We start from the raw sequence: 72,089 nt of genomic DNA, 5'->3' as shown, positions 1-72,089 counted from the left end.
TCTTCATTTTGGCTGAGACAGAAAGTTTCACAAAAGGCTCACAAGAAGTTTCACTAAACATACCGGAGCCAACTTTTCATATACCTTAAAAAGAAATTTTAAAAATACCCCCAAACCTAAAGAGCAAAGAATTCAGTAAAAAAAAAAAAAGCATTTTCTGATCACCATTGTTATCTACTTAAAACCCCTAATGGGGCTGGGAATATGGCCGAGTGCTTGCGTCCTATTCATGAAGCCCTGGATTCGATTCCTCAGCATCACATATATAGAAAAAAAAGCCAAAAGTGGCGCTGTGGCTCAAGTGGTAGAGTGCTAGCCTTAAGCAAAAAGAAGCCAGAGACAGTTCTCAGGCCCTGAGTCCATGCCCCAGGACTGGCAACAAAAACAAAACAAAACCACAACTGTCTTCCACTTGGTAAATTAATTTCTAGGATTTGTATTGGCTACTCTGAAATTATTCATCATGAAGTTAGATCTATTTCATGGGTCAGGGCAAGAGGTTATCATGCAATAAGAAGGACTAAATTAGGAGAAGGAAATCCTAGAATCTAGATTTCTGGATTGAGGGAGAAAAGGTTTGGTATAGTCCAGGCCTAAATATATGAGGGGAAGTTCAGTCAACTGGATAACCATATCCAGGGAGTTATGATATAGACTATTTGGAAGATGCCATGCACATACCATCAGAAATTGAAATGAACATCAGGACCATAGGGGCAAGGAATGGTGGGTGGGCAAACAGACTGGTAGAACTTGAAAGGTTTAGGTGAGAAGCAGAAGCCAGCAGATAATGGTGGGTCACTTGTCCAGAAAGCTAGAGCAGGAAGGATAGCTTTATTCCACAGTACCAGCAAATCCTGCCTGAGACCTTAGCGATAAGGCCCAGAGTTGGTACCTCCTGCAGGATTTGGCTATGCAGAAACTACCTAGGAATAGATACTCGAGGCACAAGGTGTGAGACTTTGTGTACCAAAGTTCCCAGTTATAGGACCCCAGCCATTAGAATCAGTATGAGGTTACATCAAAGCCAAACTCAATTCAGCGTTTAACTTGAGGTTGGATTAATTACCTACTGAGCAAAGGGTTCTAAATTCTCCTCTGTATATGATAAGAATCTAATTGATGCTTTCTCACTTTCAGTACTTCTAACATTTGGACTGTATAATGCTTTATTGGGGAAGGGGAGGTAGGAGGTCTGTCCTGTGCATTGTAGGATCTTGACCAGACTCCTACCTTTGACCCACAAAATAATACTAGCATCTTCACCTCAAGCTGTGACCATCAAAAATATCTCCAGACATTGTCAACAAAGTCCCCTGCCAATGAAATCACACCTGTTGAGAACCTTTGCTCAAAAATGAGGCAGATCCAGTAAAGCAGGAAATTTTAGTCAAAGAATGTGCAGAAGAAGGAAACTGGGTCAGTTATCTCATCCCAGAAAAGAAATCAAGGGAAGTAATGTGCCTAATCAAGAAAGAAGAACTCAATCGTTCCTTTGTAAAGAGCTGCTGGATATGTCAGGTGTTAGACAATTCTAGTCTTAAGGAAAGGAAGTCTGGGATGTCAAAGTTCTTTGTTCCATATAAATAATGCATACAGCAGAAATGAGTGTATGTTCACTGATTCAAGGTCACATGTAATTTAATTATGTTTAAAACAATGTTTCGTACACAGAGCCAAAAGAAATAAAAATTCCTTTGTGTTCCTACACCACGAAAACCTGCATAGCCTTATCATTAAATGTCTTTGCTGAATGTAAGACATGATGTTGTTTTATTGAATGATATTCTTTTTCAATGAGTGCCTTTTCAATGGAGTCATCTAAGAGAATTGTGTGAATTTTAAAATCTCAGACAATAGTTTTATTTTAAGCATTTTTGTTGACTTGTTACCTTGTATATACAGATTCAACCTAAATTTCCCTGATCTTCTGGACACATTTGATGTTTGGGAGTAACTATCAAAGAGCTATCCTTAAACACTCTTCTGCTTAAATCCCTGTGCATTTTTTCCTTTCAACTAAATTTATTTTTAAAAGAGGAGATAAATATTGGCTTGAGGTACAAATATCTACGTATTATGGAAATGTTAAAGTTTATTTTTTATTATCTCAATATTTTTTCTTTTTTCATTTCTTTATTGTCAGTGTGATGTACAGAGGGTTATAGTTTCATATGTAAGGCAGTGAGTACATTTCTTATACAATTTATTACCTCCTCCCTCATTTGTCTCCTGCCTCCCCCCTCTCTTTTTCCCTCCCCCTCCCCATGAGTTGTACAGTTGGTTTACACATCTAGTTTTGTAAGTATTGCTGTTGCATTGGTTTGTCTTTTTATCCTTTAGAAGTGTCTTTTTTTTAGGCCTGGGAATGTGGCTTAGTGATAGAGCGCTTGCCTAGCATGCATGAGGCCTTGGGTTCAATTCCTTGGTACCACATTAAAAAATGAAAGTGTCTTTTTATAACGGGTGAAATACAAAAGTCAGGGCACAATCACAGAGTTTAAATCATAGATATAGTCTTTTAAATAAAAGAATAAACCCATTTGGTTTCATGTTTATGAATACCACAATTATTTTTGTTTCATTATATCACATATACACATTATTGTGAATTTCTTAATGTCTTGCCACATCATACTATTGCTCTGTGGCTGGCATCTTCTAACATGGCCTTCGTGGTCTCTACTTCCTGGTGTTCATGCTGATCCCTGAGTGTAGGCTAGACCTAGTGACTTTGTTGTGGAAAATAGAATGTATCAGAGGGGATAGAATGTAGCTTCTAAGATTACAATCTAGACACTGTTAATTTAGCCGTGATTTTCATCTGACTCATCTCACTTGCTTTCTCTGGTGAAGCAAGCCACCATGTTGTGAGCTGCCCCATAGAAACAGAGGGTGATCTCTACCTAATAGAAGCAACTGAGGCCTTAGTCTAACACTTGAATGAACTTGGAACTGGTTCCCTGTAGAGTTTAGCCTTGAGATGACTATCACTCCTGGCCAAAACCCTGATTGCAGCTAGCCTGTGAGAAACCCGGAATCAGTAGACACAGTGAAGCTATTTCTCCATTCCTAACACACAAAAATATTGAGTTAATATTTAAGTTGTTACATATTAGGGCAACTTATTTATTGTGCAGCCTTAAATGACTAATATATACCCTAAGATCATTCTGCGTAATATTGTGTCTTAAAATGATACAGTAGCTGACTGTGAGGGTGAAGCAGTGAAACTGAAACTCAAATTCCTAATGGGTAGAGAGGTATCATGAGGTTACTTTGGGGGCAGAGCAACTGGCCATGAAACACAGAAGACTGCTGAGGAATCAAAAAAATATACACTAATGGATTACAAACAGAAAGCTTATGAAAGTTAAAAAAACAACTCGAAAGGTTTGTGATCTGCCCAACAGAAGTGGACAAAAGCAGGCAGAGCAATCAAGAATGATGCTAAGAATATCTGGTAGAATCGTTTTTGGTCAAGTGTTCTATGATCATCAAGGATTTATTCATGGAATAAGACAGTGCTTGTAGATCCAGATTAAAAGAAAAAAACCACTCAGCAGAGAAAGACATTTTCCTACCTCCACTTCCCACCATTTTTATTTTCCATACACTGGAATTTTATAAATACAGTCTCCCAGGCAATGAAAACATAGGCAGTTTGTATAATTTTTAGGTTTGACTTTTAGAGAGTAGAAATAATATGCTACATTATGTTATTTTATTTATTTATTTTGTGGTCACGGGCTTTAACTCAGGGCCCAACACTGTCCCTGAGCTCTTTTGCTCAAGGCTAGTGATCTATCACTTTAAACCACAGCTCCACTTTTTGTTTGTGAGTGCTTAATTAGAGATAAGAGTCTCTTGGGGACTTTATTGCCCAAGCTGGCTTTGAACCACAATCTTCAGAATTCAGCCTCCTGAGTAGTTAGAATTACGTGCATGAACCACCGGCACCCAGCATATTACATTATTTTTAAAATCACATTTGTATTAGCAAAAAATGATATGCATAGACTATAGATTCCATGTTCCAAGGGACATATGAAACAATTTCTAAGCAATTAGTACATTCACTAGACATTGTCCACCAAATGGTAGTTCACAGCTTACACAAATCTGACCAATGTAATCAACTAGACAGTAGGAGGGCAACTCTACCATTATCTTAACGTTACTTCCAAATCTTGGGATTTCACGTGAAACAGACCAGCTTTTACCTGAGCAGCCAAATTTCTCTCCCTGTCAAGAGTCAGGAAAGAAGCTTAAGTTTCTCTTTCTAGAGAGATATTTGACCAGTACTTGCTGTTCTCAGCTGCTTCCAGAAACTTCTGTTTAAACGTTATCATACAACAAATGCTCAAGGGAACAGACAATCTGTTTTTTTGCTAAGTTCTAGTTAGTTTGTGCTTGGGGAAAAAAGTCTGTAATTTATAAGACAAGTGGACCTAGGATCCTTGCAGAGGATAAATTATTGAAGTTCACAAGTTTAGTGCCCTGAACTACTCCTATGTCCCTTCTCCAGGAAGCAGCCAAGCAGGAGGCTCAGGCCAGTTAAGGCCAAGGACTACCCTGTTCCTATAGTTTTCACCTTGTGTCCTGTCTATTGGTTAACTCTTCTCATCCCTGGGTAAAGATTATGCTTAAGAGTCAATTGACCTGGGTTTGATCTGGTTCCTATCATTTAGATGCCTCATCTTAATGTCTAGGTCTTAGTTTCTACATTCAAAACCTAAAGTTCAAACTCTCTGTACCATGATCAATAAAAGTTATTATTCTTAGCCAGGGGCTAGTGGCTTTAATCCTGGCTACACAGGAGACTGAGATATGAGGATCATGATTTGAAGCCAGCCTGAGAAAGAAAGTTGTGAGACTTTTGTCTCCAATAAAATTCTTAAAAATGTCAAGAACTAGAGCTGTGTCCCAAGTGATAGAGTGCTAGCCTTGAGCAAAACAAGTTCAGAGACAGTGTCCAGATCCCGAGTTCAAATCATAGGACTGACACAAATATAAAGTTACTATTTTTTAGAATTTCTTACCTAGATATGAATAATAGACTCTCACATTCCTTATTTTCTCCTTCTGTCTACTAAAGTACTTTCTTTTCACTCTGGCCTATGGAGTTGTCCAGAAAATTCAGCCACGGTTTGGAAGTATAGAAGGCTGGTGGTAGGTTGAGGCTTCTGGTTTGGGGAGTCGTGGTTGATTTACCTTTTTAAGAGATGTTTGTCATCATCACTTACATTTTGGTAATAGATTGTCAAATATGCTGTACATTTGCCTTTGGGGGGGGGGTCAGTAATGGGGCTTGAACTCAGGTCCAGGGTGCTGTCCCTGCACTCTTTTCATCAAGATTAGCACCCTGCCACTTTGAGCCACAGAGCCACTTCTGGATTTTTGGTGGTTAATTGGAGATAAGAGTCTTGTGGGGACATTTGAGCCCGGGCTGACTTTGAACCACAATCCACAGATCTCAGCCTCCTGAGTAGCTAGGATTATGGTTGTGAGCTACCAGCACCCACTCATCTCTCTGTCTTTCAGATAGTATTGGTTCATTTGCTCTGTCTCAATGATGACCAGCAAAAATAGCCATTTTCACTGGTATGTAAGTTTCCACCATTTACAGTGGCCAAATAAGATATGTATATCCAAAATACACTTAAGGTTAAAAATAATTTATTTTTATGTGAATCTCATTCAACTGGGCTTCCTGCTACATGTAGTCCCTGTAAGTGTCCAGTAGTATTTTCTCACTTCTAATGTGCTGACTCTAAGCTGATAATAGAGGAGGTTGAAGACAGAGTTAGAAATTACAAAGCTGTCAAGACTATGGAGTTTTCACTTCCTTTCCATCTACATTTACTTCCTTCTGGCTTCAAATAGTAGCTGTTTTCTGATGCAACAATTTTCCAAAGCCTTTCTCCTGTACTTGAAGACCTTTAGACCTAGTTGCCTACTGGGCAACTATATCACCCCTACTTGTCTATTGGAGTCTCAAGCTTGAAACATTCAAAGGAGGAGTGTTTGTGCACATACATATGTGTTTGTGCACACACACACACACACATGCTCTATGGCACTGAACACAAAAATAAGAGCCATTTTGGGTGCTGACTTTCTTTGCATACATTTTTCCCAGTCCATAAACTGGGCCTGATGACTCAGGCTCCTTCTCCAGCCTTGAACAAACCTTTCTCCATTTCTGCTGCTAGAAATCCAATCTAGTGCCACACAGTCAGCTATTCTACAATACATTCTTGTCTCTTTTGTATCCCTATTTTCCATGTACAAGCCAAGAGACTTTAAAGAGGCAATCAGATCAAAGCACCATCCCAACTCCCTTATAGTTTCACACATTCAATGCCCTCTCAGCAGATACATATCAGAGCTGTTGGCTAGAATTCGGTATGATAGCTCATACCTGTACTCCAAGAACTCTGAAGTTCTGAAGGCCTAAGAATCATGAAGTCCAAGGTCATCCTTGGTTACTTACTGAGACCATGTGTTTAAAAACCCACTAAGCAGCTGACCAATCAAACACAGAAATAGCTCAACAACCACCCAATAATTGACAATAAAATAAGTCTGTAATAGATGTTCTGAACTGGAGGGAAATTTTGTCCACTTGGGATACTTGGCAATGACATTTTTGGTTATCATCACTGGATGTGTAGAGGAAGAATGATAATACTGGCATCTAGTGAGCAGAGGCTAGGGAAGCAGCTAAATATTTGGCAATACACAAGATATAACCTCCCACATAGCAAAATCTTCCCAATGCCAATGTCAGTTATGTTGAGTCTGGGAATCTCCGACCTAAAGTACATGGCACTAGTATTTAAGGTAAAAGAGTCAGGGGCACTGCCCCTAACTGTAGCTGGAAGGTTCTTGTGCTAACAAGTCACCCATCTGCATTAACGAATGTCTTCACTCAGCCATTCCCTTCAGTGGCTGCAAGAGAAAAATAACTAGTGCCTCCAAAGATGTGGCAAAGAGATGCTGAGCTCTGCTGAAAGACTCCTACATCCCTACCAAGTAAAGCAAGCATAACTAGGGTAGTTAGAGTTCATATTGCCCTAGCAAACCAAACCTCTAATAAAGAACAACGCAATGGAAAACCAAAAAGGCATGTGTTCTGATGGGCTGTATTTCCACAGGTTCCTGGAGACAGACCTGAAAATAGGAGAACCGCTTGACTGGACATGAATGGCTACCTAAGGAATTGCAGTAAACAGAGTTATCCAGTATTACCCCCCCCCCCAAACTATCAGTATTAAAGGAATAAGGGTAAGTTCTCTTTATTATCTTTTGATAATTAAAGGATGGCTTTAACAATTTTGTTATATCACAAAAATACAATTATTTCTCTTCTGGTGAAACATCTTTTTCAATGACATTTCAGCAAATGAACGTCGGCAATTTCATAATGTGTGTTTTCCTGCCTTAGAAATGCAAAAAAAAAAAAAAAAAAACCCAAAAAACCCCAACCCTGTGCTTTTTTCATTTCATTAAGTTAAACAGACTTAATATAAAGTTGGCCTTTCTTGATACTGCCTAATCCTATGTAATATAAATATAGCAGCAAAGGAGCTAAACGTTGCTAATTATCCACCCCAACTAGCTTTCCTGTTAACAATTTTTACCTTTGGTTTCCTGTATGGTTAGGAAGTCATCTTGATAGGGAAAAGCCAAAACCTATCTTTTTCTGACAGGTTTCAAGTGTCTTGAATGGTCATTGCAGCCCTGATGTTGTCTACCCACGGGGTTGAGGGCGAGAGGGGAGGACTTCTACTTAGCTAAAGACACTTTGGTGTCAATAATCTGAGGGCAAGGATCTAGGAGGTCTTAGAAGATAGAGGAGCTTTTAAGAGGAGGAGCCTGCTCTCTTAAAGACTGAATAAAGTACAAGATTCCACTTCCTGCCATCCCTTGACAACCTGAATTAATTTTTGAAATATATAAATAGTATACTTTTGTTGTTTACCCACTGACATTCTAGGGCTTTTTTTTTTTTTAACAATGGTTAACTTCTTTCTGGTAAACGCATGTTTTTCCATGCTTAGAGTTCTATTTAATCATTCATTGCATTACTTGAAGTGTAAAGCCCACTCACCTCCTCTAGCAATTCTTCCTTGACTTTTCCTTGCTGGTTTTTGTGTATCTATTGCATAATTTCATGTATATTTACTATTTTGTATTACATATTTTCTCCCTCATGGGAGATGTTTTCTTGAGTTAAAAAACTATATCCTGGCCTTTATGTCTTGGCTTATTACATTATCTGGCATCATAATAGATTTGTGCTTCATAAATAAGCCTTAAGCAGCAAGCAGTTCAGGTTTTAGTGGAAAACAAACCTTATTTCTTTGCAATGATTAACTGTATTAGAAACTTAAAATTTGCAATACAAAATGAAGAAACACTTTAGTGTCATTTGGCCTATTTAAAGGTATAATTGTTATTAAATAATTCTAAAATGTAGGGGCAAATGTAGAAAAAAATGGTGGGTGCCCTAAGAATAAATATTGAAGAGGTAGTCTGAGCAAATTACTGTGGCAAGTAAGAAAGAAGAAAACATGTCTGCAAGTTAATATTCCATAATTCCATGATCTGATGATTTCGAATGTCTATGTATGATATTTTTGAATATTGGCAGTTACATTGAAGAGATATATATCAGGTACTGGAGTCAGAGCATGTGTGACTTTCTCTCATCAAACTTCCCCTATATTACATAGCCATTGGGTCACTTCTAGATTGTCAAGGTATGGGTTTGTGCTGGTTTGGGTCCTGTCCATTTCTCCAGGGGACAGATGGTTAATGGCTCACTCTCAGAAGAGGTGTGAAGAAGTGCCCTCTGCAAGCCTCTCTCACACACAGCAGGCCCCATCTCAGTACAGAGTCTGGGTTGTTGAATCACTAATTGTGTCTGAAAGCCTTTTCAGGCAAACAAAACCCTGAGTTTCCCCATTAGCATATCAGAGGTGGCAGCAGTGGTGGGAAATGCTTCAGGCAATAAAGGACATGGCTCAGTGGAATTGTCTCATTGGTGCTTACAGAAGCAGAAGAAATGATCATCACACCAGGGCTGCAGTGATGGACAGATGTGGACATATTTTCGTGAGTAACTGACATCTTCCACTCCCCTAGTCTCCCGTCATCACTTGATCTGTTCTCAGGACCGCCTCTCTTTCACCACAGACACTGATCCTCAACCTGTACACAAGGAAACGCCACCAGCCAATCAAAGGCTCTTTCTAGCTTGGGACAAATGAAGTCAGAGTTTCAGCTGTCATTTGAAGGGATTTGTCAAATGTTTTCAGACTTGAACAAATTTTTTTTCTGTTTGTCCTGGGGCTTGAATTCAAGGCCTGGGTGCTATCCCTGAGCTCTTTTGCTCAAGGCTAGTGCTCTACCACTTAGACTCAAAACTCCACTTCTGGTTTTCTGGTGGTTAATCCCAGTAAGTCTCATGGACTTTCTTGCCCAAGATTAGCTTTGAACCAAGATCTTCAGATCTCAGACTCCTTAGTAATGAGCCACTCGCACCCAGTAGACTTCAAAATTTTAACTTTAAACATAACTTGATGATAAATAGGAAAGTTAGTTGCCAATTACTAAGCTCATTATAGCCACTGAGTTCCTGTGCATAGTCACAACAGCACTACCTTAGCATTTTATGCTGAAAGGGAGAAAAAGATGTTCAGTCGAGGAAAAACTTTATATTCTTATTGGCCTAAACAATTCTCATCCCTGAAACTGGGAACTCATGACCTATACTCTATCTCAAAAGCACATATCTAATGATAAGTTTTCCCTCAGGGAATAATGGGCAATATCTGGAGACACTTTTGTTGTCACAGCTGGGATGGGTACTACCCAACTACTAAAAATACTGCCACACACAAAAGCCCCTACAATCACAACTTATTTGATTCAAAACACCACTATTGCCAAGCCTGAGAGACTCTAGCTGATAGGCTCTTTAAAAAATATTGTTAACAATTATAGCAGTTATTAGCAAATCAAATATGTACATTGAGAGAATTATATTTACATGTTTATTATATAAATTTACAATATTGAATACTTTTTGGCAAACAAGATCTAAATAATTTCTCATCATTGGTTGCATTCTTGAAAGATTTGATCTTTTAGTCATGGTAGGGATACACTTTTAGAAAATTGTGGATTGAGTACAGAGAAGTAAATATTTTTCCTGCACGTACATGCAGTAATTCAGTAATTTGGCTTTGTCATATACTGTTTGCCTTTTTAAAATGATTATCTATTTTTGCTATATTAGGCATCAAACATAGGATCTTTGGCATGCTAGGTAACTACTACTCTGCTGCATCCCTAGCCCTGTTGTTTCTTACAGCCCAATATATATTCATTTGAGTCATTGGATTAAATAGTTCTTCCTCTTCACTTGAAAATATTCTCAACCTTTTAGAAACATGACACTGTGGAATGTATTATGATAGGTAGCAGTTAGCCATGCGTGATGCAGACATGTAAATACAACTTAAAATGAAGGATGAGATCACATACTTTCTGCCAATTTAAAGGTGACTAGCCTATATGGCCCACAGATGTCAAAAGGTAAGTTTTCACTGCTTAAGGCCTACTGGAGTCAGGGTAGGGCAACTAACTTATCCTGCTTTGCTAGACATTTGCCAGAAGTGCCAACTGCCAGGAAATCAGAAGATTGACTGCTTCACATTTGGGACTCATAGAAAAGCCTTTTCCCTCTATGGAAAACTTATGATCAAATTGAAAGGTAGAAGGCTTGAAATTGAATTACTTTAAGGAACTTTACTATATAAACAAGAGCCAAAGACCATAGCAGGAAAACTTTAAAGAGAAAATTGTAGCCAGGCACTGGTGGCTCATACCTATAATCCGAGATACTCAGAAGGCTGAGATGGGAGTATCACAGTTCAAAGCCAGCATAGGCAGGAAAGTCTGTGAGACTCTAATCTTCAATTAACCACTAAAAAACTGAAAGTGGTGCCATGGTTTAAAGTGGTAGAGCACTAGCCTTGAGCATAAAAGCTCAAGACAGTGCCCAGATCCTGAGTTCAAGCCCCACTACCAACAACAAAATATTTGCAGGAGAATATTTTGTGTTTCTTTTTTGTTCTGAAGTTTAATTAAGCCCAAATCTGCTTTCCTGTTAACAGTCTCAATCCAAAAGGGTATACACAAGGAAATGGCTTAATCACAGGTGTGTCAGTAGTTTCACAGTGCACATTTATACATCCTCTAGCTATGATAAATGCTTCACATTATGATGAAACACAGCCCAGCCTTATTACTCAGAAGTCACAAGGTTTCTAATTACTTCCTGGCTTTGCCTTTGGAGTATACATGGCATAAAAGCAGCTGTGAGCCTAACTATAAATAAAAAGATGACTTGTAGAGATTAGTAAGGAAGCAGAACTAAGAGTAGGAACAATTTTATTAGCATCAATTAGTTGCACAGGGTGTTTTCTTTTAACATGTCCATTTATAGATATGATGCATCTTGATCACTTCCTCCAACACTATGCCTCATTTCCCATCCCTTTTCTCCAACCAATCTTGACAAGTTGCCCCATTCCATTTGTACACAAGTACACAGATTATTCTGACTCCATTTGCCCTCCTTCCCCCACTCCACTCCATCTATTATGGGTATTTGCAATGTTATTTATTTGAATCTTTGAAACTGTAAACTCGAAGTTCACTAGGCTGTTTGCCTGTATAAATGGTTTTAAATTTAGCTCTATCAATTCCAGGCATGCTTTGTTATAAACCACATGGATTTTCAGTTGTACTTCATACAAACAAGAGCTCTTCTTAATATTAGGCTGGGATGTAGCCCAGTCACAGGATGCTTGCCTAGCCTTGTGAGAACCTGAGTGCCATTCCCAGCAAAACACACACACACACACACACACACACACACACACACACACACACAGTACAAATGTTAAACAAATCCTACAAAATGAAAAAGAATGCCATTAGGTTGACTAAAATCAAGGTTATAATACAGAACCTTTGGGAATATTTTCATTTTTATGTGTTTATTCAAATTGGAACTCTATGTTCTGCAATTGGTGGTATCTTTATGGTATATCTTATCTGTGGTCATAAAAGTATTTTCTTTTCTGGGATCCAGGTCAGTTTGGCATCAAAAGTTATTGCTCCCTTTGAAGCTATGGCTGTGGGTAATTTTGCTTTAAAAGTATATCTGCAGAATCATGGATAGTGGAAAAGAACCTCACATTTCTCTAAATGGACCTTCCTCCTCTTTCCATGTTATAAAATTCAGGGGAATAAAGAAAGAATCATCTGAGTAGCAGCTTGATATCTTGGTTCTATAAGAAACACAGTACCAATTGTCTTTTCCAAGATAGAAACAAAGGCTCCTTTGCCAAAAGGAGAATGTGATGGGGATATTAGGACTTCAAATCAGGAAAGTTCCAAATCAAGATGATTACATAGAAAATAGTAAAAAGGACAAGGCCTTTAGAGTATACTGACTATGCCTTCTGAGGACATGTTTTCTTCTTTTTTATTAGTGTCTTCAAATATTTGTACAAATTGGTTTCAAATTAACATGTACATTTATATGTACAGTACATCTTAACCAATGTCACTCCTTCCATCATTCTCCCTCCCTCTATCTATCCCATCCTCACCCACCTCTTCAAGCTCCCTATTTCCATTTTCATGTGTGTACATTGAGTACAATGTCTATATTTTCCCACCATTCCTCTCTGACATGGAAGAATTTTAATGAGGTGTAAAGTATCACTTCATCTTCCCTCTCCAAGTGCATTTAAAATTTATAATACGAATTCAAGTGTCATATTTTTGTCACTGATTCTAGTCATGCTCATCTATTTGCTTGTATATCAAAGACAAGGAGACATCGACATCCTTTTTCATGTAGTGACAGATCACAAAACTCTCAATCATATTTTCAGCAATTCTATAACTCAATTTCAATGTCACTGAATGTATACTGAAGTTTTCTAAGTTATATTTTGAACTTAATTGAAATATGGAAACTTCTTTTTTTAGTGGCTTATGTAAACAGGTGAAAACTTATACTAAACAGGTGAAAACTTATACCCTTCTCTTACAAATTTTTCTGAATAATGACTAAAATTGAGTCCTGTCCAATTGCAATCTTGAAGCTTGAGCCAAATAACCATACTGATCCTTGGTTCCATCTACTCATCTACTGTATCTACTCCCCAGGTTAAATTTGTTTAGGTCAAGTGCATGACTCTCTGCTACTCTCTATTAGCATTGCCATTCCTGGTGTTCTTGTCTTCTAGAGCTACTCAGGACCATATTCCCATCCTTTTGTACATATTGTTCAACTAATGGTTAAACCACATTCCTTCTTCTAGATGCTTGGACTGGAACTCTACCATTTTCTTGCTCCTTTGCCATCTGGCTTCCTGTTCAGCACTGCCAGTAGAGAGAACTACATGGAGACTGAGTGCTAGATCGAGGATGACTCCACATTTGCTTGCTAGTCTTATCAGTGTCATCTCAGCCATGTTTCTTTGTCTGGACAATAGATTCCTGTTTCTAATATTACTCTTAATCCCTTTAAAGAAACTAGCCCCAGAAGACTAGGAACTGTGTTCCACAGTCTGCAGGTCTCTTCTCATAGATTTTAGGTCTATTAACTCAAATTCTTCTACTGTTTTCTACTTACTAAAGAATGATCACCATTTTCAATAGTGATGGTTTGCTATCTCCGTTTTCTTTCCTATCTTTTCAGTTCGCAACTGCTTAATGAATGGAGTCATTGTACTAATTCCTCCTTGTTAAATTAAGAGGTATCTTTTCTTCCAGTTTCTATTGCTCATTGACTTGAGATCCCACTCTATAGGCATATAAGACTATGATTTCTCAGACATGCTACTTATTGACAGAAGGGAGCCTCATAGCTTTCCTTCCAATTTGTCCAGGATTACTGTCTCTTTGTTAAGATCCATGGGCATATGTAATTCCATTGTTAAAAAGATCGCCAACATGTTATTCATCTCTCTGTTTTCCATTCTGAGTAGGAGAAAGCTGGCTTCATCCCAGAGTGGCATGCCATGGCTCATCCGAGGGCTATATATGACCTATAAGAGCCCACATTTTAGTCTGCTGAAACATATTCTCTTAGATAACCTTACATTCTTGATGATAAAATGAAAGTTCAAGCTTAATTCCCCTGTATTCCACCTTCATTCTAAGCAGATATATACATTTTGTATTTTGAAAATCATAATTGTGGAGGCATAAAACCAATAACAATCATTGGTTGAATAAATAATTTAAAGAAAACAAACTGTCCCACTGCCTGATGCTGGAAGGCCATAAAAGCATCCAAAGGAAGTCTTGTAAAATATTTATACATTTTTTATTTAGATCTTTCACATGGGCCTACAAATCTTTATTACATGGAGTTACAATCTCAAAAAATGTCAGGTTCCGCAGCATGTAAATTTGATGGAGAACTAAAGCAGACCTAAAATTATCCAGCAGCTGTCATTCCTGAAAACTATAATTGCAGTAAAATAGAATGTTCCCAAATTATGATAAGTGAAGGTAATGTCCTATGATTTGGAGCATGCAATGCCAGTGAGAAATGCACCATATAATCTGGGTATCGAGAATATAAAAGGGAATGTAAGGCCAAAATTTAGAAAGAATTATCCAAAGCAGTTTGTTTTTGGTCCCTCAAACATCTACGACCACAGTCTGATTTGATCCTATTTAATTATTGACATATTCTACTGTAATAGCTGATGATGCTATTCTTACCATTAAAACAACACTCATGCTTATGCAAAAAGCAGTTCAAAAAATGAATTAGTCCCATCCCCGGAAATGTAAAACAGCAGCCAGAATTGAAAACCAAGAATGCTTGTCTATAGTTTTGTTTGGATGCCATTGTTTCATTCAGAATGTTAATGCTATGGTTATTCCATTTTCCATTCACATAGTTACAAACTACTGAAATCGTAATGGGCTAAGTCAACAAACATTTATTTGATTTCTCAGTTTCTGTGGGTAAGGAATTCAAGCTCCTGAGATGGGTGGTTCTGGCTGAGGGTCCTCATGAAAACAGTCAAGCTGTTGACCAGGGCAGCCATAATCTGCCTATTCCTGAGTATTTCATTAGCTATTTCTTTTGGTTATGGAGCTTGAACTTTGGGCCTGGGAACTGTTCCTGAGCTCTTCAACTCAAGGCTTTACCACTTGAGCCGCAGCGCCACTTCCGGTTTTCTGGTGGATAACTGCAGATAAGTGTCTCCTGGACTTTCCTGTACCAGCTGTCTTTGAACCACGATCCTCTGATCTCAGTCGCCTAAGTAGATAGAATTAGAGGCATGAGCCACCAGTCCCTCGCTATTTTATGTACTTTTGATGAGATAGTTAAGCAGGTTTTTTCGTAATTTCTTTTTCAGGTTATTATTAATATTTAGTAATGTGCTTAGTTTTTATGAGTTGATGTTGTATCCTACAAGTTTGACAAATTGGTTTATTACCTTTCAATAGGATATGTGTGTATGTATCTTTAAGATAAGAGTCTCATGGACTTTCCTGCCTGGGGTGACTTCAAACCACAATCCTTAGAGCTCAGCCTCCTAAGTAGCTAGGATTGCAGGCATGAGCCAATGGCACCAGGCTAGAAAAAACTAAAAACTTTTGCCTTTTAAAGAATCCAAAGTAAAAACAAGTATCAATAACAACAATATCAAGAACAACAAAGAAAACCCCTTTAGAGGAAAAGCTTTTTGTCATTCATTATATTATCATTCATTATATTGTCATTCATTATATTATCTTTCAGCTCTTGATATATGACCTTTACTGTGATGAGATAATTTCCTTCTCTGATTAGTTGAGTGTTTTGTTTTTACCATGAAGGGGGGAAAAGTTGTTACATTGTGTCAAGTACTTTTTCAACATAAATTGAGATGATTATGTGGTTTCTCTCTTTCTGTTAATGTGGTTTGTTCCATTATCTGTTTTTTTCGGTTTTTTTTTTTTATAATTTAAAGATGTTAATGCAGACATTTACTTTTTTGGGGGAAATACTATTATTTGGTATCACATTACTTTGATAAAGTCTCCTTAGGGTCAGTTAGGTATTTTGGAAGTATAACTCCATTTTTGCTACATAATAAACAATTTAACATTTTTAGTGGCATACAACAATCATTTATTTAAGCTTACAGGTTAGCTAGAGGTGAACTAGAATTCAGTTTATCTTGGCAGGGCTCGACTGGCTCCAAGCTGAAAGCCTTCATTCCACTTTATGGCTGAATAATTATCTATTAATTGGATAAAATCATATCATATTTAGCCATTGAACAGTTGATGTACATTTGGGTTGTTTTCACTTTTTGATTATTATGAATAAGACAGCCAGAAATATTTATGGGCAAGTTTTTGTATGGACACATATTTTAATTTTTCTTTCATGTATACTGAACAGTGGAATTATCAAGTCACATGGTAAAATGTAAATATTCCAACATATTCATTTATGTGCTCAAGAGAGCAATGAATTGGGTCTGAATAACAACAAAAAAATCCATCTCTATCCATAACAGCTGGTTTTAAATCTAGAGATAATTTACTTTCTTAGAGACAAAAGAGAGAAACCACAAGCTAAAACTAACATTTCTTTATGAGAAGGATGTGGAAACCAAGTGAAAGGTGTAGGGAATCCCCTTTTTTTGGGTCCTTAGAAGCAGCAGGCTTAAACAAGGTAGTGGCCCTAGGGAAGAGCAAACTTAAGCCGAATAACAGAAGCCCAAAGCAGCTTGACCTAGAGCTGCTTGACTCTTGGCAAAAGAAAGGAATGAGGAAGACCACTTAGTTTAGGGGGAGTTCTGGGAAGAAAATAATTTAAGGCTAATTAAGATCAGTCACACCAAGAACCAAGAATGTATTGCTTTGATGGCTTTGTTTATGGAGTTTACTGGAATTATAATCACTAACAGCAATTCTGCTTCTGTATGTCTGCCTGCTTGCTTTGCTTGACTTGCCAGACCACCTGCGTGTAGGGTACATGATTCTTAACCCAAGACCACATGTGAGTGGTACATGTATACCTGCCTTTAAAAGCCCAGCCCTATTTGGACCCCGTGCTGTTTGTCACCACCCGGTGGTGGCAAGCCAACACTGTGTGCAGCTAATTACAGACTCCTAGCCCAATTGACTGAGGGCTGGTGACTATTGTCGTGGGTTTGAGGCCCACCTGGGTAGCCAGTATACAACAAAGGAAGTATCAACATTTCCTTATCCTCTAACATTCCCTCACTGACTATCCATCTACTAATAGTAAATGAAGTGTACTTGTGTTTTCTAATCTTGTTGAATGCAAGGAGAACACATACTTTTCTCTCACAGAAAATAGCTATAAAACTGTGATCAATATTTAGTATTAGGCTAATGGTTTCTGACAAGCTCATCCAAGTCCAAAACTATTGAAAAAAAAAACCAAGAGGCAGGCAGATTTTTTTTAAAGATAACAAAGTGGGATTAGCACAGACAACTAAGATACGTGCACATAGACCATTTTCCTATTACAAATCAAAATATGTGAGGCTGAGTACATTTTAAAGAAAAGAGGTTTATGTCAATCCAGTTTTGGAGGCTAAAAATTCACGATAAGTTCTAGTTTCTTGGCCTCTAGTGAGGGTATCATGGAAGATGGTATCAAAATAATAGGAGTATGTACAAGAGACAGGAAACCAGAGACATCCAGGACAGGCTTGTTCTTTGTATACCAATTTGCTCTCATAGGAACTAATTAGGAATCATTGTGACCAATCTGGGGGGGGTAGGGCTAAGAATTGCATTAATTCATTCCAAGGATTGTGCCCCAAATGACTTAATCACCTTCCACCAACTCTCAACATTGTCACACTAGGCATCAAACTTGCAGCACATGAATCTTTAAGGAGAGTTTGAGTCTGCAACCCAACCAAACCAAAATTACTGCTTCATTGCTTTGAATTCTAATAGGGAAGATAGGAAAGAACAATATCCAAAGGGGAGGCAAACCCAGGCCCTGCTCTGAAGTATTACTCATTGTTAGACAGAAAACTGTTGAAAAGGAAATAAAGAAGGAGTAAATTCCATCCATTTACTTAATCTACCAAGTTTCTCTAATCAGATAAGTCTCCCCTCTTCTTCAGGGAAGTTGCACAAGGACAGACAAAAAGGTCCATTCTTTTCCTAGGAGGTAGAAATCCATCAGGAAATTAACAGTCTAGAGGACTGTCATAACTGTCACTCTTCTTGTCTCTGGGTCTATTTCTTTTCTTGAGAGTTAACAAGAAAATGAGGACACAATGACCTTGATCTTTACTAGATTTGTTTTATATGCATGCTCTAATTATTGTATATATAATTTTCAAATAAGATACAAAATTCTAGGCAGTGATAAATGAGGGAGAGGGAGAGAGGGAGGGAGAGAGATTAAGCCGTCAGGAGGAACACCAACCTGGTAGTAACCAATTTAAGACCAGGAATCAAATCCAGATCTACCTTAGCATAAAATTAACTGAACAAGGTTTTGCTTCAACAAAGCAAATTATGTATGTATGTATGTATGTATGTATGTACATACATAAAATCCACAAATCTCTTCTACTTCCACCCAAAGTACCCTCATTCTTTACTATATTTAGACATCTACAGTGAAATAAGATTAATTTTATGGTTCATAAAGGTCTTTTGAATGTAAATCATTTGTATCTTGCCCTTGATTTTTCTCTTTCTCTGTGAAAGTCAGCCACTTTTGTACAGAGTTCATTTGTAATTCAGGAAAATAAAGAAAATCTGATTGGTATGTAGGTCACTTCCTGGCTTGGCCTGTATTAGGAAGGAAAAGATCAGGACCCAGAGAGCTACTCGCATAGTTCAATCATTCCTTCACCTGGCCATTGGTACAGATGCTTGTGTGCATCCCATGTTGCTCTTTCTCAGTAATCTATAGACAATAAGCCCCCAAAGAGCTTTCTAGAGTCTTTGTAAAGGAATCCAAATGTATTACATCTAGGATGAGTATTATTTGAAGCTTTGGTGACCGACCTCCTTTGACCTCACTAAATTTGATTCTTTTCTCAACATAGACATGTTTGTTTAAAAATGAATTCCATATGGTTAAGAGGATGTGGTACTTCTGCCAGTTTGATGACTAATGTAAGAATTTTTATCATTTTTTGAGACTTTAGAACATAGTCTCTCAAAACACCTAAGGAATATGTATGGCATTTGGTTGTTTGTTTACCTTCTCTTTTATGAAGCTTCCCAGGACCCAGATATTTTCCTCTATCACTTTGGAGCTCTGGCTGTTCTATAGCTTCAAAGAGAAGGCTCACCCACCTCACCAATTAATAACTTTCTACCCAATGATTTAACAGGTTGGGAATAAATTCTCATTGGAGGAGCATTTTTCATTTAAACTTAAAGCCACAGCATAGTTATAGGTTTAGAAGAGTAGCATTTTAAACTTAGATGACCCCAAGCTATACACAATACATATTCATCACTTTGTAGGGTTTGCTGTGTTTGACAGACAACAAAACACATCTGAAATATTACACAGTAGTTTCTAGTATCTGTACATATAAACTTATTTTTCTTGGAAAGTATTCACCAGCCAACTTTTGGGAGACTGGGAAATAATAAAATGATGTTTTAACCAAATCAAATATAAGGGTCTTTAATAAATATTGTTTGCAATATTAATCTAAAAATGTCTTTCTACGTATGGTATGTTGTTTAGAGGGGTGTTGGAAGTAGTTTACACTAATCTATAAGAGTTGACTTTTAAATATTTATGTGTTATTATACTTTTAAATATATTAACCACATATATAATATATTCAAAATATTTGTGAGTTGATTGATACCAAAATTAGAGTATGGGAATCAGCAAAAACATCAGGGCTTTTGCCACCACACCATTGGTAGAGGTTTTCACTTAAACATGTCAAAAGCAATTTATATAATGCTTGAAATGTCTATATTGCCATTTTATTTGTTTTTGTTTTTGTTGCCAGTCCTGGGGCATGGACTCAGGGCCTGAGCACTATCCCTGGCTCCTTTTTGCTCAAGGCTAGCACTCAACCTCTTGAGCCACAGCACCACTTCTGGCTTTTATCTATATATGTGGTGCTGAGGAATCGAACCCAGGGCTTCATGTATACGAGGTGAGCACTTTACCACTAGGCCATATTGCCAGCACTATATTGCCATTTTAAAGATATTAGATTCCCCCCACCAAAAACATACTTTTTTATGAACTACATATCCTAATTGAGAAGAGAAAGAAAAATAGAAATATCAGAAATGAGTGTACCATTGACAATGAGATTAATGGGAGTCCAAAGAAGAGAGAAATGGGTTGTACAAGTATACTAAAGACTTCATAGAAAAATGTTGACATTGCAATAGGCTTTGGAGGACAGGTAGACTGTAAAATGGTCAATTAGGCAGAAAGAAGTCATGAAAAAGTAGCAGTTGTCAGGATAAACGGAATCTACTGAGTAAGGAAAAGAAGGACTGGAGGCTTAGCCCTATGTAGAAGGACATTGATTTTTATCTTGGCACAGGAAGAAAAGAAAGAAAGAAAAAAGAAAGAAAAGAAAGAAAGAAAGAAAGAAAGAAAGAAAGAAAGAAAGAAAGAAAGAAGAAAGAAAAAAGAAAGAAAATGAAAGAAAGAAAGAAAGAAAGAAAGAAAGAAAGAAAGAAAGAAAGAAAAGAAGAAAGGAAGGAAGGAAGGAAGGAAGGAAGGAAGGAAGGAAGGAAGGAAAGAAAGAAAGAAACAAGGGAGGGAGGGAGGGAAGGAAGGAAGGAGGGAAGGAGGAAGAGGGAGAAAGGGAAAAAAAAGGAAGAAAGGGAATGAGGATATAGTGGAGTAAGAAACTGTATGTCACAATCCTGTTTGTGGGGCCTTTCCTCTAATATCACTGCATTCTGATCCCTAAGCAGAGTTTGCCAGATGAGAGCAAGTGAGGCTCAGAGAACTGGTATAACACAGTTGTATACGTGTATTAAAAGTTTGTCTTTCATTCCTGGGTCAATATTCTTCCCACCAGACCATGTTGACTGTGCCCATTGGTATTTTAATTCATATAATATAGAAAACCAGCATTGTAAAAGACTTTTAAACAAGTAATATATTTGACACGTTATAGTTTTCTTTAAATGTGTAGATGATGTGTAGATGATAGTTAGCTTTTAATGACACTAAAAAGTAACTTCCAACTACAACTGATTTAAAGAATTCAGATACAATTTCTCTGTAAGGCATCCAACATACCCAAGCCCACAGTCTTACTGAATTCAGCTTGAAATCTTGACAGGAAACAGAGTTATAACCAGTGCTCAGTTACTAAGAAAAAGAAAACACATCACAAGTAAAAAAAAAATAATGTTATCTAAACCATGAGGGCTGGATTCTTCGCTCCTCTGAGAGTTAACTTTTCTAAAAGAAATATTTTTGTTCTTCTCCCTATTCCATACACTAAACCTCAAAAGGGATAAACAAGATCTGAACTTTTGAGTTGAAAAATTTCCAGTAACTTGAACTTAGAAACATTGTGTTGAATGAAAGAAGCCAGACACAAATGTAATACTTTATGGTTTCATATCTATGTAGTTTCAAAATCCATACAAAATTAGCCCATGCTCTTTGAAATCAACTTTATTGCTATCCCGGTTGGGGTGGGGAAAATAGACCGTGACAGCTTTTAGGGTGTACATGGCACTTATACGGCTTATGCATTATTCACTTTGTAAGAATTCATTAAGCAACTTACATGTGTACATATATTATAGGATTAGAAAACCTAGGAAGAAAATAAGGTAATATGCCCTTTATATTGGTTATTTTTGCATAGCTGCGACCAAGATACATGAAAGAATAACTTTAAATGAGAAAAGTTCTATTTTGGCTCATGTTTTAACACTTTTCATCTACAGTTCTTGGTTTCATTGATTCTGGGTCCATGATGAGGCACAAAGAATATTGTGGTTTAATCATTAGATGTTGGAAGCTGGAGGCATATCTCAAACAGTGGACCACTTGCCCAGGAAGTATGAAGCCCTTGAGTTCCAACCCCAGTACTTGCTACTTCCTACAACAGTAACAACATCAACAACAAGGCAGGAAATTTGTTGAAAGAAAACTTCTACGTGCTCAATCTACTAAAACATTTTCAAACCAATGTACTTAATTTTTCATTACATTTCTTTATCTTTAGTTGATCAATATCACCCTTCCCAACCTCATTCCATCCACTCAATGATTAATGAAATTGAATGATTCCTTCTTTCTGGATTTTATAAGTGAATGATATGCCTAGAGTATAGTGCTTACAGTAAAAATACTGAATAGAAATAAAAATTCTAAAATCTGTTTTTAAAAAAAACACACACATCATAGTGATGGGAACATGTAGAAGAAGAGCCTGTTCACCTCATGGTGGATAGAAAGCAAAAAAATGGAGGGAACTGCAGAACAGGTATACCTGTGTAAATATGCAAAATTACATAATTAGTTCTGTACCATCTTAATTACCATCTTAAGTTAGTCTCTTACCTCCTCTCCAAAATGTCCTTCTCTAGGTTATACCTCGGAGCAAATGTCTGATTTTTTTTTCTGTGCTATGAGGCCCAACTGGTAATTTGGTGAAGCCTATAGTACCATACTCAGATTAAGTATTCAAATATGTAAATTAAAATGAACATAAAGTTTCAACAAAAATCATACCAAATAAAATTATCAAAATGTTGTTGTTGGGGATTTACCTCAGTGGAAGAACCCTTCCCTAGCAAGTGCAAGGCCCTGAGTTCAGTTCTCAGTACTACAAACAAAATAATTATCAAAATATTGTAAAACTTTACTATAGCAGCATACATGCTATGTGGGCTTCTTAATTAAAGCCTTACAAACAAAAGCTGCCTCAGGTTCAATAGCAGCTCTAATTTCAAAGTATAAATGAGAACTAATGAAACCTTGAGATATCTCTACGAACTGTAATGCAATTTTAAAAATCTGTAATTTCTATTGGTGGAAAAACTGCATATATACCTAACTTTATACAGCCTTCATGATAGTAGGAAGAAATATTAAGTGTTAGTTAGGCACTGATAAAAGTGAAGGTCATTTATTTTCCTTTTGAGCTCATGGATTCCATGAATTACACTCACAGACTCCAGATGGATCTAGTTAACAAAGTCCATATTAGAGAACATTCATGGCCAATATTTAGACTTAGTAATCATTTAACAATAACAGCCCTTGAATTTTTATAAAATGGCTTAAATCATTGTATAATTTATTATTCAAGTGCTCCTGAATAAAGACTTTAGATTTTAGTAATAAGAGAAATATTGCCAATGCAGAATAAGGAAGATTATGTATAGGTTTATATTACCCACATTATTTATGCAAGATATGTAAGTTATATTTTCCCCACATTAAATTTTGTTTAGTGACAGTAATATTAATTTTTGAAAGTTGCATTTCTGGCTTCTCTGCCTTTTTATGACTTTAGTTTTTGAATACTATTGAACAAATTAAAATTTATGTGTTTTTAAATTGTAATCTATTGTGAATAGGAGTTTGTGTAAGAGGTAGGTTATAAATACATGAACAAGAGTCTGCAATCTTCAGAGACTGTGATTTTTCCTATACTCCCATCCCTGCTTCCTTCTTTGTTGCTTGCTTATACAATTAACCTATGAACTAGATATTTTTATTTCAGAAAAGCAAAAGTAAAATGGTGTTATTTTTAGGAAAAATGAAAATGATGTTTTTTTTCCTCAAGAAAGATGTTCTGAGCAAGCAGGCAGAAGGAAGAGAATCTATTAGGGGTAACATCGACTTCAAACTTTATATCATTCTCATGCAAGGACAAAGTTTCATTCATATTTTTCATACTAAAAAGTGAACTAATTTCTATGTTCAGCAGTCTGCCTTTTTACCTCACCTGTCTATCTCATGAAGGCTCAAAAGTGCCTTGTGAAATGTCGAGACATTGGAATGGTAACTAGTTTAGTAAAGAATAACCACCTGCTCAATAGAGCACTGCTGATTTTCTCTGTTCATTGGAACATTGTTGAGATCTAAAATTTTATGTCCATAAGTCTGCCAGCAACCTTGACCATTTTTCCACTAAGTCTACTTACTTCAAATTAATATACAAACACACACCTCAAATTGGAATATTCAAGAATGTAAACATTTTAAAACAAGTTCATTCTTAGGAACAAGAGTTAACCTTGAAGTTGGAGGAAGGAAGAAAATAAAACCCACATGAACTCATTGTCAGTGTCAGATATCTAAACATTTACAAAATCCTGGTAAATAGTTGTCATAAGATTTAGAACTATCTTGTGCTGTAATTAAATATTGAACTGTAGTCATATAGGAGAAGATAGGCTCTGGTAGACAGGAATTACCTTTGAAAAATACCCAAATATAGAATAACAGTTTGCTGGAGCATTGTATCATTGTGTTCTATCATTAAAGAGCATTTGAAGGCTAAACCATACACAGCTCCAGCAACAACACAATTTCTCCTCATATTCTGATCTTCACATCCCCAATTTAGATGTGATATTTTTTCCTTGTAATTATTTCATGTATATGATTCATGATTTTTAAAGATATTGAAGTGTCAGGAAAAAATAACTGGATTTATTAATTTCATGGTATTGCCTGTGAGACTGCCTGTGAGATATATAATAAATCTGCTTGCTGGATTAGAAAAAGTCTCACATGACAGCCAAAGGGGAGATAGATGGATGGATTGCATGGTAACTTTCAGTGCCCACAGTTTGCAACTGCTCTGGTTATTCAACTTGAGAGTAAATATAACAATAGGTAACTGTAACTTGTAGGCAATGTTACCCTAAAAATGCCTTCCATTCTTCTGTCTCTACCAAAGCAACTGTGACACCAGATTTCTTAGAAGCAAGGGCATCCTTAATTGTTCTCTCCTTTCTTCTGTCTTTACCCAAAGCAGAAACTACATGGATCAATGATAATGTTTTATGATAATCATTGAAATCAGGTCTTTAAAACATTGGGTTTGAAGCCAGATCCGGTGGCTCACTCCTGTTATTCTAACTACTCAGGATGCTGAGATGTGAGGATTGCGGTTCCAAGCCAGCCCAGGCAGGGAAGTCAGTGAGACTCTTATCTCCAATTAGGCACCAAAAAAAGAAGGTCCCTAAGTGGCTCACATAGTAGAGTACTAGTCGAGCAAGGACCTCAGGATAACCTTCAAATCATCTTTTCTTGGATCTAAATAAAAAGGGGGGTTTGGGTAGTTTTGTATGGTACTGAGTCTCGAACCCAGATATTCACACTTGCTTGACAAGTGTCATTTCCACTGGGCCAAACCTCAGGCCAAAGGCAGAGGTTGAAAAGAACACTGTTAAAGTTCCTTGGAGACGGCGGGTACTCCGCCCATAACTGAATAATACATAAACTCTTGGACCTTTGCGGCTCCCATAAGCACCTCCAGGACCTTCGTAAGACATCCGGGTATTACAGGAACAACAAGCATTATGAGAACCATTGGGCTGCTTGTGTGGTTCAAAGTTTCGTTAACGGCCATGTTGAATTTGTAAACGGACATGTTTACTTGCGCAGATGCGGCTGAGGTAGTAGACTGCAGGTTATTTAAAGTAGCTAAAAAAATCAAATACTCTGCGAAACCGCTTTACTTGGGTTTGGTGGCATCTGGCTTATGTAGGGGGATGCGGAACCGAGAAATTGAGGCCAACCTAGGGTAAGCAGTTCAAAGCCAGTTTGGACAACTTAAGATTTTCAAAAGCAAACAAGGAACAATTTGCTACTGTGTGATACTTGGCACTTAGTGAATGCGGGTGGATGTTAGAAGTGAAGGAAAGGTAGCTGTGCTCGTGAAATTAACGTGATGAGACGTAGAAAGTTTTGCCAGGTGATGAAGTCTAGTAGGAAGTTTCAAACTCACAGTTTAAGATGTTCTCCTTAACACCTGTACTAGCAGACAAGGAAACACAGTTACAAGCCACAAAAACTGGACATGCGAAATATAGATTCATATATTTTTTAAAAAGACAAACAGTTTTATAAATAGTTTGTGGCTATATGAAAAGACATTAACACGGTCAAATCAAATTTGCCAAAAATTGCCCAATATTTGGATGTGAAACAAGTTGTTTTTTTTTTGCCTTTGGACATCATTATTTATTTCTTGCATCTCTTATGTCCACTATAAATACTTCAATATTTTATTGCTCATGCATATTTCTCATAGTAAATCCTGAAGGGTTCAAATTTTAGCTGTATATGAAAACTCATATATTCTAGTTGATTTGGGGTTTTTCATGATTATATTACTTTTATACATTTATTACATATCAATCAGAATTATTACATTAGGGTTTTTCTAATCATATTTGGTCTTGATTTGAGCCGTATTACATGTTAATTCAAACACATTTAAGGTCATTCATATTGAAATGAGGTTGAATCTCAAGTTAGAAAACTCAAATATGTCAGGAATTTAAAATCTTCAGAAATACCCGAAGGAAGTCCCACCTTCAGAAGGACAAAATGTGTGTACTTGCTTTTGTGTTTAATTTTGAAACATAGCCATAGTTTTGTGGGGTTTTTTTTAAAAGAGTAAAACAGAGTCTGTGTGGAGGGAAATTACTCAAGAGTATTTTAAGCTTTGCCTGTGCATCAAACGGTAGAGGGATTCATAAGACAGTAAGTTTAATATTTTGAAGGGGAAGGCACTGTTTAACTCAATGATTATACATTAAGACATGTTTGAAAATGACAGAAACAATTTTCACTTCAATACAAGCAATGAAGGTGCTACCCTTTCACAGTTGTGCTATAAATGACTGAAACATTAATCAATTAAAGAAATATGACATTGAACTGCATATAAATCCTGATATTGAGTATAAAAATCAATCTAACTGATGCATACCTGTAATCTCAATACTGGGAAGGCTGAGACAGGAGGATCCTAAATGTGAAGTCAGTCCTGGCTACATAAGTAAGACCCTATATCAGAACTGCCAGGCAAAAGCAGGATTGAAAATATGATTTAAACCCCTGCAAGCAATTCTAATTTTAACATATTTTTAAACCTTTTTAAATAATTGAAATTTGATAAAATGTGAAATAGAAAAACATTTTATGTTGATGTACATGCTACTAAGGTTTTTAAAAAAATATTGTAAAGGTGTACAGAGGGTTTACAGTTACATGATTCAGGTAATGAGTATATTTCCTTAGGAAGTGTTATGCCCTCCCTCATATTCTCCCAGTTTTTCCCCTTCTGACTTTCCTCCCGCCAGAGTTGTATATTTCATTTCCAACATAGTATCTAGTGGGTTTCACTGCTGAATTGGTTCACACTTTGTCCTAAGGGTTTTGTTTTTGTTTTTGTTTGTTTGGTTGGTTGGTTTTTTGCCAGTCCTGGCACTTGGACTCAGGGCCTGAGCACTGTCCCTGTCTTCTTTTTGCTCAAGGCTAACACTCTACCACTTGATCCATAGCGCCACTTCTGGCTCTTTCTGTTTATATGATGCTGAGGAATTGAACCTAGGGCATCATGCATGCAAGGCAAGCACTTTACTGCTAAGCTACATTCCCAGCTGTCCTAAGTTTTTTTTTTAAGTTGAGAAATATACTTTCATTAAACAAGTTAGACATTGACATTGGACATGGACATTGGTAGAAGACACTGAAGTAACTGGTAAAGAGGGTGTGTGTGTGTGTATGTGTGTGTGTGTGTGTGTGTCAATGTATTTGATAATGAGAAGAAAGTGAGGAAAAATGTGACAAAACATGAATGCCGAAGCTTGATAAAGACAAATGATCACTCTGTACTGTTTTGTAAATATTTTATACATTTAAGGTCATTCCAAAATACAAGTTTAAAAATAGTCTAAAAATGCACTAAGATCAGAGTTCTACTAGGAGAAATTTCCATGAAATGGTTGGGGCAGAGGCTGGTTTGACTGTTTATGGAGCAAAGGGTGGGGGGCATGGAAAGTAGAGATAATAGGATATGATTATTGGCCCAATTTAGTGTAGTGACTTCTGAAAAGTAAGTAGTTCATCTACTTGACTGGCTTTTTATAGTCTGGAGTTTTAATAGGTAGGAGTTTCCATAGGCTAAGATGTAAAGTAAGTGGTCACTGTCCTTAATTTTTCCTGCCATAATGTAACAGAATTGACTCTCACTATTTTAATCTGGAAATTCTAATTCTTTTTTTTTTTCTTCTTTATTGTCAAAGTGAAGTACAGAGGGGTTACAGTCATATACAAGGCAAGTACATTTCTTTTCCAACTTGTTACCTCCTCCCTCATTCCCCCCATCTCCCCCTCCCAATTTCCCTCCCCCCCTCCATGAGTTGTACAGTTGGTTTACACCAATTGGTTTTGTAAGCATCGCTATTGCATTGGTTTGTCTTTTTATCCTTTGTCTCTTGATTTTGGTATTCCCTTTCCCTTCCCTAGTTCCAATACACACACACACACACACACACACACATACAGTATCCAGGGTACTAAGGTTAGTTACAGTAATAGCAGGAGTAAAACCACAGGAAGGGAATATGAGAGAAAAAAAAAGTTACTGTTTCACCTGGCATGTTGATAATAACTACAACAATGATATATCACTTAAGAAATTCTAATTCTTACATTAAAATTCTAAGTAGGACAGAGTTATAACCCAATGTGAGAAAATAGAAATACTAGCACCCTTAAGGTGCTGTTGTTGCCAATAACCAATGTGCTGCAATCTCAACATTCCCTTCTCTCCTTATAAGGTATTTAGTTCTTGCAGTTCTGAGCATGACACTTTGATAGAGACTAGAGTGATTGGTTTATTGGCTCTGGCCATCAATGTCTACATTTATTACACTCTTCTGATGGAGAATGGAAGTGATTGTGTAAACACACTACATGCCACAAACAAAAGTTACACTGTGGATTCATCCTGACTGCCCAATTAAATGTTAAGCCACATCCTGTGTCAGAAAAAGAAAAAAGAAATCACACCCAAGGAAAACCACAGGGATGAAATTCACTATCACCGTAAGATTGTCTCAGGGAAGAAGAACTGGGACGATGAGGTTCAAAGGGTACAAATTTGTAGTGATTTAGCATGAATAAGTTGAAATTTGATGCACACAATGATGATGATGGTTCATAATATTGCATGGTATACTATAAATTTGCTGGGAATAAATTTTAGGTACTTTTTTTTAGAATTTAAATTTTTTTTAGCACACATTAGTTATACAGGAGGTATTTCAATGTGATATTTCCATGCATGTTTACAATGTATTCCAATCAATCTCACCCTCTATCACTCTCTTTTCACCTGATTCCTAGAAAAAAACTTACGTACTTTTATTAAAAATAAATCAAGAGAAGGAGGGAAAGGAAGAAAAGAAAGCAAAGTGAGATGATGGATATGTTAATATGATTGCTTGTACCCTTCACTGTGTATGCTTATCAAAACATCTTAACACATTAAATATATAGAGTAAAAAAGATTAAAAGGCTTAAAAGGACACATTTATGATTGAAGTATTATTTTATAGTATATGAGGGGAAATTAAAAATTATAACTAATGTTGCAACATCAAAAAGATTTTTATTTGGAGTTCTCTTATCCTGATATCCATCCATATATGTATATTATTTCTAAATTGGTGAGATTGGATGTTATATATATAGTGTGCATATTTTAAAATATTAATAAAAATACTTTCCTTTCATCTCACTTGTTTTTGGTACCAAAGTTTGCACTCAGGCCCTCGGTATGCTTCCTGGGATAGCACTCTACCACTTAATCCATGCCCCTATCCAAGCTTTCCATTGATGGTTTTGGAGATGGGATATCACAAATTTTTCTGTTCATGCTGCCTTCAATCTCTGATCTTCTGGATCTCAACCTCCTTTGTAGCGAGGGTTACTGGTATGAGCCACCAGTACCTGGCAAAAGTTGTATACCATGTGATTCTGGTTCTTTTCATGTTTTTTTTCTCAGTACTGGAGATTGAACTCAGGATCTGAACTCGCTAAACTGGTGCCATGGTGTTGAGCTCCACCTTCACTTCTTAACTCTCACATTTTTTGCACTAGCGTTCATAATAGCTGTATTACATACATTGTACTTTCACCTAGCCTGTGATTTACATTTCCTTCTCTTAATATATGATAGCTTACTTGTAGTATAATGTATAGTAATTCTTTCTTCACTTTTAAAAAGTCACAAAATTTGGCCAGATACTGGTGTCTCACACCTGTAATCCTAGCTACTCAGGAGGCTGAGATCTGAGGATTACTGTTCAAAGCCAGCCTGGGCAGAAAACTGTGAGATTCTTACCTCAAATTAAGTACCAAAAAACCAGAAGTGGAGCTGTGGCTGAAGTGGTAGAGCCCTAGCCTTGAGCAAAAGAAGCTCAAGGAGAACACCCATGCCCTGAGTTCAAGCACAAGGAATGGCACCAAAAAAAGTTATGAAAATTGATATTGCATTCTGAAATTAAAATTGGATAAATGCAGGAACTCAAATAATAAAATTTGTAATAGAAGGTTCACTGAGTCAAAACAGGTTTATGATAATTAATAAGTATATAAAATGTATTAAAATATTTTACCAGGGCTGGGGATATGGCCTAGTGGCAAGTGTGCCTGCCTTGGATACACGAGGCCCTAGGTTCGATTCCCCAGCACCACATATACAGAAAACCGCCAGAAGCGGTGCTGTGGCTCAAGCGGCAGAGTGCTAGCCTTGAGCGGGAAGAAGCCAGGGACAGTGCTCAGGCCCTGAGTCCAAGGCCCAGGACTGGCAAAAAAAATATATATATATATTTTACCAATAATATCAGGGATGTGCTATGTGTTGCTCTTTTCCTACAGCTTTGTGAACATATGAGATTTGACCCTCCTTTTGAGCTTCAGTAGTTTTATAAACAATTTTCTTAATAGTCTTATTATGTAGCCTAGGCTGGCTTGGTATATGAGATGTTCCTGCCTCTGCCTTCAGGATCGTGGTTCAAAGCCAGCCTGGGCAGGAAAGTCTATGAGACTCTTATCTCCAATTAACCACCAGAATACCAAAGAGCCAGAAATGTGCTGTGGCTCCAAGTAGTAGTGCACGAGCCTTGAGCACAAATGTTCAGGGATATGGGCCCCAGCCCCGAGTTCCAACCCCAGAACCCGAGGGTGGCGGGAAGGGGACGGGGAAACAGGCTATGGATATAAAGAGAACAAACAGCAAACCTTGAAGACACATCAAATCTTGCAAAAAGCCTGGATTTTTAAGCAGTAATTTGGACGGTAAGTAGTAAGCAGTCCCATCCCGCTTCCTGGTTCCCCTGTGCTGTTAGGTCGATTCCTCTGCCATATGCATCGTTGGAAGAATTCTGCAGTTTCTTCATAAAATCACTGAATTTTTAACTCAATGATCCCTTATAGGTCACCTGGTTATTTAAATCTCATTTAATGTGTTAAAACACAGTGAGATTTGTGTAAGATTTTTGTGGCTAGATAGTGTTTAAGACCACCGGTATAGATATGTTTTTATCAGGTACACTTGCATGGCTGGTACAAATTCTTTGAGACCTAATGACATTCTTTGACATTTAGTCTGGGGGTATAAAATGCAGGCTTAGGAAATTAGTAATACTTAATAAATTAGTCAAAAAAGAGAATTATTATGACATCAGGTTGAATATTATACTGTATCTCATACCTGTATCTGAATATGTTGCATGGAGCTAGAACAAATATGAACTCTGTGTAATAGATTTATGCCGTCACTTCTGAATGAGGTGTCTTAAGGCTAGTAATGCAAATTTTAAGTTATTAAGCTCTCTAGTGAGAGCTTGAATTTTGTTCTTCTAAATTTAGTTTCATTGCTCATTAATTATTGATACTGTGTTCACCTTCTCCAGACCAAATTAGCAAGTGAATTTTACATGTGAAGAAAGGTATATTTTTATCCCATTGTCTTCTATCATTGCTATTTTCAGTCTTGTGGTTTTTACAAAATAGTCCCATAACTATTAGCCTAAATTTCAAGGCTTTATCAGTTTGTAAAAACAAAATTAAGTCATACTTCAGCCTCAACACCCAATTGCTACAGCTTATGAGCTCCAATTAGAAAAACAGTTGATGTTGACCCTCTTCAAATTGTTTTCCTAACTATTGGGTAATGCTTCAAAATATTCAAGGCTTGTCTTATCCTTTCTTTTTCTGTTTGTGCTGGACAGTAATACTGCTGCATTCCAGTTTCCTCTCCTCATAACCACAGTTACGACATCCTTACTAAGTTTGTTTTAGAAGGATAGTCCTCTAGTTTTGTCAAATCTAAAATTGATGAAATCATACTCTTAACTATATCTTAAAAACTCAAGGATTAAAAAAAACAATACAGAGAATAACCCGAAACAGCCAAGAGAAGTAAATAACATTAGAACATATATCCAAACTCCAAAAGTAAGGTCTTGTGTCATTCTCACAATCATGTGATAGGGAGGCAAATCCAAAAGAAACAGGCAACTCTAGGTCTCTTAGTACCTTGTAGTTGAAGAATCATTGTCCTCTAACTTAAAGTTGTTCTCCAAACTTTGTAGATAATGATCCTGGCTTGGTTTTTCTGCCCTAGAATGCCTGTCTCCCCAGAAAGACTGACAACATGAATAATCCATTTCTTTTAAGGGGTTGTAGAAATACTATACCTGCTACAAGGATTTACCTGAATTTCATAGTTATACATGATAATTAAGATAGGAAGCAGTATATTTTCCAAAATTTGAGTTAAATAGTCTTAAAGTTACTCCATTAAAGGAAAAAAATAATGAACCAAACAAAATCTTAGACTTCAGTATGGAGCTATGCCTTGTGTATGGTAGAGGATACTCCTCTGGATTATTTGTTTCTATGGAAGATAACTGATAATAACGTGAAATACTGTTGCTTTTAAGACATCAACTTCTTTTCTGTCTAGTAAATTGTAGCAGGTCATTAGACTCCTCTCATTGTGGAAAGCGAGGTTTGTCTCAATGTATCCATTCTCTTTTGATCTAGTTAATATTTCATTAATAACTTGAATACAAACTTCAACATAAGTTTATTTTAGTACGGGAGAATCATGATTTTTATTATGTCCGATTTTTTACTTGAATGTATGGGTTCCTAAAATGGTTACGTTTTGCTACTTCAAATCTCTTTTAATTCTTATTACCTTTTTCTATCCATATGAGGAACAGAGAAGATCAAAACTCTTTCCAGTGTAATATTCTGTCTGATTGTGTCTACCTGTATCTCCTTCTCTCTCACACACACAAATACAATATACATGCATGCATTTGTATATCTATATAAATATACATACATATATTTATATGCAATACAGAAATGTAAATATACATATACCACATGTAAATATACATTATGTACATATACAAATTATGTACACATACATATGTATATATACAAAGACACACATACATGTATATGTATAAACTTATATGTATATTTATGCATGTATAAATATACATACACATATAACCCCTGAAATAAGCAATCATGGTTACAGTGTAAAGTTCACATGCAGAAAGAAAATCATTTTTAATGCAATAAAGGGACACTTTTGATGATTTAGCAGGCAGAACATGTGCTATCTTAGTTTGAATGGCCTCTGTTTGGATTACTTACACCCAGGAATTCTTCAGGAATGTAGAGTATGTGGCTTTCATCTATATCTTTGTTTCTCAGCCTTGATATTATTAACATTTTGGACTGCAGTATGTTTAGCTGCATTCCTGGCCTTTAGTCACTAGATCCCAGTAGCACCCCAGCTCTAGTTGTGATTATCTAAAACGGCTCCAGACTTTACCAACTGTCTCTGGGGAATCACTCCCAATTTAAAATTACTAGTCTATTTTATTAAAGGTCCCTCAAATTAGTTCTTTCTTGAGTAAAGGAAATATCTCCCTAAAGATATACAAATGTACTCAGCAAATGCATAGAAGTATGGGTAGATCTCAATAGTGCTGTGTGACCACATCAAGGTATACAATGCTTTGCATACACAGTATGATCCTATTTACAGAAATGTCAAAGTTACAAAAACTTATTATGTATATTGCTTATAGGAAAATCATGAAACCATAAACTTGAAGAATACACATCAGTGAGTTTGATTGCCTTTGGGAAAGAATGAGGGAAGTGGGACAGATTAAGGTTGCAAAAGAAAATTAAATTGTTTCCACAATGTTTTTCTTATTTTTAAAGAGAGATCTAAAACAAATACTGCAAAATGTTATGTTTTCTGTTCCAGCTAGTGTATATATGAATATTATGTTACTCTACAAACCTTACTGTATTTGTGGAAAAATACATAATAAGGTATGAATAGTATAACTCAAATTTCACATAATGTTCTTTGGTGCTATGCCATTAATTTTTCAATCATCTGTTTTATAATATTCATACTCCTGCTTGCCTTCACAATTATAGATGGCTGTGATTTGGCAGCCTTTTATAGAGCAATTTCTTGGCTTAGACACTAATGCCAAACATAATACTAATACTTTTACCTTATATTTGTGGAGTGCTTTATCAACCTCTATATTTTAGATTTACAACTTCTCTCAACATCAGTTGGTCTAGATTTTATTCACAATGTAAATGTATAAAACAAGATTCTAGGGGGCATGAGGGACAAGGCAACAAACAGTACAAGAAATGTATCCAATGCCCAACATATGATACTGTAACCCCTCTGTACGTCAGTTTATAATAAAAATTTGAGAAAAAAAAAGATTCTATGAATGCTCTTCATCACCCTCAACCTCAAATTTGCACTGACCTAGATACCAACTCTGAGAAGTATAGCACCTGGTTCAGTACTGAAAAATAGTAATCATTTATTGTGCCAAACCCTAATTAGGACTAGTGGTGACAATGACCAGTAATTGAGAAGTAATTACAGTGGGTATAGGGAGATATGGAATGCCAAAATGTAACCATAACTATTTGTCATGAAATGGGTGGAAAAAAACAAAATAGAACAATGAATATAAAGAAGACACTTAAGCTTTATCTTCTGTGATTTCAGGGTGATAAAGAAGGCTAGTGAAAGAAAACTATGGACCAAATAAATAAATTGGTGGCCATGAATTCTATTAATATGAGGTAAGTTTAAATTATATCTGAAATTGATACCCTTAAAATTTAATAGATTAATTTATAGAATTTTAATTTTGTAAGTCAGTGGTTAGGCTAGAATATCTAAAGCATTGTCTTGTTCAAGTGACAAGTTGTTATAAATCAAGGAAGAAGAGCTGTAATTCTTCCAATTCTAGCCGCTACCTCCAGTATAATGCATATACATCTTAGTGGTATGAAGTGAATGGCCCTTTTATTTTGTAAGGGGTTCTAAATGTCCATACATAAGGAAGGCTATCTAAATTTCTCCTGGGATTAAAGAACTAGCAAGAGTTTAGGGGTGTGCAGATTGTGGAGCCGGAGGTATGTGAAGGTTGCTGTCTAGTTGGAAGGCAGACAAAAATGGGCTTTCCCATATAGAATTGTAGTCCTGTTTGTAAATAGTACTGTTGTAAATAGTACTCATTGAAAATCGTACTCTGGTGTGTTGATTTACCTACTTTAGACATATGCTGCACAGTGCCCAACAACCAATAATTGGATAAAGAAAATGTGGTTCATATATACAATGGAGAAGTATAGTTCCATAAATAAGAATAAATTATGCCATTCACAGAAAAATGAATGGACTAGAGAGCATCTTGTTAAGCAAGATAAATCAAGGATAGAAAAATTTTCATGTTTGTGGTCTTATCACAGCAGTAAACCGAAAATTTGGGGCAAGTGTCCTGTGGAGAAAGAATGACTTGTCATGAAGTCACTAGTAACCTCAAATCAATGCCAGTATCCAGGAAAAGCTCAAGTGTCTATCAAAAGAATTTTGGGGAGGGTAGTTGATCAGGTATCCTTGCAGAGCAAGTGTATTCAAAAACATGTTTATGGGCTGGGGATATGGCCTAGTGGCAAGAGAGCTTGCCTTGTATACATGAGGCCCTGGGTTCGATTCTCCAGCACCACATATACAGAAAACCGCCAGAAGTGGCGCTGTGGCTCAAGTGGCAGAGTGCTAGCCTTGAGCAAAAGGAAGCCAGGGACAGTGCTCAGGCCCTGAGTCCATGGCCCAGGACTGGCCAAAAAAAAAAAAACAAAAAAAAAAAAAAACAAAGAAAAACAAGCATGTTTGTATGTTTTTGTTTCAGGTTATCTAAAAGAGAATTCAAAACCCCAGGAAAAAATCTGGACAAAGGTTTGCTAATAACTAAACTGATGGTAAAGGGGTTATCTTGGGGAAGGGCATGGGCACCAACACCAGGCAAATTTAGGGACTAGGACTATAAAAATTGAGGGTTATACTTAATTATCTTTATGAAATCCTATGCATGCATCTCTTCTAGTACCCTCACTATCAATTGATAACATATAGCTTAAAAATACAATTCTTCTGCAGTTCCTCTAACCTGTCCAAAATGATTCCTGTGTCCCAGAAACTGCAAATGCCTGTCACACCAATCCTTTTGCTTAAAAAATACCATTCAACTATAAGAAAGAAATGTACATAGGTCACCCAACCTTTATTTGATATGATCACCATAGACCCAAGTGAGCCTGGGGCTTAAACTCAGGGCCTGGGTACTCCTGCTGAGCTTTTCTGCTCACACTTCCTGCTTTTGGGTGTTAATTGGAGAAAAGAGTCTCAGATTTTTCTGGCTGGGCTGGGTTCAAACCACAGTTCTCAGATCTCAGCTTCATAAGTAGCTAGGATTACAGGCAAGAACTTCCTTGCTCAGCTAGTAAATCCAAATATTAAACATAAAAAATGATTCAAATTTACAGGGTGACCTACACATACACACACACACACACACACACACGACTTGTCTACAACTATTTAAAGATCTTACAAACTGATTTGTTGACTGAAAACCCCTTTTGTACAATTGCTTAAAGGTAATATGAAATAAAATAAAATATTTAAGAAGGTTTGAAGACCAGTTTTCTAATTGAATTATTTAATGAAAACAGCTTTGGTGGAAAAATTACTCCTTATGTCTCTAATACTTGCATTCTACTCTGCTTTGGGTGAATTTTCCTCTTTTCCTATTCCACCTTGCTCTGTTTTATTTGTGTAATGAAACCTTTATCAGTGTTTTAGTTTGTAAACAGTCTTAAAATTCATTTTCCAGTGTATTCAAAGACCACAAAAACCCTGGATAATAAATTGAGGATTTTTTCCTGTATGACAAACTTCTTCCCCTCATCTTCAGTTTGTGGAGCCAGCCAGAGGACTAACTGTTCCTGCATCATCAGGGAAGATTACCAGGTAGGATATGGGAAATTGGCATGCTTGTTAATTTGCTCTTGCTTTCCCCCATTTCTCTAGCTTTCTGACCTGCCTTATGAAAGGACTTTCAGAAAAATTTTGTTAATCATTCTTTCTTTATTTTCATTTCCCAAATCTAGCTTTTAGAAAACAGGAATTCACCTGAGAGCTCCAAGGACAAGCCTCCATTAGATTACCTCGTCCCTACATGAGATGAAACAAACCAAGGCATCTGGACAGATAATAATCAGTCAGTTATCACAGCTGCTGTTTACTTCACCCCTCAGAAAAATGAAACATTTTACTCCAACACCCAGCAAAGGCCATTCAGCTCTTGGAGAAACACCCTTGAAATATTAGCCTTCCGAAGCTGCACACTTTAGATTCAAAACCCTTTTTAGGTATATGTATCATACTGAGGTTGCAATAAAAATTCATAGCACATCTGAACATTATTGTTCTCCTCACCTTTGGGCCACTGAGTTCCCACAGCACTGAGGCACGTAAGACAAGAGGAAGTCTACAGACCACAGACATCTAACTCCCATGGCAGAAACCTATCTTTAGTATTTCTTTTCTTCTCCCCATTCTTTTTTTTTTTTTTTTTGGCCAGTCCTGGGCCTTGGACTCAGGGCCTGAGCACTGTCCCTGGCTTCTTCCCGCTCAAGGCTAGCACTCTGCCACTTGAGCCACAGCGCCGCTTCTGGCTGTTTTCTGTATATGTGGTGCTGGGGAATCGAACCTAGGGCCTCATGTATCCGAGGCAGGCACTCTTGCCACTAGGCTATATCCCCAGCCCTCTTCTCCCCATTCTTGACAGCATGAGATAAAGCTATTACAACCTTCTTCATATCTGTCTTTCTTCCTTTTTATTCTCTTGACTACTACACCTAACAAACACCAAGCTGGTAAGTATCTGAAAACACTAATAATACTGTGTTGTTGTTTTTTTTACTGCACGAGGACTCTAGAGATTACTTTCTTTTTCTCTTTTAGAACTTAATTTAGAAACAAAATTATAACTGCTCCTCAGACTTTTGGTTAATTCAATGTGTAAAAAATATAGTTTTACATATATGTAATAAATAATTAGCAAAACTGTTTGGTGTAAGTGAACTGAACACCTCATGGGGGGAAAGGGAAAGGGGGAGGAGGGTGGGGGGGTACGAGGGACTAGGTAACAAACAGTAAAAGTAATGTATCCAATGCCTAACATATGAAACGGTAACCTCTCTGTACATCAGTTTGATAATAAAAAATTGAAAAAAAAGAAGTTAATTTAGAAACAAAATTATAACTGCTTCTCAGACTTTTGGTTAATTCAATGTGTAAAAATATAGTTTTACATATATATAATAAATAATTAGCAGGTACATCTTCCCAGTTTTTTTGACATGCTTGTTTTGCAACCCATAATAACTTACCAATATTACTAGAAATACCTGTTTTTACTGTATAATTGCCAGTTAATAATGTGATACAAAAGCTTATAGTGGTAGAAGCATAAGTAAAGGCCCATGTTTTCATTAACTTGATACTGGTAGTGGAATTTGGAGATGCATAGTTAATCAATGCTTTGTGTGCTTTTATATTTACCCCTATTTGGCTTATATGTGGTGACAATAGGAATAGTTCACTCATATTTCTGTCAAGTTTGATTTTTGTATGTTTGTATGTTTTTATTGTTTTGTATGACACACAATGTATACTTACCTATGGCAGAATAGGAGCATGCATAGATATCCAAGTGAATTTTTTTTATCTATCACTTTACCTTTACTATCCTTACAATTTCCTACAAGGTTCTGTCCGTGAGTGAATGATTCTATTGTGGTTCCTTGTTGTTTTTGTCTTCCTCTCAGCAAAGTAGTGAGCACCAGATTTCATTGCAACTGATGATAACATTAACATCAACTTAAGCCAAGCATCTAGCGAACGTTTTCTAACAGTCCAAGTTGATTTAAAAGACATCTTTGGGTCAGGCACCAGTGGCTCACACTTGTAATCCTAGAGACTCAGGAGGCTGAGATCTAAGGATTGTCCTTTGAAGCCAGCAAATGTAGGACATTCTGTGAGACTCTTATCTCCACTAACTACACACACACACACACACACACACACACACACACACACACACACACACACACATACACGCTGGAAGTGAAGCTGTGGCTCAATGTTATAGAGTGCTAGCCTTGAGCAAAAGAAGCTCAAGGAGAGTGTCCCAACCCTGAGTTCAAGCCCCAGGACCTACACTAAAAATAAATAAATAGATTAGTTAATGAATAATGGCTCAACAGTTGTTGAGGGAAAGCAATGAATAGGCATCCTACTATATCAACTTATAACCTTAAACATATTTGTGCATATTTTCTTACAGGGCCTCTGAAAGGAAACAGTATGTTCTGTAAAAGATGATTTCTGAGCATTGCTAAGAACTAGGTAGGTAAATTACAAATAAGTTAATGCTAGCTTACAGGTAGGTTCAGATATGTATTAGCTTCCCATGTGTTTTTCAGAGCAAGTCAGGAACAGCTCAGTGAACCAAAAATTCCTCATCAAGGACATGGATATTATTTAGGTATGTTCTGGTATGGGATTATACCATTAAACATCTGCTCTCTAGAAACACAGGTTAGAGATGACAGGATTCCTACCCCTCCTTTTCTCCATGGATTGGTTTCAGATGCTCAGGTGAAAGATCATAAAGTCCTTAGGAACTTTAGTAAGTTTAGATTGTAGTATGGCAGAGGAAATTTATGGCATAAACTTGAGGGAATGATTATATCATATTTTCCTTTTATGTCTATGGCTATATTATCAGAAGTCATGCAGCATTTGAGGTAGTACTCATGAGAAGTAAGCCTTCAGAAGCAGCAGTCTTCATCCAAAATACTTTTAGGTACATGCTCCACTACTATGATAGAAAAGACAGTCCTGACTCATTAGAAGATTTACATAAAGGAATGTTTCCTCATACCTGGGCCTCTCAGATCCCCATGGTGCTGAAACAGTATGACACACATAAAATTTAGTATTTTGGCCCATTTCTCAAAAAAAAATCCCGCAAAGCACACTTTGCAGACCCCAAATATGTAACTCCCATGGCAGAAACCAACACTCAGCATCCCTTTTCATTCTCACCACTATTGACAGTAGAATTCACCTGCAATGATTTTTGACTCTTGGTAAATGCTCTCCCCTTTCTGCTTCCTTAATTGTGCCAAGACAGTTATGTTGTTCAAGAGTCTTTTAAACTTGTGTTATCTTAGTGAGACTTCACTTAATTACTATAATTACTGAATTCATGTCAACCAAAAATATAGGAAAATCATTTTCCTGTAATACTTGTGAACTGTAAAAGGTCTTTAAGGTAACAACACCAAAATGAGATGTTTTATAAAGGCAAACAGATTTTTGGTGTAATATTAAATATTCTAAAATCTACTTGAGTTCAGAATTTACCACATGGGAGTATATAAAATATTTTGTGAATTGATTCTTTTTCCCATCTATATGAAGCCAAATTCATGTGCTTATTTTTTACCTGTACACAGACTTGATAATAATTTAGAGCACATTCATTCCACTTGATGATACATGTCAGTATATCATATTACTTATTTATAGTCATAGTTAATTTGACAATGTAATTGGAAAAATATATTAGAAATTTTTAAAGGCAATAGCAATATTAAGATGTATTACTTTAGAGAATGATAATCATTCAAGGTGAGCGCCCTGTAATATCTTCCAGAATGTTTCTAATTTTAATGATTTGAACAAGAGATGTGAGTTCTTTAGGAATAGTAATCACACTCTACTTCCAACCCCAATCCCACCTCTTATGTACTCTATGAATTTATGTTGAACAAAAAATAAGTGGATAAATGGGTCTTTAAAGAGGTGAATTTAAAGAGTTGATCATAGTAGCACATCTATAATTAAAGCACTAGGATGATTGATGTAGGAGGATTGTGATTTCCAGGCCAGCCTAGGCTAAAGAATAATTTTGGATGCAGCCTGGGCTATATATCAAGAACAAATCTCAAACAAATAAAAACAACAGAATATGTGACTAGAACTTGTAACATTTAGTAAAGGAAGAGAAAAAATGGAAAAATTTTCACTAGTAAAAATACATATTATAGGGCTGGAGGTATGGCTCAGTGATACAGTGCCTGCCCAATCCTTGAATTCAAACCACAGTACCTAAAAAATACATTTTTTTAAGATTAGGGAAATGCTGAAAATTAAACACATGGCTTTAGAATGCTGCATAGCAATGTATAGCATACCCCATAGAGTTATTGATATAGGCAAGAATGTGGCAGGCTCTGATTGGCTGGAGGCAGCTGCTTTCTGGTAGCTGATTGGTTGTTCAGGTAGCACAAAGCAGGCTATGACATCACAAACTCAGTCTTCAGTTTTAGCCAGAGACAGGGCCTTAATAACCTAAGGAGCTGTCCACCAAGAACCAGACCTCATCTTCTCTGCCAAGGCTCTCATTTAAGAGTGATGCCAGTATCTCTGCCATTGGAAGCAATGACCAACCATCTGAGAAAGGTACATCTTACTACTCAGATTGAAAGACTGCAGAAATACAGAACAGTATACTTCTTTCTATGAAACAGTCTCTATCTGTGAGTAATTTTGGCTTGTTGATTTTCAGGAGGCAGAAATACTCAACAAAAGATCCCAAATGGCATCCTTTAGCAACGTGTTGTTTTGAACTTTCCTGTTTTTGTAACAGCTCAAATAGTGATGGATAGATTGACTGGATGGGGTAAGATTTGTAATAAAAATAATAGAAACACTATAGGATAGAGGAAAATAGGAGCGAGAAATCTACATAAAAGGTTGAAATCTGTTTGGAAGTTTAAAAAAAAACTGTATATTTAAAAATCCTAGATGGAAGCAGGATGCCAGCTAAGAGATAAGAGCAACAAAAACCTCACTTTTACTTGCCTTAAATTCTACTTGTCAATGTCTGGCTTTGCTGATTATAGTAATATTATTACTTTTTCCTAAAGATGATAATTGATGAATGAAAATGTCCTAAAATAAGTAACACAAATTCAAAGGTTTAAATCACTAAAGTTATTTGTCTTTATCTTAGATTTATGTGTTCTCAAAAGAAAATTACACTTTAAATTTTTTCCTAAAATATATTTTAAGTTTAATGATTACTTCAGATATGATGTAATACTTTATGTCACAATTTACTATACTTCCATAATACATGAATATGGACTTTGTTAGTTTGATGCCCTGATATTTAGCTATACTATTAAATGCTGTTTTTTATAAAGCAAGATATTTTCCCCAAAATTTTGGCAATCACAAAAGTAATTATAGAAGCTGGACACTGATGGCCCATGATTTTAATCCTAGCTACTCGGGAGGTTGAGATCTGAGGATTGTGGTTTGAAGATAGTTTGGACAGGAAAGTCCTTGAGACTCTTATCTCCAATAAACTACTCAGAAAAAGCCAGAAGTGGCATTGTGGCCCAAGTAGTAGAGTGCTAACCTTCAGTAAAAGAAGCTTAGGGACAGCGCTGAGGTCCTGAGTTCAAGTCCTAGGACCAGCACCAAAAAATTAAAAAAAATAATTATAGGAATATGAGACTTCATAAGTTTTAAGAAATGTTTTATTACAATTCTTTTGCAAAATTTTAACTTGCCCATACAATTTTTCCTAAGTTCATTTAAAAAGGCTTTTGTTTTGTGTCTTTGGGTAGTTTTTTATTATTTAGAATAATTTTGTGTGTGTGCTGGTACAAGGTTTTGAACTTAGGGCCCGGGGGCACTCCGTTTAACTTTTTATTCTCAAAGCTGGTGCTCTACCACTTGATCCACACATCCAAATATGTGTGTGTGTGTGTGTGTGTGTGTGTGTGTGTGTGTGTGTATACACACGTGCACCCAAATACTGGGACCTGAATCCACAACTGTCAGCTCTCACTGGGTTTTGGCTCATAGCCAACGCTTGAGTAACATGCACTTCAGAATAATTTTCTATTTCATATAACTTTATTCTAGTAGTAATAATATATTTAATGTCAATTATGTTAATTATGCAAAACTTTTAAATTAATGTGAAACTTCAATTACATATATACTACAGAGAATATATTTAAAAGTTTTGAATGAACATATATGCCCATTTAGGCAGATTTGTATGCATTTAGCCAGAAGAATATTACTTTCTATAATTAGATTACAGAAAGAAGGCACTTCCTCCCGAAAAATCCCTTAAATATGTACCATTGCCAGTAATCTGTACTAATGGAAAAATATCAGCCCTTATGAAAACCCCCAATTCTTGTGTAATTATTGTGTGGCATAAAATTTTATGCCATTGAAAAGCAAAGGAAGTGTAGATGGAACTTATTGGTTTTTTCAACCCTAGTGGACAGTGTACTATAAACATGTTAAGGTACTGGACATTTTTGAGAACTTTACTCTTTCACAAACAAGGAATCTCGTATGCTTGCTTGCTATCAATATCTGTTTTAAGAGGACAGTTTGCTCTCTGGATATTGCCATCTTTCTTTCTGGATATCCTGTGAAGGTTTTCACTGATGTGCTGGTATCAGAAGATGCCATGTTCACCCATATGTAACCTATTTTGAGATATGCAGTTGATAGATGCTTTGTTCATTTTTATATTTTCTCATATTTTTGTTCTGTATATGGCTAATATATGCATATGTTCTTAGTAATTCCAATCAAGACTTACATTTTATTCTATTCTCACAGATGGATTATATGCTTTTTGTTTTGATTTTTTTGCCAGTCCTGGGGCTTGGACTCAGGGCCTGAGCACTTTCCCTGGCTTCTTTTTACTCAAGGTTAGCACTCTGCCACTGAGCCATAGCGCCACTTCCGGCTTTTTCTGTATATGTGATGCTGAGGAATCAAACCCCAGGGCTTTATGCATGCTAAGCGAGCACTCTACAACTAGGCCACATTCCCAGCCCTGATGATAATGGGTTTTTTAATTCTCATAATGATAGAAGCTTAACAGGAATCCCTAGGTAATTCTTATAAAATTCATACTACCATGTTGTCCAGAAAGAAAGAATGACCTCTCTTTCTAACCTCTAACCACAAGTCAAGTATCCAGGTACTGCTCATGTATATGTTAATAGTGGGTTGGGGGGGGGGCGCGGGCGGATAGCAATAAAGTAGTATACTTGAATACATATATGGTGACACATTTGTGCATTGTTGTTGTTTTTCCAGAATCCCATTGTAAGAACTCAAAAACCTAGCAAAGATTCTTCTGGAAGCTTGCTATAACCAGGTGGGTGATATATTGATAATACTACGACAGGTTAATATAAGTACAAGGTACATGGAAACCAAACAGGGGAAGAATCAGAAAGCAGTATTTCAAATTAAATATTGAATCCTAGGAATTGGCTCAAGTGCTACAGTGACAGCCATAGTGTAAATACAAGGTCCTGAGTTCAAACCACAGTACTAAAAAATAAATTAATAATTAAATATATAAATGAAATTAAATGTTATTTGAAGTGTTCTTTAAGTACCCACGTGGTTAATTTCGCTTCCCACACCTTTCAGCACACCTTTCCCCTTTAGTTTAAAATATACACTAAAATAGTACTTAATATTTCCCTGACAAGTCTCATCTGACTCGTGAACCCTGAAAACTGTCAATCCTTGATGTAGGAGTCTTTTTATAAAGAAAATTTTGTAATATTGAAAACAAAGGTACACATTTCACCAAGACCCTTTTATTTGTCTGATCACACTAGACTCAATGTCTCCATGCTTGGAAAATAATGATGTATCCTTACAGCTTCAAAATAATTGAGACTTAGAAAGTGCCTAATACACAAAAAAATCCACTTAAATGTATCAGGCCAATTCTCTAACCTAATTCAGTAAATGTAACCTTGGGAGAACTGTCCCTATGTCTTATACTAGTGCTTCAGTCTACTTGTAGTTCAAAGTTAGCCCTAACAAAAACTGCTGAGACTCCTTCTTTAGAAACAAATAATGACCTGGGTTAATCCCAGGTAAGTAGGAGGCATAAGGTATGAAGATCACAGTTTCAGGTTAGCCAGTTAATAAGAAAGATTGTTAACAGAAAAATCGCATCAGATGGGGGTGAAAGTGGTGGAGGCAGAGCACGCTGACTCAATTCTAAAAGGACTAAGCACATCTCAGTTCAATTAAACCTGTATAAGAAGTTAGCAAGAACCCATATCGACCAATAGCTAAGTGCGAGACCTTCTACAAAGGGCTGGGGTTATAGCCCATTACTGTCAAAAGAAGGGAGAAAAGGCAAAAAAAATGGGGGTACATTTGAAGTGGTACAGTGCTTGCATAGGTAGCAAAAGCCATGGTTAGCAATTGCATACTGAGATACATTTATGCATATGTACTAGATAACTGAAAATGTTAGAAAAGCCCTTTTGTAGTATTATTAGTTATTTAAGGAGCTATTCAAAGGCGTTTCAATCAGTGTCAAGCTGGTTCAAAGACAATCCCAGGGCAGAAAGTCTGTGATACTCTTGTCTCTATTAAAACTACCAGAAAAATAATCCAGAAGTGAAGTTGTGGCTCAAGTGGTAGAGTCCTAGCCTTGAGTGAAAAAGAAGCTCAGGGACAGTGAGTAGGCCCTGTGTTCAAGCCCAAAATCCAGCACACACACAGTGCTCATACACACACACACACACACACACACACACACACACACACACACACACACACACAATGTGCTTAGAGTATCATCCTTTTGGAAGCTAAGTATGCTTTCTCACTAGAAAATAAAAATTTGTTAAGAGCCCTCTAAAACATTAAAGACATTCCCTGTAAAAGCTTAATGGTCTTGCACACATGAGTACAAATTAATTACAACAAAAATTTATATTTCCATGTTCTTTTTCTTCCTTGTCCTCCAAACACATACATCAAAACCAAACAAGATAATTTCATTGGCATGCCTAACATTTCTTCGTTAACATATATCTACTAAGAAAGAACATTTTATTTTCTACTATTATTCCACATATAGCTAGTACAAATTAGAAGTAAAAATACATGCTCTCCAAATAAAAGCCTAAAATATACTTTTTGTTTTATTAGAAAAACAACAGTGGCCTAAAATTATATGCATTTTTTTTTCAGAAAAAGGACAAATCATCACAGTGATTGAGTAGTATCAACTTGGAACACAGCTGGTATTCATGTATTTCAAGTATGGGCCTACATCACAGCACAGAACATCTGCCCTTTAAAAACACAGGCAAGTGAAGATTTTCAAAACCTTCTTAAAGTGATTATTTTGTCCTAGTCCTTTGTGCCACCATGTTTTGCTTTCAGAAATTGTGAACAAAAGGGATAGTGTTCTTTGAAATTTTAGGGTGCAGCTGCTTAAATGTCTTATGTTTCAGAAAATTTTACATTGAACATGTGACTGAGGACATAATTACATTGCAATTCTTTGTCATTACTAGGTTCCTGACAGTCAATCAATGAGCAGAGGATTTCTATGCAAATGTATGGTCAACAAACCATGGCCTATTCTGGTAATGGCATTAATCTCAACTTAATCAAGTGCTTAGGAATAGCTTCAGTTCCTATACAAAATCTGGTGACAGCAGCAGGAAAGTGCCCTTGAACAGCAATTATATCATGATACACAAATTTTTCCTGTGTTTCCTAACTCCTTACAAACCTGATGATAACACAAGATACAAGTAGATGAGGAGGGAATGCCCAGGCTGGTGTTGCCATTCTATGTTGTCTATTACCATCATGGCTACTGTATAGGTAATATTTGATTACACATTCAGTCATTAGATAACTTGCCTATTTTCAGATGTATTTAACAAATCATTAGGTAGATCTTCTATTTCTCTAATCTTGTTGACATTGTTGAGTTTTTAAAAATATAATTTTTATTGTTATTATTAAGATGTTATGCAAAGGGGTTACCATTTCAAAAGTTAATGAGTATCTTTGTTTTTGGAAAATGTCACTCCTTCCTTTGTTTTCCTCTAATTTCCCCCTTCTGTCCCTGCCCACAAGTGGCATAGTTTACTTTTCCAAATATCTTCTACTGAGTACCATGCCTGCATTTATTCATCCTTTCTCCCTACATTTCTGCACCCTCACTTGCCCACCAAAAGACAAAAAAGAACAAGCAAAACAAAAACAAGGGCTGGGAATATGGCCTAGTGGTAAAGTGCTCGCCTTCTACATATGAAGCCCAGGGTTCGATTCCTCAGCACCACGTATATAGAAAACGGCCAGAAGTGGCGCTGTGGCTCAAGTGGCAAAGTGCTAGCCTTGAGCAAAAAGAAGCCAGGGACAGTGCTCAGGCCCTGAGTCCAAGCCCCAGGACTGGCAAAACAAAACAAAACAAAAACAAAATAAAGCAAACGCAAATACTACCACCACTCAAACCTATGTTTCCAGTAGTAAATACCTTGTTCCCTGGGTGAAATGGAGTGAACCTAGATCTCTATTTTCCCAGAAAAGGAAAGGTTTCATCCTGAGACCAAGAGGAGGCCATACTTAAAGTATTCCCATTTGATCCAAGACTCCTTTAAGACACATATCCCATTACTGTGATAGAAAAGACAGTCCCAGCTTGTTAGGAAGACTTTGATAATGAGATGATTTCCTCATATCAGAGCCACCCATCTCCCCATAGTGTTGAAACCATATGACACACATAAAATGGGATAGCTAACCCATTTCTGGAAATAATGCTCCCAAATGACACATGACAGGAGCCTACTCTTAACAGACCTTTTACTCTCACCACTATTGACAGCTGGAAGAGTAGTGACAGCTTATTTATGCTTACCTTCCTCCCTTTATATTCTAGCAATCACTCCACCTAATACCAAGCCTTTGTCTAACAAAACACCTGCTGCCAATACCTTTCTTTTTTAAATATACATGAGGATTCTTAAGCTTACTTTTATTTTCTCTCTATTTTTCCTTTGTATTTAAAAATTAAATTTATCTTTTTTGTGTTTTATATAATTTTATTGGAAGCTTCATAATACATTAGGGGGATTTATAGGTTTCATTTTTTATTTACATAGTTGTACAAAGGAGTTGCCATTCAACAGATCAATTTATGAATATAATGCATCTTGATCTATGTTACTTCTTTTCTCACTCTCCCCCATCTCTCCTATCCCAGCCTCTCCCCTCAGTTTTCTTAATTTTATAGTTGTACAAATGAGATTCAATTCAATATGTCCATTTATATGAACAGTGACAACCCCAAAATTTTCTTTCCAGTTTCATTTTTCTGAACATCTCCTGCATTCTCATTTTGCATGTGTACATCTCATGAGTATTATGACTTTATTCACTCATCATTCCTCTCTCCACTTATGTGGTCTCATATTCTTCATCTCCAGCACTGACCAAAAAATCTCATTGCTTTATTTTGTTTTGTTTTGCCAGGCGTGGAGCCTGAACTCAAGGCCTGAGCACTGTCCCTGGCTTCTTTTTGCTCAAGGCTAGCACTCTACCACTTGAGCCACAGCTCCACTTCTGGCTTTTTCTATATATGTGATGCTGAGGAATCAAACCTAGGGCTTCATGTATAACAGGCAAGCATTCTACCACTAGGCCATATTCCCATCCCCTTTCATTGATTTTTATAACTTATTTTTTAAACCAAATTTAAAAATTGTTTCAATAGGTTCTTTAATTAGCGTTAGTAGGGGATATTGTCTTAGATTTAATTAACCTAGGAAACACATTTAAACAGATACCAAACATATTCAACCTACAACTACAAGGTTAAACAAAGATTTTGGTTCTTGGAGTGTGCTCTCACTGTCTCCTGAATTCTTGGCTGTGCTAGAATAGTTATACTGTTCAAGGTCATTTGAAAATTTTTACTGCTTTAGCAAGCCTTAACTAAAATGTAGCATTTTGTCTCCCCTCCCTCCTCACTTCCCACTGGTCCTGGGCCTGTGTGTTGTCACTGAGATTTTGTGCTTAAGTCTAGCACTCTACCAGTTGAATAACAGCTCCACTTCTGACTTTTAGCAGTTAATTGGAGCTTAAGAGTCTCACAGACTTTTCTACCTGAGCTGGCTTCAAACTGTGATCCTCAGAGCTCATCCTCCTGATTAGCTAACATTTTATATTCTTTTTTTTTTTTTTTTTGGCCAGTCCTGGGCCTTGTACTCAGGGCCTGAGCACTGTCCCTGGCTTCTTCCCGCTCAAGGCTAGCACTCTGCCACTTGAGCCACAGCGCCGCTTCTGGCCGTTTTCTGTATATGTGGTGCTGGGGAATCGAACCTAGGGCCTCGGGTATACCGAGGCAGGCACTCTTGCCACTAGGCTATATCCCCAGCCCCCATTTTATATTCTTAAACTCATATAATCAAAAAGCTACTTAAGAACTGTTTTTTACTGTCTAGCTATTGTTTACTTATTAAACATTGAAAGTCATTAACACATCAAATACAATATTTTATAAAGAAAAATAGATTTTCAGTGTAATATGAAATGTTCTAGGATCTACTTCAGTTCAGAATTTGCTACATAAGAGTATATAAAATAACTTGTGATTTTTTTTATTTTCCCCTATATCTTAAGCATAATTCTTATACTTTTTTGAGCTGTACACACAGAATTAAAAATAGTTTAGAGGGCTGGGAATATGACCTAGTGGCAAGAGTGCTTGCCTCCTACACATGAAGCTCTTAGTTCGATTCCCCAGCACCACATATATGGAAAACGGCCAGAAGGGACGCTGTGGCTCAGGTGGCAGAGTGCTAGCCTTGAGCGGGAAGAAGCCAGGGACGGTGCTCAGGCCCTGAGTCCAAGGCCCAGGACTGGCCAAAAAAAAAAAAAAATAGTTTAGAGAAGCCAGGCGCTGGTGGCTCATGCCTGTAATCCTAGCTACTCAGGTGGCTGAGATCTGACAATTGCAGTTCCTACCAGCCTTGGCAGGAAAGTTAATGACACTCTTATCTCTAATAAACTACTCAGAAAAAGCTAGAAGTGGTATGGTAGCTCAAGTGGTAGAGTGCTAGTCTTGAGCACCAAGAGGCTTAGGGACAGAGCCCAGGCCCTGAGTTCAAGCCCCAAGATCAGCAAAATAATAATAATAATTTAGAGCCAGTCCTTTTGTGTGGAGTTACAGATAAATTTACATGTACAATGTTATCTATTGATATTCACAGTATTTTTGGCAAAATAATTAGAAAATTATGTCTGTAAAAATATTTAAAAGCAGTTGTAAGGTTCCTTTGGAGGATCACAGCAATCTTCAAAGGTGTCTGTCCTGAAATTTCTTCCAGAATGCTCCGTTTTTTTCTTGTTTTTTGAAAATTAATTTCCTTTACTGTTATTATAGAGGTGATGCAAGTGGGATTACAATTACATGAGTCAGGTAATGAATATATTTCCTTTCGCAGTGTCTTCTGTTCCCTTCCTCTCTCCCAGTCCCTCCCTCCCGTCTCCACCCACGAGTTGTTAGTTCACTTTCATCAATGTCCAGTGAGCTCCACTGCTGCACTTTCACCCCTTTTCTCTCCAGTTCTGTACCTTCCTCACATTGAAGATGTACACATTAATATACCCTACATAAAGCAAAGAATACAGAATTATCAAAAACTTTTTAGAAAGTCTTTTGTTTCCATATCTTGGAGTTTGTTTCAGTTTGCGCAAGGGATGTGAGTAATTAAAGTAGTAATCACACTAAACACTCTTTTCTTTTTCCTTTTACTTCTTTGGTCCAAGACCAGAACTTGGACTTGGTACAATTCCTTTTCACTCACTGGCCAACTGAGTCACACCTTCAACCTCCACACTATACTCTGCACCCCCCCCCAGCCCACAACACCTCTACCACACTGCCCAACAATTATATATTCTACAAATTTCTGTTGAACAACTAAATAAATGGATGGATATTTAAAGAGGTGACTTTAAACACATTTCTCTCTAGGATGGTTGACATAGGTGGACTGACAGTTTGAGGCTAGCCTAGTGTAGAGTGAATTTGGAGGCAGTATGGGCAAGATACTACATCAAAAAACTAAAACCCAAACCAAATTAAACTAGTAATTAGAAGTAGTGGTATTCAGCTATGAAGGAGAAAGACTAGAATAAATTTTCACTAGTTAACAAAATACATTTTATTGGGCTGGAGAGATGGATTCATAGTATAGTACTTTCCTAGCAAGCATGAAGCCATGAGTCCAAATCTCAGTACTGGCAAAAATATATTTTATAGAGATTAAGGAAAATGTTTTCAGTTATATAGGTGGCTTTAAAAATGCTTTATAGAGGGGCTGGGGATATAGCCTAGTGGCAAGAGTGCCTGCCTTGGATACACGAGGCCCTAGGTTCGATTCCCCAGCACCACATATACAGAAAACGGCCAGAAGCGGCTTTGTGGCTCAAGTGGCAGAGTGCTAGCCTTGAGTGGGAAGAAGCCAGGGACAGTGCTCAGGCCCTGAGTCCAAGGCCCAGGACTGGCCAAAAAAAAAAAAAAAATGTTTTATAGCAATGAGTGGTACACTTCAAAGGGTATGTGGCAGGCCCTGATCAGCCAGAGGAATCTGTGTTCTGGCTGCTGATTGGCTGTATAGATAGCATAAAGCTGATTGTGACATCATGAATTCAGTGATCATTTCTAGCAACCTGTGGAGCTGTCTAACTAGAGCCAAATTGCACCTCCTCTTGTCTCCTCCTCAAGGTGAGAAGGGATGGGTTTGGGCTTGATGGCAGCATCCTGCTGATGGCTCTAGTGGAAACATGCCCGACGGTCTGAGAGAGGTACATCCTACTATTAAGATGCTAAGATTCAGGGCAAGAATACAGAACATTGTACATCATTGTATAGTCCAGCCTCCATCTGTAATTTTGATCTTTTGACTTCCAGGAAGATTTTCTAACAATGTACTTAGGAAGCAGATCAAGTCTCTGAAGTAATTACAGAGCTCTTTAAGAGTGAAATTTCTTCTGTATAGGTGTAGAGAGATATGAGCCTAAATCACAACAAAGGATGTGTCTTACCTTCATCTGCAAATGAAGGAATGAGGATGTGGCTAATCCTTGTTATTAACAGATTTTTGTTCTGAAGCCCTCAACATTTTTAGTGCATTTAGTGAGTCTAGTCTTTGTAATATTTCTATAGCAAGAAAATTAATGTTGAACTCGTAATGTGAAACTTATGTTATACTGGATAATTGTGGTGTTGACCTGTCACACAGGAGGAAAATTAAGAATTTTACATGTGTCCAAACTAGAAAAGATGTTCCTCAAATTCTATTAACTGAACTAATCCATGAATCTAAAGTAAAAAAGTTATGTTGGACTTGTGAATGTGAAAGTTATTTCTGTGCGTATTGTGGTCCCTTGTCAGTTCTGTGTTCTCAACCCAGCAGTAAGCATGAATTTCATTTCAGTAGCTTAGTACAGATGGACTCTTCTGGCGACAGATAATCAGCCTCAAATAAATCCAACTATGCAAGAAAAACTCACATGTCCCTTAATAAACTTTAATGAAAATGGGCAGGTTTCATTGATGCACAATTATATCCTGATATAACCTTACATATGTTTTTTTTCCAGGTCCCCTACAAAACAGAGAAGGGTCACTTGCTGGAAGTTTGCTAATAACAAGGTGACTGTAAACCAACAACAGTGCACACAATCTCCTATGTAATACACAGATAGTGAGGAAATTGAGCCTCAATTGCTTTCATCAGGTCTCCAGGCAGGTTGCCTTCCTTGTCTAGTGCACAGGTAGGAAGTAATGCCCCATTCAGTCATTACAGCCTCTTGTCTTTAAAGATATATTTACAAAATTCTTAGCAGGAGCTTCCCTTTCAGCAACCTTTTGCCATGTATGCCTTTGAAACTACTAACTACCTAGTATTACTAGGAGACATCTCATATCCTACTACCTTCCAAGGAGAACATAATCATTGAATGCTCACTAATGTGAGGTATTTATAATGGAAATATGAGCATTGGCAAAGTACAGCTATTGGAGCGCCCACCTTTAGAGTATAAATACCCAGGAATAGTGAGGAAGTTCTATCTCTACTGTTATGGTTGCAATTTTGTTACCCATATTTCAGATCAATTTTACACTAATGCACAGGTTTTATTGGTTATGCCACTCAATGAGATCTGCTTATAAGTCATATGTACATTTGAGGGTAGTTTTATGACATTTCCCATAAATTTCAAAAGTCATAGGGAAAGAAAGAAACTATGCCTAAGAAAATTTCTAAGGCTTTTTTATACTATCCTAACTAAGGGAATGGGCATTATTAAAGTACTTTTTCAAACAACAAAGAATATTCTAGGCAAGAGGCTCCCTGGAGGGAGGATATCGTTATCAGATAGCCTCTCAACATGAAGGGTTCTGTCATAGGCAAATTTTCAATGGGTGTGACTGGATTGTGACATCATTGAGGCAAATTTTCAATGAGTGTGACTGGATTGTGACATATTTGAGTGACTTGGAATCTACATGTGACACACAGGAATTCCCTGTAGTATTTATCTGAGACAGGAAGATACATGCCCAGAAAGCCTCAGTAACATTAATTAAACATCTTTACTCAAATCCACCCTAGTGAAAAACCTAATCATAACTAAGTGCTCTCAGTTAATTTTTGTACTTCTTTTTTTACTAAGCTTCGGTACATGTGTTCAGGTATAAAATGATGGATCATTTCATGTTTGGGATGGCCATGAATTTTCCCAGGCTGGAGAGACTTAAAGCTTAAAAATGGCTGAGGCTTTGTGGTGTGTTTCATTGTCATTTTTTTTTACCTTGAGCCTGGTTGTTTAATTTTGCCCATGACTATCAAAATGATTGGATGTCCTTGGAGCAGATCTCACCTCAAATGCACCTAAGATCTAAGTCAAGTTAAAGGATGCCTCAGTAATGTTGGTTGTGCCATAATGGATAGGGGTCCCTTCAGAACCATTATTATGCAGACACGTGATCCTGTGGGTATTTATTCTTTTGATATTTTAAAGAGAGAGTTGTGGTGCATGAAATATTATTGAAGAAGCAATGCCGAGAACTGGGCAGGTAATAAAAGTATGCAAATATTAGGAATACAAGTATGTTGAGATATGTATTAAAATTAATTTTCCATGATGTGTTTTTAAGAAAGAGTCAAGTGTATTACAGTGAGAGAAATATTCCTTATAAGGGACATGTCTTTGTCATTTAGGTATGTAGGGTGTTTCTAAACACCCTGAGAACATCTGACTTTTTTTATGATCACAGGTAAGTGGTGACATAAGCTTTATCAACTTTTCTACATGATTTGGTAGTATTGTCTCAAGTAACAAAGTATAGTCCCCTTAATATTGTAGTGACCTTGACTTAAAATGTGTATTAGAGCAAAGAAAGTTTATGGTGAAAATGTGAATGTTGAGGAGATGACATTCTACTGTTTCATTTTTGTGTCTGTGGCCCTATCAGCAAAGCCCATGAGTCTTTTAGGGAAATGCTCATGAGAAGCCAGTCTTCAGGAACAGCACATTTTGATCCAAAATCCACTTTTAAGCACATGTGTCTTTTCTTAGTTTCAAGTGATTTCAGATCACAATTGAAGCATGTATATAAAATATTGTCTTCTTCATACCCTGGGAATTCAGCAGCTTCTGTACTGAATTAAAGAAATACAAGAAGGTGTCCTGTATTTTATGTTAACTTTTCTGAAAAACAGATTCAGCAGAGAACCAATTACACACCATAGACATCTAAATCCCATAGAGGGAAATCAACTTTAGGGTCCATTTTGTTTTCACTATAGTTGAAAGTAAAATATAAGTTATTAAGAGATAATTGTTCTCCTCCATACTTTCCTTATAGTCTGGTGAGTCCCATCTAAGAATTCAAGAGTGACAGATGTATGGGAAGTTAACAATGCTCTAATGTTTCTTCATGAAATTTATGAACAACAGTAGGCTTGTTTCTTAGGTGAGCAATTATATCCTGGCGCACTTTTTTTCAGGTCCCCTACAAGACTAGTCTAAAACAGAGAAGAGTCCCTTGCCATGGTTTGCTAAAATTCAGGTAAGTGCAAAACTGCCACAACACACACAAACTCCTATTTAACACACATGTAAGTAAGAAAAGTAATCCACAACTACAGTCAGCAGGTCTCTATGCAGGTTGCCTGTCTTGGCTAGTGCACAGATAGGAGGTAACACCACATTCAGTAAGTACACACCTTCTCTTTCCATATATATTTACAAAATCTTTAGCAGACCCTTTCAGCATTCTTTTGCCATGTATGCCTTTGAAACTACTAGCTGTATAATATTATTAGATGGCATCCATTTCCCATAATCTTTGAATGGTTATAATGGTAAGGTACTTATGGTGGAAATTTAATCATTGGCAAACTACAGCCAAGGGAATGCCCACATTCTGAGTGTAAATACCCAGAAAAATGAGGAAGTTGTGTCTCTCATGTTGTTGTTGCATTTATGTTTCCTTGTTAAGCAATTGTATCCTGATAGATCTTTCTTCCACAATAATGCACACAATCTCCTCATTAATACACAGGTGGTTGAGGAAGAAGTTCCTTCACTGCTGTCACTAAGTTCTCATTTAATTGTCCTCTCTTGGCTAGTATACAGGTAGGAGCTAATGTCATAGTAAGTATTTATAGACATTCCTTGCTTTTATATTTATTTACAAAATCCTTGTCAGATACTCCCTTCTCCCAAAGTATATGCCATGTATGTCTTTGACAGTAATCTCCAGTATTGCTAGGACTCATTGTACCTTCTAATAGCTTCCTGAAAGATAATCGCCATAGGTCCTACACGAAGGAGCAAATAAGCAGGATTTTCCATAATTTTTACCCTATCCCTATCTATAAAAATTATGGCAGAATATATTAACACCTTGAATATTTACTTGGGTGAGGAAATTAAGCCTCCCATGCTTTTGATGCATTTTATTTAATTGATGTTTCTACAATTTTACAGGAGTTCACAGTTTGGTCAAATGTGACATCCAGTGAATGAGACCTGTTTATAACCCAGATGTACCTGTTAGGAGTGTTTGACCAGTAGGATATTTCTCTATTGATTTCATAAGATATTGGGGAAGAAAGCATCTGTGCCTATGAAAAGTTCCAAGCCTCTGATTTTTGTATACAATCAAAAAGGAATATATATTTGACAAACTCCATATAAAAGAATAAAAATGATGTAATTGATGCAATTGAGAGGCTCTCTGGAACATTAGATGATATCCCCTCAGTATATGAAAGGTCCACTAAAAGAAAAACAAGACTGTGTTTTTGCACCTTTACAACTTTCAAGGATTTTGACTACATCCTGAAATGATCCACAGGAATTCCCAAAGGTGTTTGTTTAAAAAGAAAAAAAAAGGTCAGTGCATTCCCAATGAGCCTTATTTTTACCAAATGGAATGTCACCACTTGTGTCTAGACTAATCTCCTGTGGGACAAGATGCCAGCACAGCAGCTATGAACTGCTTAATCAAAATTGCATTTTGTTCATTAGCTTTTATAATTTATCACCCTATATTATGGTAAACATGCAGGTAAGTACTGATGAATCATCCAAACTTAGGTTACCAGGAGCTTGCCTTCTACAGTGTGGAAAAACTTCATGATGAAAATGTATATGCTGAGGTTCTGTAGGTGATGTGGCTCATTGTCATTATTCTTTCCTTGAACCTGGCTTTTAGTAGATGACATTTTGCCATTGATGGTTTTGAAAATATGGGCTCTCCACAGAGTAGAGTTCAACTCCAATTCACCCCAGCTCTAGGTAGAGTTAAAGGATGCCTCAGGAATGGTGAGTGCCCCAGGGATGGATCAATGTCCCTTTAGAATCACTTGTGTCCACACATTCATATATGCTCATGGATTCACTAAGGAGAGCATAAGAGTGCACAAAACGTTACTGAAAGAGCAAGGAAAAGGACCAGGTATGGGAGTACAGTTAGACAAATCATAATCTAACAGGAATATGTCAGTATGTACTAAATCATTGTCTCATACTTTGTCATTTAGGAGCAGAATATGAAGAATATTACAGTGAGGCAAAAATTCCTTCTCAGGGACAAGACTACCATTCAGGTATGTACAAGTATGTTTCTAAAGCACATTACAAGCATCTGTCTCCTTCCTGAACACAGGTAAGTGAGAATATTAGCTCTATCAACTTTTCTCTCCATGATTTGGTAGTAGTAGTTCAGGCAACAAAGGATAGTGAACTTGCACTTAGTTACTGTTGTGACCTTGACTTTAAATATGTCTTAGAGCAAAAAGTTTGAGCTTAAAATGTGAATGTTGATGGGAAGATTATACATGGTTCTTTTTCATGCCTGTGGCCCTACAAGCAGTGGCTACGAGTCATATAGACAAAAGCTCATGAGAAATCATCCTTCAGAAATATCATAGCCTTTACTCAGATTCATTTGAGGCACAATCCCATGCACTTGTCTATTGCCTAGGTAGTATGATTTTCAGGCCCAAATCAACACAATAGAGAAAAGATAAATGCCTATTCCAGGAAAATAAGCCCCATTTCTGAGACAATTTAGGAAATGAAAGGCAAGGCCTACTACATTTCTTACAAGATAATAACCCCCAAAGCAAATTTCAGACCCCAGGCATCTAAATACCATGGAGAAAATCATCATTAGGATTAATTTGTTCTCACCATGAATGACAGAAATAAATAGTATAGTAACCAATACTTTATCTTCACAATGTTCCCTTTCTAACTCAGTAATCTTTCCATAACCAAAGTGAAAAAATACTGAAAACTGGCACCTTTGTTTTTAGTTCTCTGAATGACAGTTCCCAAGATAACTTTAGTTTCCTTATCAGAGTCTGATTTCCACTCAGATTTATAAAGTGCCTACCTAGGATTTTATATCTTAGGATGGTAGATCTTTTCTCTTTTTCTGATACTTGAGTTTAAACTTAGGGCTCTGAAACTTGCCCACATGCTTGACCTGCTTGCTTCAAGATGGTATTTTACCAATACATCCATATCTACTGTCTGGCATTTTTATTGCTTAATTGCACATAGAATATTGTAGACTCTTCTGCCTAGCAGGCTTCAAACCAAGATCATTTACCTCTCAGTCTCCTGAGCAGATAGGATGACATGCTAGGAGCCAATGACCCTTTATTTTTAATCCATGCCCTTTATATCATAACCTCTAATTATTGGGTTACTGATAGTCATTCGTAATATTCTCTCCTCTGATCTATTTATGGCTTATATTTAGTTATACTTTCAATGGTCATTATCAAAATGTTGTTATCTGAGCTAGCCAGAGTAAAGTATAGCATCTTATCATTCTTCTGATCATATTAACTGCTTAACCAACAACAATTTTAACAAAAGAAAAATTAAAACATTTTTCTCTATTGTAAAGCCCCTGAAAAATAGAACTAAGAATATTCACCCAAAGTTGAAGTATATCTCCCAAATAGATTATATGTACAAAAAGATGAGATAATATAAAGCATGTCCATAAATGGGACACATCACACTTGGGACCACTACTTATTCCAATTTAAAAAAAAATGCACAAGCTCACACTAAATGATCCATCTCTTCAGATACAGGAAGACTATCCATCTGCCTCTGAGAAGACAGACTTTAACGAACAGTCACCTTAGTTAACTTTATCTCATCCCAGTCAGTCAACACTCAACATCTTATTAATGATGACAGATGACAGTTTTTTTTAATCATGAAATGAATATAATGATAAACACCATTTAAATAGTGTGACTCTATATTCTGCTCTAGGTAAATTCTCAAACCCCACTGTGAAAACCGCTACATTATCTACAAAATTTCAAAGAGCAAAGATTCAGAACTACCCTAACATAAAATTATCAAATTTTGTTTATCTTAAACATGTTTGGTTAGATCAAATTTACAAAGCCATTGTTAGACAAAAATTGTTTCAGAATACAATGTTTCTAATAACTGGACATGTACTATATTTGATATCCTAAGAAGCCTAAACACTAAAAAATTGTAAGGTATCTAGTTTGACCAGTAAGACATTCAACAATCAATAGGTAACTTAATATTTCAAGCAGTTAAGACAATGAAATTACACCAAAACTGAGCCTGGCAAGGCACTGGTAACTAATGCCACGATCTTGGTTTGAAGCCAACCCACACAGAATTCTGGAGACTTTTATTTTCAAAAGCTAAAAGCATAGCTACAGCTGAAGTGGTAGAGTGCAAAAGTTGAACTAAAGGACCCTGTGACAGGATTCAAGGCTATGAGTTCAAGCCCTAGAAGAGGTACCAAAAAACAAAACAAAACAAAAACCAACCACAAAACCAAGAAACAAAAACCTGAACCCAAATATCTATATAAAAAATCTTTAATCATAAACATAAAATAGGTGTTTGCAAAGTCAGTTATAACTAGTTAGCTACAGGTGAATAACAGAAATTACATCAATACCATTTATATTGTGCAGTAATCAACAGTAACTTGATCCTAGTTCTTATGTTAAATTCTGAACCTCTAAAAATGTTAAGGGAAAGAAGCAGAAAAAAACTGGAACACATAGATATAGGCAATCAGGATATGAAAAGGATTTAATTGTTCAGCAAAGAAGGATAAACATCGACAAATGCCACTGCATGAAATTCAAGTAATTATGAAAATCCAAGCATACAATTACCAGAATGAGAACACCACCCACTTGTAGGAGAAAATCACTCCAAGCTGCTTAAATGGATAAATGATTTGTACCAGGAATACAAAACGTGCTCATAAATTTCAACATCCACAGAACAAACATTGAAGGTCATAAATGCGCAAGTGTATTAAACACATATCTCAAAAGAAGAGGTACAAGTAGATAAACAACTTATAAAGAAATGTTCCATATCTTAAATCACAAAAGGAAGGCAAATCACAACTACAATGAAAACTCAGGCCACATAAGCCAGCAGAGCACCCCTCCAGAAAATTCTGATGAGGAAATAGGGGAAGAAGACCACTCACATGCTGTTGTTGGAAATGTAAACAAACAGTGTCAATATCAAAATCACTAAGGAAGTTCCTCAGTAAACTAATAACAGTCTTCCTTGCAGCAATTTTATCATGATCAAACTTTCTTCATGTATTTTTCAGGCCCCCTAAAAGACAGCTATAAAACTGAGAACAGACCATAGTCACATTCTTTATAGAGTGATAACTACTATGGTGCACAAGATCTCTTTAATACACAGAGAAGTAAGGAAAATATTCCGCAAATGCCATTTTTACAATGTTCTTATCTACAATAACTACAGAAAACTCTATTATCATCTTAAATATTTGATTACATGAGGAAACTAAGACTCTGATGATGCTGATACATTTAACAATATTTTCTTGGCATATTTATTTTTTCCACCAACTGTCTATTCAGCTCATGTGCACATTATTTAATTTTTTAGAATATTTTTATTATCTTTCAGTTGTTGTACAATGGAGTGTCATTCAGCAAAGCAGTCTATGACAGTGCATCTTGCCAATGTTACTCCTTTCAACATTCTCACCTCTCCCAATCCACCTCTTCTTTCTTAGGTTATGGGTTGAATTTTTAGCCTTTTAACAAAGCAGTTCATGTGCACAATGCATCTTGATCTGTGTCATCACGTCAACACTCCACTTCCCTTCTACCCACTCTTTCCTTGTATTTCTGGATTCCATCATATATACAATGAATACTGCATTCTCCCACCTTCCCTACTTCATGATTCTATTCCTCTCCCCTTGACCCTACCCTGTCCTCTTGCAAGTATCCATTACCTGCTACTTATTGTGTTGGGCTTTGACTTAGTCTTTGAAAAAGGATTACAGTATTTGTATTCTCCACAGAGTCTATTACATTTCAGTTAATTTTTTGAAATTCCTTGCTTACTACCCAATGTGTTTACTTGTAGATTTATAGGCACATTCTAGCTACCACAAATGAGGGAAACCATGCCATCTATTTATCTCTGGGTCTGGCTTACTGCTAATACATTGTTTTTTACCAGTCCTGGGCCTTGAACTCAGGGCCTGAGCACTGTCCCTGGCTTCTTTTTGCTCAAGGCTAGCACTCTGCCACTTGAGCCACAGTGCCACTTCTGGCCATTTTCTATATATGTGGTGCTGGGGAATCGAACCCAGGGCTTCATGTATACGAAATGAGCACTTTACCACTAGGCCATATTCCCAGCCCTGCTAATACATTTTTATCTAATCGGAGGTTCTACAATTTTATAGGAGTGCACAGATTTTTTTCATTTATGACATCAAATAAATGATTCCTACTTATTACCCAGATGTACATGTGGGGAGTGTTGAACTGTAAGACATTCCTCATTAATTTCACAAAACAGGAGGGAAGAAAGAATCTGTACCTAAAAACAGTCCGAAAACCTTTCATTTTTCTAGACAAACTAAAAGGGATGGGTCTTTGACAGACTCCATCTAAAAGAATAAAAATGATTATCCCCAGAACATTAAGTAATACCTCCTCCCTACTTGAAAGGTCCAGGGACAAGGCTGTGTCCTTGACCTTTACACATTTCAAGGATTTTGACTAGATCCTGAAATGATCCACTTCCTGTGAAACCACAAGTGCCACACAGGGATTCTCTGACGTGTTTGTCTAAGAGAGGTCAATGCATCTTAATCAGTGCTAGTATTAACAAGGGGAACATCATCACTTGTGCCTAGACTTGTGCCTGTGGAACAAGATGCAGCATTACAACTACAAGCTGATATCAATTAGATTTTTGTAATGTATCACTCTAGGTTTTGGTACAAGTGCTCAGATAAGAAATGATGCATCATTTAAAACTAGGGGTGACAGTGAGCTTGCGTTTGGCAAGATGGGCAAACTTGATGGTGAAAATGTATATGCTGAGGTTCTGTTGGTGATGTGGATCATTATCATTATTCTAGAATTGAGCCTAGCTTTTTTAGCAGATAGCATTTGGACAATAATTTTATTCAAAGATGGGCTTGCCATCCTTTGTCCTCAATTGCTGTTGACCTCAAATTCACACAAATTCCAAGTAGAGTTAAAGGATGGCTCAAGAATGGTGTGAGTATCCTGGGGATGGGTCATTATCACTGTACAAAGACCTGAGTGTTCATGTGGATTCGCTAAAGAGGGAATTCAGGTGCACAAAACATTACTGAAAAACCAATGACAATGACCAGGGATGGAAATAAAGTTAGGTAAATCATAGACTTACAGGACAATTTAAATATATACTAAGTTTCCCATACTTTGTTATTCAGGAGCAGTGAAGAATATTATGGTGAGGCAAAGATTCCTTCTCTGGGACAGGGCTGTCATGCAGGTATGTACAGTGTGTTTCCAAAGCACACTGCAAGCATCCATCTCCTTTAGGACCACAGGTAAGTGAGGATATTAGCTCTATCAACTCTTCTCTCCATGATTTCATAGCAGTAGTTCAGGTAACAAGGGCTAGTGCCCTTAGTTATTGTTGTGACCTTGAAATTACATAACTTACAGCAAAAGAATTTGTGATGAAAATGTGAATGTTGAGGGGAAGATTATACATGGTTCAGTTTTATGTCTGTGGGCCTATCACTAGAGGCCTTGAGTCTCTTAGAGAAAAGCACATAAGAAGTCAACCTTCAGAAACAGCACATATATTTTTCAAACCCATTTTAGGCACATGTGTGTTTCCTAAATAGGGAAGATTTTCAGGCCAAGCTCAAAAGTATACAGAAAATATAGACAGACTAACCTCAGGGAAATGAGCAACAGTAGTTCTAAAACAATTTAGGAAACACAAGATAAGGCCTACCACATTTCTTACAAGAAAATGACTGCAAAAGCAAATTACACACCCTAACAATATAAATTCATGGGTAAAACTCACCTTTAGGATTAATTTTGTTCTCACTATGACTGACAACAGTGACCAGGATAGAAACCACTACTTCATCTCCACCATGCTTTCCTTCTATTCTAGTACTATCTCTATCTAACACCAAGCTGTATTCAAGTGACAAAATACTAATCAATGGCACCTTTCTTTATTATTCACAGAATGACAATTGCTGACATGATTAACTTTCTTTATCTTAGCCTAATTTCAAATCAAATTTATAAAGTACCTACCTAATGTTTTTTCGTTAGAATGGTAGGTCATTTTCCTTTTCCAGGTACAACAGTTTGAACTCAGGGCTCTGCAATTTTCCAGTTGCTTGACCAGTTTCCTCAGGAAGGTGATCTAACAATACATTCATGTCTACTGTTTGGCATTTTGCTGCTTAATTGCTTATAGAATCTTGCAAATATTTCTGCCTAGATTGCCTTCAAACCGAAAACCTGTACTTCTCTGTCTCCTTATCAGTTATGATAACAGGCTACAGCCAGTGTCCCTTAACTTGTAATCCATGCCCTTTTCATCATAGACTACAATTACTGAGTTCCTGTATAAGTGTGGTTGCTCATGGAATATTTTTCTCCCTTCTGCTATTTTTATGGCTTAAATTGTACTTTCAAAGGTCACTTTAATTTGTTTTTATCTTAGCTATCCTGAGGAAAATGTAACATCTTATAGCTATTCCAATAATATTAAACCAATCAGTCCCACAAATATTATTTGCATAGACCAATCAATCTCATGGATGAGAGCTTCTCCCCAGCTACTTCACCAAGGTGAAACCCAGGACTTCCAAATGGAAACAATTCATGTCACTTTTCATTTACATCCTCTGGTTTTTATTTATTATCTCTCTTTGGTGTAGGTATGATTTTTTGAAAGTACAATTTAATTCAAGGTACCAAAATCAGTTTGCATTTTTAAAAAGGTTAAGAGAAGGAAATTCTGCCAGGTGCTGGTGGATCACACCCATAATCCTAGCTACTCAGGAGGCAGATATTTGAGAATCATGGTTCAACACCTGCCCAGACACTTATTTCCAATAAAATACCCCAAAATGCTAGGAGTGGCTCACTGGCACAAGAAGTACTGCCCTAGCACTGAGTAAAAGAACTGAGTAAAAAGCACTGAGAGACAGAGACAGCACCTAGGCCCTAAATTCAAGTCCCAGGACCAGCAGAAAAAAAGGAGGAGAGAGGGAAAGAGGAGACAGGGAATTCTATTAGAAAAATAATCAAATCTTCACAAATTACCTACACCAAAATTTTCATTTTACACATGAAACATTAATCTATATTTAGTTATAATTACTTTAAAGAGAAAATGGAAATATTGCCTGTAGCTGTCATATTTTAAAGAGATCAATATGAACTAGATCCAAATCCTTAAGATAGGAATCTCAAAAGTATTAAGAGAGGGCTGAGGATATGGCCTAGTGGCAAGAGAGCATGCCTCTTATACATGAGGCCCTGGGTTCAATTCCCCAGCACCACATATACAGAAAAAAAAAGGCCAGAAGTGGCGCTGTGGCTCAAGTGGCAGAGTGCTAGCCTTGAGCAAAAGGAAGCCAGGGACAGTGCTCAGGCCCTGAGTTCAAGGTCCAGGACTGGCCAAAAAAAAGTATTAAGAGAAAAGAGGGGAAAACACTAGTATACATCAATTGAGGCAGTATGATATGAATAGTTTTCAGTTATCTAGATATGAAGGGTAAGGACTGACAAAGGCCAATGCATCAAATGCAAACTTTTCTGCACGTCAAAGGAAATAATTACTAACTTAGAAGTCTAAACATATCATCAGAGAACATAATTGGCAATTATTCAACAGATAATGCATTCATAGTTGGAATATAAATGGGTTCATAAATGGTCAACACCCAGAGAACAAACATAGCAGGTCATTCATGGACAAGTGGATTAAACAAACATATTGAAAGAACCGGTAAAAACAGATAAACAACTTATAAAGTAATGTTTAAAATCTTAAGCCACAAAAAGATAACAAGTCAAACTACAATGAGAACCCAGGCCACATCAGCCAGTACTGCAAACTTATAGACAAAAAAAGAACCCCGAAATTATGTTAAGGCAGTGGGAGAAAAAGACAACGCATATGATGCTGATCGAAATGTAACCAACAAGCCCACTGTTGAAATCAATATGGAAGTAAGGCTACTAATAGCCTTTCCTATGATACTTCTATACCATACTTCTGTATATATGAAAGGAATGTAACTCAAGATACAGAAGTGATTTATGACCACACATGTTTATCACAGCACTGATTAAAATATCTAGCCTATGGAAACAATTGAGGAGCCAATCTCCAATGAATGGAAAAAGGAAATATGATAAACATACACCCAATTGATATAATTCAGTGGTAAGATGGAAAGAAAGTGTATCACCTATAATGAAGTGGATAGAAGTGGAGATCATATTTAATGAGACAACCAAGGTATATTTATCATCGCACTGGTTACAATATTCAAGTAATGGAAAAGCATCAGTAGCCAATACCTGAACAGAAAAAGGAAACATGATAAATATATACACAATTTCAGTAATTCAGTGATAGTATGGAAATAAACCGTATCATTTGTAAAAAAGTGGAGAGAAGAGGAGATCATGTTCAAGGAGAAAATCCAGGTATGTTTATCACAACACTGGTTACAATATCTGGCCTATGGAATCAGCTTCAGAGTCTAACACTATATGACTGGATAAAGAAAATGAGATAAATATTCAATAAATTTCCATAATTCAACAGTAAGCTGGAAATAAATTATATCATTGGTAAAGAAATGGATAGAAGTGGAGACCATGTTTAATGAGAAATCCAAAGTATATTAATCAGAGCACTGGTTACAATAACCAGGCAATGGAATCAACTTCAGTGCCCAGCAGCTGACAAATGAACAAAGGAAATGTGAAAATATGTGTTCATTATTATAATTCACCAGTAAGATTGGAAGAAATTATATCATTTGTAAAGATGTGGACTGAAGTGGAGATCATGTTTAATGAGAAAACAAAGGTATCAATATCACAGAACTGGTTAGAGTTGTGGGGCTATGGAATGAGGTTCAATGCCCAATATTTAAAATATGGAAAAAAGAAAATATGATAAATATACACAAATTTCATATAATTCAATGTTAAGATGGAAAGAAAAGGTATGATTCATAACATGGTGGAGATTATGTTTAATGAGAAAACTAAAGTATGTTTATCGCAACACTACTTACAATATCTGGGCTATGAAATCAGCTTCAGTACCCAACACATAATGAATGGAAAAAGAAAATGTGATGCATATACACAATTGATATCATTCAGTGGTAAGATGGAAAGAAATTATATTGTTTGTAAAGAAGTGAATGAAAGCGAAGATCACGTTTAATGAGAAAACCAAGGTATGTTTACACAACACTGGTTACACTGACCGAGCTACAGAATCAGCTTCAGTGCCCAACATATCTAATCAATGGAAACAGTAAATGTGACAAATATATACACAATTTCTCCAACTCGGTGGTAAGATGGAAAGAAATTATCTTATTTTAATGAAGAGGATAGAAGGGGAGATCATGTTTAATGAGAAAACCCAGGTTAGAAAGGTAAGTATCACCTTTTGACTCTTCCGTGGAAGTTAGTCCTGAGACAATAATGCTGTTAGTAATGAAGATAATATTGATGATTTCCAATGTGAGGAATAACAAGACATGGATGACTACTTCGACAAGGACAACTTCTATGAATATAGGATCGTGAGTATGGAAAAGTAGCTATGATTTACAGTGGCTAATAGGTAGAGGGGGAAAGCAAGGCCTATTTTTAAGAATATAGAGTTAGGCATGTTCCATGTACACATACGTACTCACAGTGGCAGGAAAAGTTGATGACAGAAGGAAGGTGGTAAGGATATCTAAGAGAACAAGTGGACTAGTTCAAGGTGCAGTATTTAAATCTAGACTTAGTTAATTTCAAACTTGCAAAAGTTTGGATTGCAACTTAACTATTTAGAAACATAATAATTTACCCAAAGAAAAATTAAAATACCCTTCTTAAAGACAAAACCTCCTGAGAAAGAGAACCAAGAATACTCATGCCGAAGTTAAAACATATTTCCACCATGCAGTATAAGTACAAAAAAGTGGGATAAATAAAAAATATTTCCCTGAATTACACACATCACCCTTGGAACCAATCCTCCTCCCAATTAAAAAAAAAACAGGAGCTTTCCCCTTTAAAATTGTGGATATAATGTAGCTATTTTCAGAAAGGGACTTGAGAATTTACTTAGGGCAGAATATAAAGTCATACTGTTTCAATGATTGTGTTATCATTTATTTTCACTACTTTGAACTCTCATCTCTTTCATCTTTAAGAAGATGTAAAATGTTGACTGGGGTGACTTTGGTCATTAAATGATGTCTTCTCAGAGACAGGTAAATATTCTTCCTCTCTCATCAGAGTAAATTCTCAAACCCCTCTCTGAAAATACCTATATTATATACAAAATTTAAAGGGGAAAGATGCATGTGAATCCTATCCTATAGTTATATAATTTTATTTATCTCAAGCATTTCTGATTTGATCAAATGTCCAAAGCCATTATTGTGCAAAACCTGGTAGAGGAAGCTCTTTGCTCAGTTCTGTGCACATCAGGGGCATCCAAGATTTTGCAAAGGACACAGAGATCAGAATGAACAAGGACTCAAGGGAGCTGAGGCAGAAAAATCCGTGAGATTCCATAGCAATGAAACAGTTGGGCATGGTGGCACATGTCTGTCATGTCAGTTATTACAAGAACAGCAAACTAGGTGTGTGCACTCCTAGCATAGGTGGAGAAGGAAGCAAGACCCTAAGGCAAAATTGAGCATTTCAAAAGCAACTGCCAACATGATTAATGTTTAGAGTTACTGTCTATCTTGCAGATGTCCCTGAGTTCAAAATCTGTACCCCCCCAAAAAAACAAGTATCCTTTGCTTTCTTACAATTTAACAAAAATCTTTTGGCAGGAGACATAAGAAGAAATCTGTAATTTTGCATTAACTTAACACTGAGCTTGAAATGTTCAGGTGCATAATTGAAAAAGCTTCTCAAACTCTACTTTTGTGAATCATTGTCCATATTATATATACATATATATAGATAAAGTGAATATATATCTCACCTTCCTGACTTTTGTGTGTATTGCCACACGTGGTGGATTTTGCCTGTTATCAAAGCTACTCAGTAGGCTGATCCAAGAAAAATGGCTGGTCCAGGCCAGCCTGGACAGAAAAGTTTGTGGGAATCTAGCTCCAAAATGATCAGTAAAAACAGAGTTGCATAAGTGGCTATAGTATTAATGCTCCAGCCCAGAAAGGGTCAGGTTCTGAACCCAAAACACTGACCTACAACACAAATGCATTAGCAAACAGCTAAATATGAATCACTTTATCCATTCTTCATCCATTGCCTGTGGATTCTCACAGCTTTCCCTTGCAAAAAGTAAGCAGTGCCTAACAGCACAGTGTCATGAAGGTGCAAGAATCCAGAGTGCTGGAAAATTGTCCCAACATGAGGAAACATGGAAACTTATCATATGGACACAAAGAATGAGAGGAGTACATCATGAATTTTCCAAGACATGTAGGTTTCCCAGAGACAGATGAGACACCCAGGAGAACATCACAGAGAATGTCTATAGTAAAATTATTCTTAAAGTAAATAGGGATAGGAGCCTCATCACAAGAAGTTTGTGCCTTGCTCACATCTCAAAATCCATCTCTTCATCTCTGTACTTATGCATGGGACACTTAGCAATTCCAGTGAATAGTCGTGGATGTTTTTCTCCCGCTCAGATTTAAGGGAAATACTGCGAATGAAGAAAATTTGGGGAAAATAACTGATTGACATAATTGATCTTGACTCCCATTACAGGATGAAGAAATTTCCATGATTTCAGTCGAGCAAGGATGGACCTGGATGAAATACTCCTGTGGAAGAAGTTGATTAACTCATGTACAGTTAAAACATTCCCTAATAAACTGGGCTGGCAGGGAGGTGGGGGTCCTGTAAAGCAATCTGTAGGTACATAAATTTTTCTCTTTTATTTCAGAGATTCTACACAGAGGACGTCACTGCTTGATGATATATTGGTGGTAGAGTCAAGTTCATGGGCACAGAACTGACCCCGTGCTTATATGACAGGACAGGCCTTCTGATCTTCATTATCCAGGTAAGTAGGTAGAGGGTGGAAAAGACATGGTGTTGACATGAATTGATTTTGTTGCACATATTTTATAAGGTCACAGGGAACAGATATGTATGTGGTTCACGTTTACCCTAAGAAGCTCATATGTGTGAAAGTTTAAACAACTATCACATAGTCACCACAGTGTCTCATGGTATAATGAGGTAATTCATCTGTCCACAACCACAACTGTAAATGTAATGTCATTCTCTCCTTCCTGATAAGGAATACATATGCAATACCTCATTTTAGAGGAATGGAGAGGGATCCAGGTAGACTCTGGGTGTCCATTAGGAGATAGGTAGTGAAGATGTCCTCTTCCAGTGATAGAGTCGGCCTCATCTTACTCCAATTAAGCAGGAAGAGTTCAAATGTTAGAAAGAGCTCAAAATTTATGGGGAGCAATGGGGAGATGTTTCTTTGTTTAACAAATGTATTCTGATAGCTCTTTCTTTCTCTACATTTCTCAGGCCCCATACAGGAAAACTGAAAAACCAAGAAACCTACACTCAAATCTTCAAAGTGTGGTAACCACCAGGGATCACACCATCTCCTCTTTAATACATAGGTAGGGGAGGAAAATGATCCTCTACTGCTATTAGCAGTTGTCGTGAAATTTTCCTGTGTTGGCTAGTGTACTTGTTGGAGCTAGTGTCACATGCAGTCCCTACAGGCTTGCAGTTACTCATTACTACTGTTTCTTAAGATCCCACACCTCTACTGGATACCTGCTGCTCTTGCTCACTGGCTAAGGCTCTGCCCATTGTACCCGCCCCTAACCCCAGTCCCTGCTCTTTACAGATACATTTACAAAATCTTTGGCAAACATATTCCTGTCCCCAAACTGCCAAACTGTATACCATGTATGCCGTGGAAACTAACACAGCCCTACACTTACTAGGTGTCACCCTATATCCTAATATCTTCCTAGGATACAAAGATCATAGATGGTTTAGGAAGATGCACATAATCAGGATGCAATGTAATTTTTTTTTTTTTTTTTTTTTTTGCCAGTGCTGGGCCTTGGACTCAGGGCCTGAGCACTGTCCCTGGCTTCTTTTTGCTCAAGACTAGCACTCTGCCACTTGAGCCACAGCGCCACTTCTGGCCATTTTCTGTATATGTGGTGCTGGGGAATTGAACCCAGGGCCTCATGTATATGAGGCAAGCATTCTTGCCACTAGGCCATATCCCCAGCCCCAGCACTGAAATTTTAAGAGAACATTGGCTATAGGACTTTTGGCAGAATTCACTATCATATTAAATAATTAATTATGCTTCTGATAGATTTACCTTATCCATGTTTTTGCAATATTAACAAGTTTACAAGTTGGTTCAAATATAACATCCAATGAATTAGACCTATTATAACCCAGATATACCTGAGAGGAGGGTTTGACCAGAAGGACATTTCCCATTAGTTGCACAAGATATATAGGAAGAAATCATCTGTGCGTAAGAACAGTTTATCTTAAATTTTTCTATCCAAACTAATAGGAATGGAGATTTGACAAACTCCATATAAAAGGATAAAACTGTTGTAGGTGAGGGGCTCTCTGGAACATGAAATGATATCCCCTCAGTACCTGAAGGTTCCAATCACAATGCAGCATCCTGTGACTTTTACAAAGATTTGGACTGAATCCTGAAATGATGCACTGCCTGTGAAACCACAACTGCCACACAGGAATTCCTAAAGGAATTCTAAAGGTGTCTGTGTAAGGCAGGACAGGGCATCTCCAGTGAGCTCTAGTATTACCAAGTGCACCATCATCACACGTGTCTAGACTAGTCTTCTGTGGCATTAGAGGCCAGCAAAGCAGCTGTGAGTTGATTAAGGAAAACTTTGTTTTCTCAATTGTCTTTTGTAGTTTATCCTCCTAAATTTTGGTACAGATGCTCAGAAAAGAAAAGATGAATCTTTTAATATTTAGAGTGAGCAGGAGCTGGCTTTGTCAAAATGGAAAGACTGCATGCTTACAAAGTGCAGGGTGAAGTTTTGCTATTGCTGAACTTCATTTTCATTATTCTTCCCTTAATCCTAGCTTTTAAGCAAATGACATTTGGGTACTGAATATTATATCCAAAGTATTGGCTGTTCTCAGAGAAGGCTTCACCTCAGATTAACCAAATTTCCACTAGAGTTAAAGGATGGCTCTTGAATGGTGAGTGTCTCAGAGATGGAACATTGTCCCTTTACAAAGACTTCTGTCCAGGAACCTGTTAATGTGTTCTTATGGATTCCCTAAAGAGAGCATAAGAGTGCACGAAGCATTAATGAAAGAACAATGAAAAGGACCAAGTATGGGAATACTGTTAGAAAATGACAGCCTTGCAGGAAGATTTCAATATACACAAAATTAATTTCCCATACTTTGTTTTTCAAGAGCACTGAAGAAT

General features: G+C 36.8%; 1 long non-coding RNA gene across 1 annotated transcript; it reads left to right on the top strand.

The window, feature by feature from the left end:
- Nucleotides 1–35,198: 35,198 nt before the first annotated feature.
- On the top strand, nt 35,199–46,767 carry LOC125343724. The gene is made up of 3 exons (XR_007209369.1): nt 35,199–35,275; nt 44,757–44,817; nt 46,671–46,767. It is a non-coding gene; the product is annotated as an uncharacterized LOC125343724 (long non-coding RNA).
- The last annotated feature ends 25,322 nt before the right edge of the window (nt 46,768–72,089 follow it).

Source organism: Perognathus longimembris, chromosome 28 (genome assembly GCF_023159225.1).
Source record: "Perognathus longimembris pacificus isolate PPM17 chromosome 28, ASM2315922v1, whole genome shotgun sequence".
In the NCBI taxonomy this organism is placed as follows: domain Eukaryota; kingdom Metazoa; phylum Chordata; class Mammalia; order Rodentia; family Heteromyidae; genus Perognathus; species Perognathus longimembris.
Note: the sequence above shows the minus strand (reverse complement) of the source record. Positions and strands in the feature narration are given on the sequence as shown.